The sequence below is a fragment of the Lactuca saligna genome, chromosome 4 (assembly GCF_052625555.1).
Source record: "Lactuca saligna cultivar CGN05327 chromosome 4, ASM5262555v1, whole genome shotgun sequence".
Classification (NCBI taxonomy): domain Eukaryota; kingdom Viridiplantae; phylum Streptophyta; class Magnoliopsida; order Asterales; family Asteraceae; genus Lactuca; species Lactuca saligna.
Window position 1 is genome coordinate 263,977,283 of NC_136420.1, and position 72,089 is coordinate 264,049,371.

Sequence of the window (72,089 nt, forward strand, 5' to 3'; positions counted from 1 at the left end):
GCTTTTAATGGAGACCGGCATAAGATCAATGGTAAAGGAATAATCGTTCAAGGTAAGGGTACAACCTATGAACACCTCGTTAGTGCTCTCTTTCTTCCTGTTAGCCATCTCAACGGTGAACGTTTCGGTTTGTAGTTAGGATTTATGTGTGAGTAGATGTTTAAATGCATGACTGACAAAAATCCTCTCCACACCACTATAAAAAGAATGCATGCATAAAAGTTGTCGAGGAGGAACGTACCCATAACTATGGTGGGATCAGCGGATGCCTCCTCCTGGCCCATAGTTAGCAATCTCCCTGTATTGCCAACTATCATTGCTTTAGGGCAATTCCTCCTGATATTCCTTGTTTCACCATAACCATAGCAGGACTGGCATACTCCAGATCCAGGAGCCTAATTCGTTGGTTGGACTTGTGCTTTGCAAAAATGGGTTGTATGCCTCTTTTTGCCACAGTTGTTGCATTATATGTCACGGCAGGGTCTGTGATGATGGAAGTTACACTTATCGCACCTTGGGAGAGTCCCAACATATCTACTAGCAGGTGCTTTAGTTGTATGAACAGCAGCATGAGTGGTAGCAGCGTGAACTGCCACTATTTATTGCTTCTTGGAGGGCTCTTGCTCTGGATCTTGATGATCCTTGAGGTTAATCAATGTCCGCGCCAATCGTTTGGCACTATCAAATGTCACCGGGATGGCAGCCAGAACATTCCTTTGTGTTGGGGGAGTTAATCCCCATATAAATCTCTACCTTCTCGCTCTCCGGGGTAACCATCCTGGGGCATAAAAGATCAAGATCACTGAACCTCTCAGTGTAAGCAGTAATGTCGGAGCCCTTCATCTTTAGGTTCCACAACTCCTGCTCCAGCTTCTACATCTCGCCCTGCGGGCAGTATTCGACGAGCATTAGTTCTTTCAAATCATCCCAACTCATGGCATTCACCACCAAGAGAGTTAGGGGTTTGACTTGGCCATTCCACCAAGCTAGTGCTCTGTCAGTGAAGGTGCAAGCTGTAAATTTCACCGTGTTGGATTCGGGGCAAGCACATATCTCGAAATTTTATTTGGTCTTCTCGGACCAACGGGTTAGGGCAATGAAACCTCCAGTGCCATCGAAAGATCGAGGTTTGGCATTTGTGAAATCCTTGTATGAACACTCTTTAGTGTGTCCAAGACTGTAACCAATATTGGATGTGTGGGCACCATTACCCGCCCCACTAGTGCCACTTGCATTGATCTGGGACATGGCGACAGCCATGGCGGCTGTTACGACTGCTTGAAAAATAGCAGGATCATACTGAGGAGGTGGTGGCGATGGATCTGTTGGAGGGTTGTTGTTCTTTCTGTTGGGTCATCATTCTCTAAAATAATTAAAGATAAAAAGGATGGTAAGTCCTTTATGATTTAGAGTCAGGTGATATTGAACAAGATATATGTCAACCTGATAGATAAAGTGTTGTATTAAGCGGTTTTACAAAGGGGGATTACTAATGCAAGTAAACAATCGCTAGAGAAAAAAATAGCAACACTTGGAATGAATGATCTATAATGTGTTTGGCTCTAGATAAAATACTACTATAGTATTTTTAGGTTGCGTGTTATGTTCTATTATTCCATTTTTTTAAAAGTTTGGTAAGTTTTAGACTTGTTGCAACACCACAATCACTCCCAAACACATGTTGGTCATATCTCAAATAAATATAGTTGATCAAGCTATATTTATCTCAAATATGATTACATAACTGTCCAAGTTTAACAGTAGTGTCCAACATCTGAATACTTTTGTTTTGTTCTTCTTGTGATACTGCTTCTGGTACGTATGTATACTTGTATACTTCTTATAAAATACTTAGATATTTAAAAGTATACTTTTACATCAGAGCATTTTGGTCCCTTAGTGTTTATATTTGTATACCATGTAAGGTTTGATATACTTAGTTCACTACAAACAATAACTCTGATACCAATCTGTCACACCCCCAAACCGAGACAGCGGAAACGTTTGGGGGTGGAGGACGTCATGTATAGAATCACAACAATTTCATCGTAGTGCCAAAAGTAAACACAACCATTATATTGAATATATAAAAGGTATTTACATCTTTTTAAAACATAGTTTGTATATAGCAGAAAATATAACAAAAGAGTAAAAGACATGACTCTATATGCCCCGTCTTCTTAGCTCAAGGTTGTTTGTGGCTGCGAATAGGGTTTGCGGCTGTGAACAGAGTTTACAGCCATGAACATGTTTGCGGCTCTGAACTAGTTTGTGACTGTGAACCGGGTTTGTAGCCCTTGAAGATATGAAGGTTGTTCTTGGTGTTCTTGGGGAAAAACTTGAATATTTGAAGGTTTGTTCTTGAAGATATGAATGTTATTGGGAGTAACTTGAGAGAGTTTTTGGGTGAAAATGAAGAATCTCTCCGGGAAAAACCTTTATATCGGTTGGGTTTGCGGTAGGAATTGGTCTCAGCGGAAATAGGGTTACGGCCCAACAGTTTACAGCCCAAGGGTTTATGGCCCAAGGGGTTTACTGCCGTAAACATATGGCTGGATGAGTTTCGCTGATTTTTCGAAGAAAAACATGATTTTTTTGAGTGTTTTTGGTTCTAAAAACTTATATAACCTCTAATTATATATTTTAGATTATTTTCTAACCCACAATAACTTAAGAGAATAAATAAAATGCAAAATTTTATTCAACGAAAATTAACTTTTACTAACTAGAAAGTATCGAGTTGTCACAGCATACATAATGAGCCATCGGCCTGACTGGACCACCTCGCAGGTCATCAGTCTATCTGGACCACTCTTCGAGCCTTCGACACGTCTAGACCGCCTCTCAGGGCCTTTAGCCTATTCGGACCACTCGTTGGGCCTTTGGCCTGACTAATATGCCCTCCCGAGTCTGCAATCTATCCAGTCCGCCGAGGGTATGTTGGCCTTCAGCACAAAGCAGGCCCGCCTCAACCCAACCCCAATCAATCAAGCAAGTGCACATAAATATCACACGCTAGCATATATATATATATATATATATATATATATATATATATATATATATATATATATAACAATCAAACCGATCTAATAGCTCGCTAATCATAGCAACATCTATAACCAGGATACTGACATAACCGGTCACTAACATAGCATTATCCTATATACCAGGATACCGACCTAACCGATCACTAGCATAGCATTATCATATATACGAGGATGCCGACCTAACCAGGTCATTAAGCATATCACCATCCTAACTACCAGGATGTAAATCAATAAGCATATCATGCAATAAACCTGGATACAAATCCGAAAAGGGTCGGCATTGGTGCCTTCGACCCTGTTAGTATAGTGAGGACAACTCACCTCACAAGTAGCTCGGAATGATAATGTCAAACTCCTCCATATATAGCTCCAACTCCAACACCTGCATCCACCAATGATCCACTTACCTAAATTCCCAAATTTCTAAAATACCCCTAGAAGTCAAACTGGTCAACCCTTGGTCAATGTCAAAGTCAACAGTCAAGGTCAACAGTCCATGTTGACCCAACTCGTTGAGTGCAACTCACTGACTCTTCGAGTCCTTCCATAACTCAAGAGATCATGGAAATCCTAATTAACTCACCGAGTTTCCAAACAACTCTTCGAGTACATATGTGTCCAAATGTCGGGAAAACCCTAACTGACTCGTCGCGTCCATGCAGAAACCCACCACGACCAATCTACATCCGACTCGTTGAGTAGATCATGCAACTCATCGAGTCCCTTTAGTCAATTTCTCATTCGGACGATTTTAAGCTATCCTGAAGCTCTAAATTGCAGATCTAACCTCCTAGGGCATGGTTCCCACGTAAAGTTGAAAACTTCACGTACATGCATGGTCCTAAATGCCAAAACCAAGCTAAGGGAAAGGTTTAACCCAAAGAGAAGGGCCCAAGCTTGATAAATCTGATAACTTTATGACTATAGAGACTTAGAAGAGTCCAGAATCTGAAGTTACAGCTTCAGATCATGACCAATACCCAAAATAACCCACAACCAACTATAAAATGGCCCTAAACATTTTCATGAAGAGATCCAGCCAAGGATAAGTCAAGGTAACAACTTTTTACCTTCAAAATGATGTCAAGATGAAGTAGAGTCAGGTACACAAGCTTTTCTTTGCTCCAAGCTCCTTAGACTTCAATCCTTCTTCACAAAATCCTCCTTCCAAGCTTCTTTACACACAAAAAATGGAGAGTAGGGGAGATTAGGGTTTTTTAAGCTCAAGAGGGACGGTAAGGGAGGATGAGGGAGGCTAATGACCCTTTAAATAAGGTGCAAAATGCTGGAAATTAGGGTTTCATTTTCCAACTCCTACTGGTTGAGTTGGGGTCCTCCGACTCGTCGAGTAGACCTTATAATTCACACGGGCTGACTACACTCTACATGATGAGTTGGAGCCTCCAACTCGTCGAGTAGGCTTCTTTAATTGCATGAAATCCCTAAAATCTCATCCTCAAAAATCGCAATGTTACACTTAATGTTTAAGATCAGCATCCTAAATCATAGATCTAAGTCCTAATAAACATCTAGAACCATTAAATCATTGACTTGGTGACTTTGCATGCCCTAAAAGGACCCAACTTCAAAATATAGTAGTTTATTATCATAAAATGAACATAAACTCATGCATGGATGCATTTGAACCCTAAATGTGACAACTTTATGGACCTTGAACCTCAGAAACACCAAGATTGGCAACTCAAAGCTCCTGGAGTGGTATCAAAACACTAGATCTCATTCATGGGGCCAAAAATGGACAAAAAATCATATATATTAGATCTAAGACATCAATGATCAAGTTCATAGATTTTTACCTTGAACAAGCTCGAAATGAAGCAAATAATCGAGATCCACAAGCTCTTCCTTGATCCACCACCTTATATCAAGCTTCTACTTCTTGGATATGGACCAAAACACACCAAAATGGACATAATGAGCTCAAAATACCACAATGGAGACGATTTATAGGGTTTTAGAGGCTTATGGGCTGGCAAAGATACCATCCCTAATGACTTAAGGTGTTTATGTAGGGTGCAACACCCTAAATTAGGGTTTCATCAACTTACACGTACGCCTCGCGCACATGTATGTACGTCCCACGTACGTGTCCAGAGTCCTGTCCCAACCTCGCATCAGCATGTTAAGCGTACCAAGTGGTACGCCCCGTGTACTCGCTTTACAGCTTGTACGCTAAACTTACCACGTGGTATTCCCCGCGTACTGCCCAAGAACCAAAAATGAAAACTTTTCAATAACAAGAGCAAAATAAGAACTATAACATGATTTGCGTGTTACAATTCTCCCCCACTTGAATCAGACTTCGTCCTCGAAGTCCACTGCCCCGAATCACTCTGGATAATGCTCCCTCATCTCATCCTCGGGTTCCTAAGTCCACTACAACCACTTATGGTGTTGCCATTACATATTGACCAACTTGACAACCTTATTCCTCAAGGTTTTCATCTTTCGATCCATAATCACCACCAGTCTCTCAATACGATTTAGGCGGTCATCCACTTGAATATCCTCCAATGAAACCACTACGGAATCATCCACTAAGCACTTCCGCAGCTGAGAGACGTGGAATGTGCTATGAATATGACCGAGCTCATCTGGAATATCCAAGCCCAGCTTGCCCCACTTCATGAACTAGATGACACATTTCCAAGGTGACACCTTTAGGAGAACCATATCTCCCACCTCGAACTCTAAGTTTGACCGGCATCTGTTGGCATAACTCTTCTATCGACTTTAAGCTGTCTGGAGCCTACTCCGAACCTGTTGAATCAGCTCAGTGGTCTTGAGTACCACATCGGTACTCCCCATAACCCACTGACTGACATTGCCCTAACAAATTTGGGTCCTGCACTTCCTCTGGTATAACATCTTAAAATGAGATCGATTAATAATGGTATGATAACTGATATTATACGAAAATTATGCTAAAAAAGATACGTATCCCAACTCCCTTAGAAATCCAAAACACACGCCCGCAACATATCCTCAAGAGCCTGAATAGTCCGCTCACTCTAGCCATTGATATGCGAATGGAATGATGTGCTGAAATGGAGACGAGTTTCCCAACTCATCATGAAACCTCTTACAAAACATGGAAGTAAATTAGACATCCTGGTCAGAAACCATTGATATCGGCACTCCATGACGTGTCTCCACCTTTCTGATATAAACCTCAGCTAGTTTCTTTGCAAAAATACTCTCCTAAACCGGAATAAAATGCACGGTTTTGGTTAATCGATCCAAGATGACCCATATCGAATCCACTCCATGCGCAGTCCTGGGAAGCTTTATGATAAAATCCATGGTGATGTCTTCCCATTTCCATATGGGAATCTCCAATGCTTGCATCCTGTCGTGAGGACGCTGATGCTCAGCCTTGAATTTCCAGCAAGTTACCTACCGCTCCACGTACCAAGCCACATCCCGCATCATGTAGGGCCACCAATAGTCAGGACAAAGATCCATATACATTTTCGTCGCCTTGGGATGGATGGAGAACCTCAACTTGTGAGCCTCCTCCATCATAATCTGACGCACACCGCCCTAATACGGAACCAAAACTCGTCGATGCAAAGTCAACAATACATGTATATCATAATCGAAGGAAGCCACCTAGACCACTATATGTTCGCTCTTTCAATGCTCTTCCTTTATAGCCTCAACCAGTGCTTCACGATTCTGCTCCAATAATGGAGTAATCACGGTCATCCTCAAATATATGTCTCTGATCGAAGTCGCGACCGCCTTGAGACTGAGAGCATCGACCACCACATTGGCATTCCCTGGGTGATAAAGGATCTCGCAATCATAATCCTTCACCACATCTAACCATCGACCCTGCCTCATATTCAAATACCTCAAGCTCTTGTGATCCGTATAAATAGTACAATGGACCCCATAGAGGTAATGCCGATAAATATTGAGGGCGAAAACCACGACCCCCAACTCCAGATCATGCATCAGATAATTTGCATCATGAGACTTCAGCTGCCTCATAGCGTAAGCAATCACGTGACCCATCTACATAAACACTGCCCCCAAACCTGTGATCGAAGCATCATAATAAACCACAAAATCATCAACACCCTATGTCAGGTTCAGAATCAGTGCCTCACACAATTGCTGTCTCAAAGTCTTGACAGCTACCTACTGCTTAGGCTCCCTGGCAAATGTAACCGTATTCTTGGCCAGTCGGTTCAAAGGAACAACAACCTTGGAGAAATTCTGGATGAATCTATGATAATAACCAACCAAACTAAGAAAACCATGAATCTCAGATGGAGACTTCCAGACCTCCCATTGCGTCACGTCCTTGACATTGGTCGTATCGACCATAATACCCTTCTGGTTGACAAGGTGCCCCATAAACTACACCTCACGCAACCACAACGCACACTTGTAAAACTTGGCGAAAAGTCTCTCCTTCCTTAATGTCTCCAGCACTTCCCTCAAGTGCTCCTCATGTTACTCCCGGGACTTGGAATAAACGAAGATATCATCAATAAATACTATCATAGGCCGTTCCAACATCAGTCTGCACACATGGTTCATGAGATCCATGAACACGATTAGAGAATTGGTAAGCCCAAAAGGCATCACCACGAACTCGTAACGACCATAATGAGTCTAAAAAACTGTCTTTTGCATATCCTCATCCCTTACCCACATCTGATGATAAAACGATCGCAAATCAATCTTGGAGAACCAAGATGCACCCTGAAGCTGGTCAAAAAGACCACCCATCTTCAGAAGTGGATAGCGGTTCTTCGTCGTTACCTTATTCAACTTTTGGTAGTTGATACACATACGATGAGACTCGTCCTTCTTCTTCACAAATAAAATTGATGCTCCCCAAGGTGAACTACTCGGTCGAATAAATCCCTTGTCTAATAGCTCCTGCATCTGTGTAGACAACTCACACATCTTGGGAGGAGCTAACGATACGATGCTTTGACTATCAGAACCGCACATGGAACCAGATCAATCCTGAACTCAACCTGCCTCTCCAGAGGCACCCTAGGTAAATATTCTGAAAATACATTCGGGTAATCTCACACAATTGACACATCATCCATGGTTGCCTTACCCTTATCCCAGGTATCCATTACATATGCTACATAACCGGATCAACCATGTTGAAGATATCATACGGCCCACGATGCAGAACACAAAATCGGCCTACGTTGTTGTATCTCCCCATGAATCACCAACTCTCCCCCACTTGGGTTCCGAACCCAAACTAATTATTGCTCACAGTCGATCACTGCTCAATTAGGGCTCAACCAATCCATGCCCACGATGACCTTGTTCCCACACAACAGAATGAGAACCAAATCCACCAAATAATACTCGCTGAACAACTAAAGAGTGCACCCCCGATGAACCCTCGCAGCCTAAACAGTCATATCATTGGCAATATCAGCATTAAGAGGACAATCCATCTCCCCCGGAGCTCCAACAAATATGTTGCTATGTAACATCCATAAAATTCAAGCCAATTTAAAACTTTTTAAATTGTTCAAAAACCAATGATTATTACAAATATGTTTTCAAAATGGTTTCATGTCAGAGTATCCCATAATCAAATCATAAAAATATGAGGAGGTGCATGATCATGTCTTCGCCTTCCCGCGATCATCTGAAGTACCTGAAACAAAATCCAAAACGGTAAGCTCGAAGCTTAGTGAGTTCCCCCAAAATACCAACGTCATACAATCATAATCATATTATATAATAAACAACATGCATAAGGAGCCATCCGCCTAACTGGACCGCTTCACAAGCCATCGGTGTATTTGGACCTTTCTCCAAGCCTTCGGCACGTCTGGACCACCTCTCAGGGCCTTCAGCCTATTCGGATCGCTCGTCCGGCCTTCAGCCTGACTAATATGCCCTCCCGGCTCTACAGTCTATTCGGTCCGCCTAAGGTATGTTGGCCTTCAATACAAAGCAGGTCCGCCTCAACCCAACCCCAATCAATCAATCAAGTGCACATAAATATCATACGCTAGCATGTATATAATAGTAAAACCGATCTAACATATCACTAATCATAACAACATCTATAACCAGGATATTAACATTAACATATCACTAAACATAACAACATCTATAACCAGGATACTAACATAAGCGGTCACTAACATAACATTATCCTATATACCAGGATACCGAGCCAACCGATCACTAGCATAGCATTATCCTATATACAAGGATGCCTGCCTAACCAGGTCACTAATCATATCACCATCCTAACTACCAGGATGTAAATCAATAAGCATATCATGCAATAAACTCGGATACAAATCCGAAAAGGGTCGGCATTGGTGCCTTTGACCCTGTTAGTATAGTGAGGATAACTCACCTCACAAGTAGCTTGGAATGATAATGTCAAACTCCTCCAAATACAGCATTGGTGCCTTTTACCCAACTCGTCGAGTGTAGCTCACTGACTCGTTGGTCCTTCCATAACTCGAGAGATCACGAAAACCCTAGTTGACTTGTCGAGTTTCCAGACAACTCGTCGAGTCCATGCATATCCAAATGTAGGGAAAACCCTGATTGACTCATCGAGTCGTTTCACTGACTCGCCGAGTCCATGTAGAAACCCACCATAACCAATCTGCATCCGACTCGTCGAGTTGACCATGCAACTCGTCGAGTCCCTTCAATCCATTTCTCATTTAGATGATTTTAAGCTACCCAAAGCTCCAGATTGTCGATTTAACCTCCTATGGCATGGTTCCCACGTAAAGCTGCAAACTTTACATACATGCATGGTCCTAAATGACAAAACCAAGCTAAGGGAAAGGTTTAACCCAAAGAGAAGGGTCCAAGCTTGCTAAATTTGATAACTTTATGACTATAGGGACTTAGAGGAGTCTAGATCTGAAGTTACAACTTCAGATCATGACCAACACCCGAAATAACCTACAACCAACTAGAAAATGGCCCTAAGCATTTGCATGAAGAGATTTAGACAAAGATAAGTCAAGGTAACGACTTTTTACCTTCAAAATGATGCCAAGATGAAGTAGAGTCAGGTCTACAAGCTTCTCTTTGCTCCAAGCTCCTTAGACTTCAAGCCTTCTTCACAAAATCATCCTTCAAAGCTTCTTTACACACACAAAATGGAGAGTGGGCGAGATTAGGGTTTTTTGAGCTCAAAAGGGATGGTAAGAGAGGCTGAGGGAGGCTAATGACCCTTTAATTAGGGTGTAAAACCCTAGAAATTAGGGTTTCATTTTCCAGCTCCTACTCGTCAAGTTGGGGTCCTTCGACTCGTCGAGTAGACCTCATAATTCATGCGGGCTGACTAAACTCTGCACGACGAGTTGGGGCCTCCAACTCGTCGAGTAGGCTTCCTTAATTGCTTGAAATCCCTAAAATCACATCCTCGGAAACCGAGATGTTACATGCTAAACGTAAGCGATACAAAGGATCAGGTAGCCCCTGAATCAAACAATACCAATGCAGAAATATTGTTCACGTGGAACGATCCTAAAATAAGACACATAAACAAAATCAAGTTATTCAATATAAATAAAAAGATAAGGAGAACATACATACCCGTCACCACATCAGGAGCTGCACGCGCCTCCTCTGCCATCAGTAGAAAATCCCTACTCTTCACCGCAGGCATATCTGCCCGACTCTGGTGGCCATCAGTAATTCGAAGAGTTGTAAGAGCGAGTGCTGACGCCGGTACTGCTACAGTCAAACTCGGACAATAGGCCTTCTTGTAGCCATTCTAATTGCAATGAAAGCAAAGTAGATCAGTTCCCTGGGTGGTGGTAGCTGTACAATTCCAACTATAATGACCCGTCTGACCGCATTTGAAGTAGCCAAAACCACCAACCCGGCATGATCCCTCGTGCGACCTGCCGCACTTCCCACAACAGCTCCGACCCTGATGGCCTCTTGGTATCGACTCAGATACTTTGGGTCTCTTGTCCAAACCCTCAACACTCGACACAAAATTTAGTTTCCTGTTCTTTTCCATCTCCAGATCGATCTCCTTCTGCCTAGTTCACACTATCATATCCTCCAATGTCTTGGAACTGGATCGGCTCACAAACTACTGAATGTCACTCCTCAATATCTCATGATATTGGGCCTTCTTTATCTCCTCATATGCCACATACTGTGAAACCATAAGCACCCTATCCGTAGTCTGGCGGAGATCCTGAAACTCCCGCTCCAACTGTTGCACCTCAATCACCGGTGCAAACTCAGCTCGCAACATGTTCGAGAAGTCATCCCATTACATCACATCAACAACATCATCACCCAATGCACATCCTACCTCCTCCCACCAGTCTCATGCCCTGTCCTTCAAAAGGAAGGAAGCTAGTCTGACCTTGTCCCCTTTGAGACAACAACTGTCATGGAAGGCGTTAACAACATCTGCTAACCACCGCCTGCTTGCTCTGGGGTCCTTCATCTCGTGATAATCTGGAGCTCCACATTCCCAGAACTCCCACAATGTCAAAGAATGTGCTCCAGCTAGTTCCACCATCTTATAACAAAACGAGCTTAACTGCTCACCCAGAACCTCTAGAATACCCTCCTTGACCATGCCAAAGATCACAAGAGTCTGGTCAAGAATGCAATGAGTAATCTTAGATGAGATGAACTCCCTGGTCTACTCATTGAGCTGCCCGACTCCAGATACTGATCCCGAGCCCTCTCCAGCACCAGAACTGTCACTAGGTCTCCATCACAATACCACCTTACTGAAAAGTAAACCATATAAACCATAAGAGTACATATCGATATATATATATATATATATATATATATATATATATGTGTGTGTGTGTGTGTGTGTCTATATATATATATATATATATATATATATATGTGTGTGTGTGTGTGTATGTGTGTCTATATATATATATATAATATCGGCGAATCACAACTACACAAGCTCCCTGGTTTCATCGCAACTCTACTTGAATCGAATATGGGTCCTCTACTTCCTGTAGTACAGGTCCATACTACCTTCCACATCTATTCGTACTTTCCTCAAGAATTTCCTTCACTCAACCAAGTTACTCTATATCCATACAACTTTCCCTTATAGATAAGGCTCCCAGCACTAGATATTATCCTAGGCTTTCGAAAGGGCAAACTCTACACCACTCTATGACATTAGCTGCAAAAGGAAATCCCGCTAACTTCCTCTAAGTAGCTCAAGAATAGAAGTACATATTACTAAAACCATATAATTCTTCGAATGAGAGGTCTCACACTATAGCGGTTGGACGAAGACAAGAGTTGCGCAATAGAGTTAAAACCAAACCTTCTAAAACTATTTAGTTCCCATAATATGTAACTTAGCATATTCACTTTGTAGTTAGCTGAAATTAGTCAGCACTCCTAGAAAGCACAAAGAAAGCAACATTTGGGCATCTAGCAATCCACAATAATATAATTATTATGTTTAATCATCAAACAGTTAACCCAATTACCCATCCCCATTATCTTCTTTACTCTTAAGGATCTACCCTAAGAATCAACTATTTCTCATTCATTCATTCCTAAGGATTATCCTAAGGAATAGGTATGAAGTCCATCGTTGTCAATGACACAACTGTTAAGCACAGCTGCTGGTTCTATCACTTAGGTGCAGCTGCCAGAATTGTGACATTCTCTATGAGGCGCAATTGTCGGTATTGTCCTTCGGGCATATCTGCTAGGGTTACCTCGTTTATTGATAGTATCATTTTCGAGAGTACCTTTTTTAATAAAAATATTGCGGAAATATTTTCCCAGATAAACATGATAAATACGTTATCAAACATTTATGAATAAATGTATTTTTATTCATTTTTAAAACATTGGGATGTTATCGTCAATACAGAAAGATAAGCATAAACAGAACTTACATTCATTTACACTAGTGATCAACATCTCTTTTAAATCCCTCAGTGTAAAGTAGCTTCACATCAACACCTTTAATATAAATAAATTGAGTGGGTCAGGTTGGGAAACCTGGTGAGTACATAGGGTTTTCAACCCACAATAATATAATTATTACGTTTAATCATAAAAAATTTAACCCAATTAGGCAATTACCCATCCCCATTATCTTCTTTACTCTTAAGGATCTACCCTAAGAATCAATTATTTCTCATGCATTCATTCGTAAGGATTATCCTAAGGAATATGTATGAAGTCCATCGTTGTCAATGAAACAGCTGTCAAGCATAGCTGCTAGTTCTATCACTTAGGCGCAACTGCCAGAATTGTGACATTCTCTATGACGCGCAGTTGTCGGTATTGTCCTTCGGCACATCTTTTAGGGTTATCTCGTTTATTGACAGTATCGTTTTCGAGAGTCCACTCGCAATACATGTCAATGGGTTTTTAGAGTATACTGGTGAACACATCGTTCACAACACCTATAGGTTTCAAGCGTGCTAATGTTCCACTCGACTGTCTAGAATAGTCCCTGATTGTCATCCATACTCTGCTAGATGACAGGGCTAAAACATTTGGGAACAAGGCTACTCATATCGTCCACCTCTCACCCTTACCTCATGATCTATATCACCTCTTAACTCATCATCCAACCGATATTTCATCTACCCATGTTTTACCCAACATATTATGTAGATATAAATACATATACAGTTTAAATGATATAAAACTTGTATAAAATCGCTCATCCAACACAGATAGCAAGTATACAGATAATATGCACACATAGCATGTAGTTTATATAAAATACTTCATATCTATGTGTAAAATTAAAGGGACCATGCACTCACCTGATAAGGTGGTGACTCGGTACTCAGATGACACTTTGTTTACTTTAAACAACTCTTTTGACAGAACCTAGTATCATTACGACTAGAGTTTAGTCTAATGCTCGACGACACTAATTAATAGTCTAACTATTATTACTATTATATAAGCATTAACACAATACTTTTAACCTACTATGTACAAACAGGGGCCATACAAGGAACGTCGTAGGGCAAGATCATTTTGGTATAAAACACTTTTGAAATCCAACAACCCAAGTGGCCCTCCAAACCAGATTCCCTGTACCACGAGTGGTTAAAAAGATATTATAACGACACTTATATAACTCATAATAATAACCCAAATATTTATTATAAGGTCCTAATAACATTAATATATTTAAATAAAAACTATATTTAAAATAGCGTAGGCATATCTTACCTACGAGGGGGTTTAGCTAGAAGTTGGGCTCTATAGGGGCAGAACTTCCGAGCCGAAAGCTCTTATTCTTAGAGTCGTCGAGCGCTCCGGGGCTTTCTTTTTGCGCTTGGGGAGTTTTGGGAGGATTAGAGAGTGTGTAAAGAGAAGAAAGAATGGGAAAGGTGTTAAGAAAATGAGGGTGGGAGAGGTTCTATTTATAGGGTGAAATATGGCTGAACTTGGTGCCACATGTCACCATCTGGTGACAAGACTTGGGGAGAAAGCAATGACCAAGATTGTGCCACGTCACCCATTTTCGCATAACACACTTCCGACTTCTAAAATCCGTAACTTTCGCATACGAGCTCCGTTTTTTGACGATCTTTATATCCACGCGTAGGTAAAAATAAGATCTACAACTTTCATTTTGACTCCTACGGCTAATTCTCGACCGATCTTAAATTTAACAGTAGGAGGAGATTATACTGTTAAATGACCGCGGAAAATTCGTAACTCTTTCATACGGACTCCATTTTCGTTTCTCCTTTTTATCGTTGAGTTCCTATTAATGAGATCTTCAACTCTCGTTTAGGTCGCGTAGGCCAAAAACTGCTCGATTTAAAATTTCAATTTCGGGTCGTGCACTGCTATGCCAAATCTTAAAAAATTCATAAAAATCCTCATACGAAGTCTTATTTAGGCGTTCTTTTTTTGTATGTTCTTGGTTTAATGTATACTACAAATTTTGTTTAGATTTTTAAGGCTAAAAAGTCCTCCATCATAAATTCACTATTTACATCTCCCGCGTCGTGCCGGTTTTGCCGAAAAACTTCGACGGGTCATAACTTATTCGTTATAACTCGGATTTCGGCGTTCTTCATATGTACGGAACCCTTGTATAATATAATAACACTTGGAAAAAGATTAATCCTTCTAAATAATCTTCCATCAAAAACTCATTTTCGATGCTTATTGTCTCTAAATTGACTAGCCTAGATCTGCAGGCGTTACAATTATCTCCCCCTTAGGATGATTACGTCCCGGAATCATCAACGAAACAAGATAGTATAATGACTCTATACATTATCTCTTCATCGTAGATAATAATCGTAACTTCCTTGTTTCTTCGAATGAATGTCTAACTCTTGGACTCCTTGACTGCAGGCGGTGCTCGATCTTGCACTTGCTCCCTATCTCACGTTAGACTCCAAATTATGACCTTCAAGTCACAATCTCGATCCTCACGGGATACAAACTTAAGATAAGTTCTTTTATTACTACAATGGAACGATGTGCCATATTCTAATGACCTATCATCGTACGTTGCAATGCTTAGACTCAGGTTTCTTAGAGTCTTCTAGAACAGACTATACTTTTCTTCATGTTCTAATCTCATCTTAAAAGGTAGCACTTCTAGCTACGAGAAACCGTCGTGATACCTCTACTGATCGCTTTGATTAATTCTTCCGCCTTAAATCAGGTGCTACATCGAACTTGGTTCTCGGAACCACGTAACATACTCGTCTTACTCGGACTCAATTTGGTATGACCACTAGGGTCGGAATAACAACAATCCTCTTAATCATTACCGAAACAATGGTAATGACATACTTGAATAAAATGGTATCAATTACTAGCTTCTTGGTAACCTTGTGACTTTCCCAGATCCAAGTGTAAGTCCTGTGCTTCCGGTAGTATAGGCCTCTACTACCATTCACACCTACTCATACTCGTCCCAAGTATTTTCTTGCAGTTTTCCAAGTCGCCATATAAGAAAATCACATAACAACTTAACACATCAGATAGCAAAACAAAGGTTTTATATTATTCCTTGAAACGATTACATATGTGTTCAAGTTCACCCTAGACTATACCTCTAACAGGCTACATCATACGATACTATGGCTACTGCATAACTCGATCTTTAGATATGAAGTCCTCATCCTTGATTCCTCGCGTTTTTATCTGCTTCGTCGAGGATCATGTGAGATGCCCTTGGCTTTGGCGGTGCATTTGGCCTTGCTGCTTCGTTTTTCTTTGGGCGGACTCTAGAAATATGCCCTTATTTGTTACATCCGAAACACACCTTCTTGTTGAATGTGCACTCATTGACATAATGGTCAGACTTTCCACACTTGAAACATATCACCTCTTCGCCACATTTTCCTAAGTGTTTCTTCTCGCGCTTATCACACCATCTTGCTTCGCCTCTTCCTCCTCCTCCTCCAAACTTTGAGAATTTAATCTCCTTGTTGGGCCTTGAAGATCCTTCAAACTTCCTATTTTCTCCTGCCTTATCTTTTTCTAGACCCCTTTCTCTTATCTGGGTCTCTATATTCTTAGCTGCTCTAACAACTGTTTTCAAAGTAGTTACCATTTTGACCGTTGGGGCAAAGTTTGCGGGCAGTCCGTTAGCAAACCTATCTATCTTGGAGAGTTCAGTAGGCACCAAGTAGGTAATAGCTTCATTCTCTCAGTGAATGTGGTGGCATACTCATCAACACTCATCTTCCTTTTCTTCAGGTTCTGAAACTCGTTGTTTAGGTCTATCAGATCTATCTCTGAGTAGTACTACATTTTTAATTGCTCTGTGAATGCTTCCCATGACATTCGTATGGCTTCTCCTCGTGGAATTGTATTTGCAAGCAACTTCCACCAACCTAACACTCTGGTCTTTAGTTGTCTGACTGCAAAGACTATCTTTTGCTTATCACTGCAGTCACAACTCTCAAATACCATCTCCATCTCGGAGATCCATTCCATAATCTCCATCGGTTTTGGGCTTCCAGAGAGACTCGGTGGTTTTGCACCCAAGAAATTCTCATACATCCGCCCATCCTTGTCATTTACCTTCTCCAGACCATTCCTCCTTGCCCCTTGGGTTCCAACTTGACTCACAGTGCAGCTATAATTTCCTTCCTCTGATTTTTTAGCGATCAACTTAGGTTGCACAATGGGAACCTTAGGTTCATCCCTATTTTTGTGCAACATATTCCTCATCTCTTCTCTTTGCTTAGCCAGCATAGCCCAAATCATGACTTGTACTCCTGCCATTGTGATTGGCTCAGGAGTGGCTACTACAATATGTATTTGCTTAATCATTGGTGGTTGAGGTGGTTGATTTGTATTTCCATTCACGTTTCCACTTTGGGTTCTTGCCATTTTGTTCTATACACCAAATCAGACGTTCGGTGCGAAACGAAGAGAATTAATATAGGAAAGATTTTATTTACGATCGACGTGTAAATCTCCTTATTACTCCGAAAAGTTACATGTCAGTTCTAATACCGTAATTAAACGTTTAGAAGTCTAAAGACATAAAGTTTCCAGATTCGGTCGGCAACAAACCAAGATTCGATCATATAATGCATATCATGAATCATTTTAGCACATAAAAGCATGTTAGGCATTTTCCTAAATAAGCTATCGCTTTTGTCTATTCAGGTGTATTACCTAAATTTATTAGACACACTCCTCATGATCATCACTTAGCATTCTAAGTTTAAGTCTAAAAATAAATCCATATTCCTTGTTCGCTTAAACTAATGCTCTGATACCAACTGTGACATCCCCATTTTCACGGTCAAAAAAGACTGATTTTGTTTATGCTTTATAAAAATAAGAGTACCCCTTTTAATAAAAATGTTGCGGAATTTGTTCCCAGTAAAACATTATAAATACATTATCAAAGCATTTTCTGAAGAAAAGTATTTCTATTCATTTTATAACATTTGGGATGTCATTGTCAATACAGAAACATAAGCATAAACAGAACTTAACCTCATTCTCACTAGTGATTTATATCTCCTTCATCTCTCAGTATAATGTGACTTCATATCAACACTTGTGATATAAATAAATTGATTGGGTCAGGTTGGGAAACCTAGTGAGTACATAGGGTTTTCAACCCACAATAATATAATTATTATGTTTAATCATCAAACAGTTAACCCAATTACTCATCCCCATTATCTTCTTTACTCTTAAGGATCTACCCTAAGAATCAACTATTTCTCATTCATTCATTCCTAAGGATTATCCTAAGAAATAGGTATGAAGTCCATCGTTGTCAATGACACAACTGTTAAGCACAGCTGCTGGTTCTATCACTTAGGCGCAGCTGCCAAAATTGTGACATTCTCTATGAGGCGCAATTGTCGGTATTGTCCTTCGGGCAGATCTGCTAGGGTTATCTCGTTTATTGACAATATCATTTTCAAGAGTACCTTTTTTAATAAAAATATTGCATAAATATTTTTCCCAGGTAAACATGATAAATGCGTTATCAAACATTTATGAATAAATGTATTTTTATTCATTTTTAAAACATTGGGATGTCATCGTCAATACAGAAACATAAGCATAAACAGAACTTACATTCATTTACACTAGTGATCAACATCTCTTTTAAATCCCTCAATGTAAAGTAGCTTCACATCGACAACTATGATACAAATAAGCTTGAGTGGGTCAGGTTGGTGAGTACATACGGTTTTCAATACACAATAATATAATTATTATGTTAAACATCAAACAATCAACCCAATTACCCATCCCATTATCTTCTTTACTCTTAAGGATCTAACCTAAGATTCAGCTATTCCTCGTTCATTCATTCCTAAGGAGTATCCTAAGGAATTGGCACTAAGTCTGCATAGTCGCTAGGGTTTATCTCGTTAATTGATAGTATTGTTTTCGAGGGTCCACTCACAATACCTGTCAATGGGTTTTTAGAGTACACCGGGCGAACACATCGTTCACAGCACATACAAGTTGCGAGCCTGATAGTGTTCCACTAGACTGTCTAGAATAGTCCGTGGTTGTCTTCCATACTCTGCTAGACGACGGGGCCATCACTTGGGTCATCGTTTGGCTCATCATTCTGGCTCATCGCTTAGTTCATCGCTTCGCACCATATTTTATCACTCAAATATCATCACTCATCATTCATCTCATCTTTTATCACTTATCATTTATCTCATCTTTCATCGCTCATCATTTATCTCACCTCTAATCTACCAATGTTTTACCCAATACATTTTGTAGATATAAAATACATATACAGTTTTGGATCATATAAAACTTGTATAAAATTGTTCATCCAACATAGATAACAAGTATACAGATAATAAGAACACGTAGGACGTAGTTTATATAAAATACTGCATACCTATGTGTAAGATGAAAGGGACCATGCACTCACCTGATAAGGTGGTGACTCGGTACTCGGACGAAACTTCGTTTACTTTAAACAACTCCTTTGACAGAACTAGAGTTTAGTCTTATGCTCGACGAGACTAATTAATAGTCTATCTATTATTACTATTATATAAGCATTAAAACAATACTTTTAACCCACTATGTATAGACAGGGACCAAACAAGGAACACCGGAGGGCATGATCATTTTGACATATAACACTTCTGAAATCCAACAACCCAAACGACCCTCCAAACCAGATTCCCCATACCGCAAACGGTTAAAAAGATATTATAACGACACTTATATAACTAATAATAATAGTCCAGATATTTATTATAAGGTCATAATAACATTACTATATTTAAATAAAAATTATATTTAAAATAATGTATGCATATCTTACCTATACGGGGGTTTGGCTAGAAGTCGGGCTCTGCAGGGGCAGAACTTCCGAGCTGAAAGCTCTTCTTCTCGGAGTCATCGAGCATTTCGGGGCTTTCTTCTAGTGCTAAGGGAGTTTTGGGAGGATTAGAGAGAGTGTAGAGAGAAGAAAGAATGGGAAAGGTGTGAAGAAAATGAGAGCGAGAGTGTCACATCCCCAGACCAGAACGACGGAAACGTCCGGAGGCGGGTGACTTCATTGTGTAGTATCATGACAATTGCATATAAATGAAACATAGCAAATCCAAACAACATACATAAATATAACAAGCTTACATTGTTTTACATCATGCTTATGTTTTCAAGTGTACACAAAAGGAACATCAGTAAGCAAATTTCCCAAAATACAGCAAAATACACATCGTTTGAAAAGCGTCAACATAAAATATGTTGGTAAGTTCATAAGCATTTGAGTATAAAAACTTTGATGATAGTTTAAAAATCCAAAAAATCCAATATTTTCTTATCAAATGGTTGTAATTCTTGTTTCAAATCGAGTATAGTTGCATTTGTGTCTTAATTCATTGTTTTCCAAAATCGTACAAATCGTTTCTCCAGAAAATCCTATATTTTATGATGTATAAAATAGTAATTTTGGAAATAACATAACACGGGTGCAAAAAAAAGTCTCATTGAGGTAGTCAGAATAGTTGATTTTTAACCGAAGATGAAATCAGTATAATTACATTTTTTATATATTCTAGTGAGTCGTTATAACCATACTAATATGACGGAGTGCCTAATAGTTGATTTTTAACCGAAGATGAAATCAGTATAATTACATTTTTGATATATTCTAGTGAGTCGTTATAACCATACTAATATGACGGAGTGCCTGTTATGACGTTCTTAAGGCGTCGGTTTTGTTCAAGACATTTGTCACCCTAGACTGGACGGTCTAGCTGTAGCGAACAGCGAAGGTGCGGGGTGTCAACCCCGTATAGATCTATACACAAACTTCCGCTATCCCTCCAGGAGACTCTAGTTATAACTCTTATAGGACTTAAGGTGTACATTATTATATATAATATATGTACTGTGAAGATTTCGTCTGATTAGAATACTACTAGTTTCACGCAAAGCATTGAAATTCATTATCTACCAAATAATTAATACTAGTTGTACTTGTTGACTAGATATTCCGTTTCGTTTCGTTAATTGAAAACGATCCGCTCTAAGTATTTATCAAATCAATTCAATATTAGTGATGTCGGCTAAAATGGCTCCCCTCTCTATATATTACTGAGTGAGACCCCATTTACCGGGAAAATGTCAAGTTATGATTTGTGTAAAACTTATGAATTCTGTGAAATTATGACAGTAGCTTTATGACATGCAAAATTTCATTTCATAAAGGTTATATTTGCATATATTTTAGGTGAGATTACTTATATCTAATTTTTATAAATAACCCCTTAATAGTTTGCAAAAAGTCATTTATGGAACATCAAGTTCAAATTTCGAAGTTCTAGACTTAGTGTCAACCTTTCAAGGTCTATTTCAAAAACTTTTATCTCTAAATACGAAGAGCATGGATACAAGGATGCATGTTAAACACCCCCCAAAAACTTGGGAGGCCCCTTGTGTAAATTGTATTATTCATATAATGATTAAAATATTATTTAGTTTCATGGGTTCTGTGAGACTTCATGTTCACAGAGAGTTATACATATAAAAAAAAGATGATAATATTTCAACACACATATTAAACACACATACACATGCAATCATTCAAGAATTTATAGCAAGAGGTGACTTGTACTCTCCCCCAAAATCAACAAAAACTAAGGAAAAATGTGGGGTATGAAGCTCACCTTGGTTTAGCTTGTTGGATGATTTGAAGAAGTGTAAGGAGTTTCCAAGTTCCAGCACTTGGAAGTGTTCTTTGAACTTCAGAAAAATTCTAAGAATAAATTTAGGTGTAAGTATAGTGAACTCTTAGGAATGGTGAGGAAAAATCACTATTCAAGGAGGATGAACACTTACCAAAGATTCTGGAATTTTTCCTTGAAGGAATGAAACTTGAGTCTTGAAGGAGTTTGAGAGATTTCTTAGGAGTTTACTGGATGAGGAAGGGAGAAGTGGGATAAGGGAGAAAAGAGATTTACGTATCTAAAGGGGAGGATAAGGGAGTGACTTGACACTTGCATTGAAAACTGGTGGGTAAAGTTCATTTTCTTATGGATAATGTGTGTTTATATGGGATTTACATGGGAAATGAGGAATCGACATCCCATCATAAACTCAAACCCCTTTATTTGCTTAGAATCTCCTTAAAAATCTTGGGTTCTATTTTATATAAATATATTAAAATAATTGATTTTGGTATAAAATAGGGGTCTTAGGGGTCTTAGTTAAGAAAAACATGGGTTTGGTGTGATTCCTGACCTCAAAATACCTTCAAATGGTGAAAAAGTCCGGAATACTCCAAAATATGGGGCTAAATAGTGAATTCTGGAACTCTAGGGCAAATTCCGACGCTGTATCACAAATTCCGGAGCTGTTGGGCGAGTTCCGAAGCTCTCCTCCAAATTTCGGAGTCCACAGTAACTTCCAGAGCGCTTTCTCGGATTTCCGAAGTCTTCTGATTCATTCCGGAGCGAAGCCAGCAGTCCAAACCGAGGGTTCCGAAGTCAGCTGACCATTCCGAAGAGACCATAGGCGAGGTTGTCCAGAGTCAGGACTTCTGAGATTAGGAGGTAGTTCAGATGAGAGGCTTCTGTGGTGCAACTCCTCTTGGTTTCCTTAGAAGGCATTCCAGACCAAGATGGTTCCGGACCAAGAGGTTCCAGACCGAGAGGTTCAGGACCAAGAGGGTCCTTTGGGGGTTTCCTCTTCCGGTTTTGAGCTGTTTTCGACTAAGGAAGATATTTAAGGAGATTTAAGAGAAATTTGATACTCTTGGAGAGATTTGAGGAAAAACTTCATTTTCTTGGAGAGATTTGGAATGAATTTGATATTCTTGAAGAGATTTGAGAGAGAGAGAGAGAGATACAGTGGGAGAGATTGGGCGAGACTTTGTCGAGAGCCTTTATTAGTGTTTTTCTTCGTAGTGCAAGGTCCTTAGACTTAGATACATTATATTTTGAGTGTTATACACCCTCGAAGGGTACTCAATAGTGCTTTGTAGAGTTGTTACTTCCCTAGATCAAATTGGGGTTTTAAAGTTTGAGCTTTTGAGGCTTTCAAGTGTTACTTTTCATTAGGAATTATAGTTGAACATTAGGAAACATAAAGAATTTCCTAACATATAAGCACTAGTTGAGTTGACCAGATGGTCTGTTGACCTTGAATTGACTTTGACTTTGACAAGAAGTTTGCTGGTTGTCACATTATCCCCCGATTTAGGGAATTTCGTCCCGAATTTTTGCTTTGAAGTAGCCTTCAAGGGTTCGTGAATAGGTGAGTTACTTTTGTATCATTTGATCTTCGCGTTCCCAAGTGAACTCATGTCCAGGTTTGGCACTTCAACGAATTTTTACGATTGGGATGCGACTTTGCTTGGTACGCCCCGCTTCTCTATCCATGATTTCGATTGGTTCTTCAATGAACAAAAGGTTCTTGTTTATCTCAATCTCTTCTAAATGAATCACAAGGGTTTCATCCGATAGGCACTTCTTCAAATTGGATACGTGGAACACGGGATGCACGTTACTGAGCTCGGAGGGTAGCTGCAGCCTATAGGCAACTGGACCAATTCGGGCAAGAATCTCGAATGGTCCAATGTATCGCGGGTTTAACTTACCTCGCTTCCCGAAGCGGATCGTCCCTTTCCAGGGAGAGACTTTTAGTAACACACGATCTCCCACCTGGAACTCCAACGACTTTCGTCTTTTGTCTGCGTAACTTTTCTGTCTATCCCGGGACGCTTGGAGTCGGGACCTGATTTGGGTGATTTACTCGGTTGTTTCTCGGATGATCTCAGGTCCTGTGAGAGTGCTATCTGGTAATCGCCCTCTTTCCAGTTGGGTGTCACCCACTTCGGCCCAACGAAGGGGCGATCTGCACTTCCGACCATACAAGGCCTCGAAGGGGGTGACTCCTATGCTTGTGTGCTAGTTGTTGTTGTATGAATATTCAACTAGGGACAAGTGGGTATCCCAAGCGCTGCCAAAATCTATTACCCATGCTCGGAGCATGTCCTCTAGAGTCTGAATTGTCCGTTTGCTTTGGCCATCTGTATGTGAGTGGTAGGCAGTGCTCATATCTAGTCGGGTTCCCAATGCTTTCTAGAGCGACTGCCAAAAACGAGATGTGAATCTACTATCCCGATCTGAGATGATAGATATGGGGACTCGGTGAAGTCTTACCACTTCCTTCAGGTATATCCGCGTTGGTCTTTCCATCTTGTATGTCTCCTTTATTGGAAGGGAATGGGTGGATGTTGTCAATCGGTCAACGATCACCCAGATAGCATCCAGACCGTCTGCCATTTTTGGTAACTTGGTTATAAAATCCATTTATATCCTCTTCCATTTCCACTTGGTTATTTCTGGTGGCTGAAGTAGGCCCGAGGGCTTCTGATACTCCACTTTAACCTTAGCACAAGTGAGACACTTGCCAACGTAAGTAGCAATTCCTGCTTTCATATTCGACCACCAATAATGTTGCTTGATATCCACGTACATCTTGTCAGAAACCGGATGGATCGAGTACTTCGTTTTGTGAACCTCATTCATTATGTGACAACCCGGAATTTCCATTATGTATAAACAATAACACTTCAATAGAAGTTATATCAGTCACAGTAAACTTTCAGACTTTTCCGTATAAGTTTGAGAAATATAGGGTTTACACTTCAGGAAATATCAGGATAGTGGATGCACTATAGTTTTGTGCAACACTGTTATTCCAACACTCTATTATATTAGAGATCATTTCGGGAATAAAATATTTTATGACAAAAATATCAGGACTATAAATAGAATTCGGAACCAGATTCATTCATTATTCGCATTTCTAACTAGAGAAAAGCCATTTTCTCTCTCACGGATCTTCGGGTTTTTTATACCAAAACATGAGTAACTCTTTCTAGTAGTGTTAGAAACTTTATTATGCGGTTATAACATGATTTAGATGGCTAAATCACTAGATTTAGGAGTTTACTCCCCAAGGTGTTCTTGGGCGGTAAACACCCGAAACAAAGCCTAGACCTGTCCCCGTGATATGATACTACTTTGGGCTTGTATAGAAGTGTATTATGGACAAGAAAACATCAAAGAATCACCCAAGTTTGGGAGTTCACGGCCCAAGAGGATATTGGACTGTGAACTCCAAAATCATGCACAAAGGGTGCTTTTAAGGCACTTAAGGCCTTAGGCATTTACATAGACTTATTCCCATTTAATTAAGGGCCTTAAAACACTTCAAAAACACCTCTCAAAGTGAGTTTATGACCATGACATGGTTCTTGGGCCGTAAACATGATTAAAGGGCACCAAAGTGTGTCCAAGGCCTTCATATGCTTGGAATAAAAGTCTAGAACCTACACCACTCGTGCAAGAGACTTGAAAGCATCAAAAACACCCATCCTTAAGAGTTTACGGCCACAAACTCTAAGGGAAATGGTCTTAGGGCTGTAAACTCCTCAAAGGGGTGTTTATATGACTTAAACCCTTCCAAGAATTGAACCACCAAGTTGGAATAATTCTAAGGATCATTTAGAACTTCAAAACACATAATACCACCAAGGTTGGGAGTTTACGGCCATAAACTCAAGAGTTTACAACCGTAAACTCCATGTATGATGGTATATGGAGAGTAAACTCATATATGGGGTCCTTAGGAACCCTAAACCCAAGTACCTTGTCCCACAATAGCTCATATGCAATCCTTAGGGCTTAAAACACTTATATAAAGTGTTTATTATGTTCTAGGATGTCTTAACATTATCAATTAGTAATTTAAGTCTAATTGAGTGCATATATGTGTGATTATATGTTCATTAGTATCGTAGTGTGTGTACAAGTCCTCACTTGACACCTAACAATCCTACACCGTCCAGTTCATCCAATTCACCATCTACAGGTGAGTTCATACCCCTAATCAATGTTTTAAATGATTTTAAATGCTTTAATGGGAGGGAATACAAGTAGAAAACAACATGTTATTAAATCATTTATATGTATTTTATAACTGCGTTTTCATTCAACAGATTTCACATACTACAAAATGTGATGCATGAACTGGTTTTCTATCTTAAAATACCTTGATAACAAAAGTATTAGTTTTGAAATGTTTATTAACATGACATCAAGTCACTCTTAATTATTATTCAAAACTCTTAGATATCTTGCAAAACCATTACCTTTACCTTCTTGAACAACCAATTACCTTTCAGTTAACTATCATAGGGATAGTTAGAAGATATCAAACATTATTCCTATTACACGGAATCACACAAGAGTCATTTCATTCATGAGTCTTTACAAGTACATTACCTGATACATGAGTACCTTTACCTATGCTTACATGATACATGAATACGCTTACATGAACACATTACATGAATACCTTTACGTAGATACATCTACCTGTGTATACTTACATGAATACTTGAAACTCGATTCGTAAAGATGATTTATTAGTACCTTCAGTAAATCATCCAGCCCATCCCAGCTCAACGGGAGTCAGTTACGGGATTAACCATTCCTGGAACCACTGTTCGCTACAGAGGTTAATTGAACAATCTTCGGATGTTCATTTGGTTGTTATTACTTATATTAGGAGAACGTTACGGGACTAACCATTCCTGGAACCTACTGTTACTTACAGAGGCCAATTGGACAATCTTCGGATGTTCATCAGGTTATCTATTTCGCTTACAGCGATGTAGAGTCAGTTACGGGACTAACCATTCCTGGAACCACTATTTGCTACAGGGGTTAATTTGACAATCTCCGGATGTTCATTAGGTTATACCTTTCGTTTCGGCGATGTCGTGTTAGTCTTGGTAATCCAGGGATAATGCTTACATGATTATACTTTTTCCTGTTTACTTTATTTTGTGACACTTTCACATAAACGAAGAGTTAGACTAAGTACTTTAGTGCTAGTCTATCGAAGGAAAATAAGGGAATAAGGGATTTCTTAGGGTTTTTCATACTTATATCAACTGTCTTACTTAAAGGTTTTACAGGACATTCATAACAGTTTATCAAAGCAAGACAATGACACTTAAATACTTATGAATTCACCAGCTTTAAAGCTGATACTCTCTTTCAAAATAACTTGTATTCTCAGGTCATTAGTAGATAGGTACGGTGGCCAGGTTTTGAGAAGACGGAGCAGACAAGTCTCGTCTTTTATTTTGATTATATTTTTGGTGTCTTATTACAATGAAAGAACACATATGTATTAAAACTTTACTTATAATGCAATTGATGATGTTGTTGCTTGTTTACTATTTTACAATGTTGTGATACTGTACATGACGTCCTCCACCCCTGAACGTTTCCGCCGTTCGTGGTTTTGGGGTGTGACACATTATCACGTCCCGGAATCCACCGAATTCCGGTGTCCAAATTCGGTCCATAAGGTAATAGGCTCCGTCTTCTTTGACCGCTAGATTCTTGTCCATTCCTCGCAATGCCTCGTTGGTGACATTTCCCGGTTTCAAGGCTTCCTGCTAGGCTTCTTTGATTTGCGAGGATAGATGAGAATGAATGGCCATTGTCAATGTTTTTACTCGGCGACCTGAGTATTCCTTTCGACTTAAGGCATCGGCTACTATGTTTGCTTTGCCTAGATGGTACTTGATTTCGCACTCGTAGTCGTTTAGCAGTTCGACCCATCTTCGTTGCCTCATGTTCAATTCTTTTTGATTCAGGATATGCTGGAGGTTCTTGTGATCTATGAAAATAGTGCACTTCGTACCGTATAGGTAGTGCCTCCAAATTTTCAAAGCAAAGATCACAGCTCCCAGCTCGAGGTCATGGGTGGTGTAGTTTACTTCGTGGGTCTTTAGTTGCCTTGAGGCGTAGACTATCACCTTTCCTCGCTGCATGAGCACGCAACCTAACCCTTGGTTAGAAACATCGCAGTACACCACGAAGTTCTTTATTCCTTCTGGCAATGACAACACTGGAGCACTGCAGAGGGCTTGTTTCAAGGTTTGGAAGGCAACTTCTTGTTTTTCGGTCTAGTAGAAAGGCACACTCTTCTGAGTGAGAGCGTTGAGGGGCTTGGTGATTCTGGAGAATTTCGGGATGAATCTTCGGTAATATCCAGCAAGGACTAAGAATTATCGGATTTGGGTTGGGGTTCTTGGGGTTGTCCAACCCTTAATAGCTTTGATCTTGGCAGGGTTCACATGTATTCCTACTTCGCTGACTATGTGACCCAAAAATTCCACTCTGCGAATCCAGAATTCGCATTCTGAGAACCTTGCGTAAAGCTTTTCTGTTCTCAATGTTCCCAAATTTTGTTGTAAATGTTGACTGTGTTCTTCCCTGTTCTTAGAGTAAACAAGTATATCATCGATGAAAACAATCACGAAGTTATCAAGAAATGGCTGGCAGACTCTATTCATCAAATCCGTAAAGGCTGTTGGCGCATTGGTGAGACCGAAGGGCATGACTACGAACTCGAAGTGTCCGTAACGGGTTCGAAAAGCAGTCTTTGGGATATCCTCCTCTCTGACTCTTAGCTGATGATATCCGGATCTCATATCTATTTTAGAAAAGTAACTAGATCCTTGGAGTTGATCGAATAGATCATCGATTCGAGGGAGTGGGTATCGATTCTTGACCGTGAGCTTATTCAATTCTCGATAATCTATACATATTCTGAAAGATCCGTCTTTCTTCTTGATAAACAGAACTGGAGCTCCCCAAGGTGAAAATCTTGGCATGATGAATCCTTTGTCGAGAAGCTAACTTAGTTGACTGGATAACTCTTGCATCTCGGCAAGGGCTAATCGATAGGGGGATTTGGCGATTGGAGTGGCTCCAAGTACAAGATCGATTCGAAACTCGACCTGGCGCTCGGGAGGTATTTCAGGTAATTCATTAGGAAATACGTCGGGAAAGTCGCATACTTCGGGGATATCATTGATGCTTTTCTCCTCCTTCTTTTTATCCACAACATGGGCAAGAAAGGCATAATTCTTCTTTTGTAGGCACTTTTGTGCTTGGATACAAGAAATGAGTCAGAGGTTTGACCCAGGTTTATCGCCGTAAACCGTGAGAGTTTCATTGTTGGGTAGGTGAAGGCGAACGGCCTTCTCGTGGCACATAATTTCAGCATGGTGGGGGCTTAACCAATCTATGCCAGCAATCACATCAAAACTCTTAATATTAACAAGCATCAAATTGATTGGGAAAGAGTGATTATTTAACGTTAGTGTGCACCCTACGTAGACCTCATTGGTTGATTCTATTTTACCGTTGGCCATCTCGACCGTATAAGTTTCGTTTAATTTGTGTGGGGTTTGATTTAATAAGTGCTTGAATTTATGGCTTACGAAGCTTCGTTCGACACCACTATAAAATAAAACGCACGCATAAGAGTTGTTGAGGGGAAACGTACCAGTCACCACTGTTGGATCTTGGACCACTTCTCCTTGCCCCATGGTTAAGACCCTTCCTACATTCTGATTGTTGTTCTTGGGGCAATTGCGTTTGAAATGGCCGGTTTTCCCGCATCCATAACATGCGTGGCTGGCTCCGGCATTGTTGTCATTGGGCTGCTTGTTTTGTTGTGGGGGAATCTTGCAATACCGGATAGGATGCCCTTTTGGTTGCAGTTGGTGCATTGGAAATCCTTGCATGCCATGTAGTGGTGATAGTTACACTTGTCACATTTGGGATTGGAACCCCCGTATGGCTTCGCTGGTGTTGTTGTGGTTGAGGCAGGGGCGGTTGGGGGTTGGTGCAACTGGAGCGGTAGCGGAATGGATTGCTACTGTCTGTGGTTTCTTGGATGACCCTGCATCCTGTCGTCCCTTTCGCTTGTTCCCCCCAGTTCTTCTTGTTTCCTCCTTCTTGCTTGCTTTCTCCCTCGGTTGTTTTGGTAGTTTTCTTATCACTGTGATCATAAAGTTTCTTGGCCAGGCGCTTTGCACTATCGTAGGTCTCAGGTATTGAGGAAATCATGTTGCCCTAAATAGGAGGCGTCAATCCCCATAAGAATCATTCGACTTTCTTTCCCTAGGATGTGATCATACCAGGACACAACAGCGCAAGTTCGTTAAACCTTGACATATATGCATCAATGTCCAGTTCTGCACCATCAGGTTCCACAGTTCTTGTTCAAGTTTTTGTACTTCCCCTCGGGGATAGTACTCGGTGATTAACATCTCTTTGAGTTCTTCCCAGGACATTGTGTTTGCAACGGGGAGCGTCATGGCCTCAATTTGACCGTTCAACCATGACAATGCCTGATCGATGAAGGTGCAGGCTGCGAACTTGACTTTACTCCCTTCCGGATATTCGCATATCTCGAACACCAACTCTACCTTCTCAATCCATTGTTTTAAAGCGATAACTCCTCCAGTGCCATTGAACGTGTGGGGTCTTGCATTGGTAAAGTCCTTGTAGGTACATACCCTTATAGGCCCTTGGTCCATCCCTTGATGGGAGTTTCCCGTCCCTTGACCATTACCACCATTGTTTCCACTCTGGATGTGAGCTAATATCGATGTTACTGCTGCCGATACTGCCGCTTGAAAGGCCGCAGGGTTCATCTCTAGCGGGGGCGGCGGCGGTGGTGCTGTGTTTTTGTTCTTTTGGATCGGTCTCCTCGGCATCTTTCTGTCATAGATTAGAAGGACAATGAGTATCCCTTGTATTTTGTTTCATGATCTGTCGATTATTGGGTGTTTACGAATAAGTGTGTGTATAAATTCAACATGTAATGATAGTGATAGAGTACACAATAGGTAATACATATTCGTTTTTCATTGTTAATAACCTTCTGAGTACATTGAAAAATTTGCCTTCATAAGGCTTACAATACTTTTAATGAACCTAGCAGATTCACGACTACATGGATAGTGAGATTACTTAGTCATATCATTCGTAATACATAGGACAATACACAAAGGAAGATCGATATGGTGGCAAATAGGCAAGTACTATTCACGACGAGTAGGGTCGAGTGGTGTTGACGATGAGGTAGACGCGCCCTGGAGCTCGGCTAACCTGTGTTCGGCGATCCGTACACGCTCCTCCAAAGCTATGTGTCACTCCTGGTATGCTCTGACCTCCACTTGTGCAGTGGCAAGATCTTCTACGAGTCGTTCCATTGGATAAAAGTCTCGTTCGAGGTCTTGCGTGCGAGCATTCGTGATCTGCATAATTGCCCTCATTTGCATTACCCGGTTGGCGGTCTCTTGAGTCTGGTCGCCGATGTCCTGAATATGTCTAACCACAATAGGGAGTGCGCGATCCGTTGATCCTCCAAGTTGGAGGTTGTAGTAATCTCGGTTCATCCCAAATGGTGGTTGTTGACCCTGGCGTCGACCCCATCTCTCAATAGTGTCAGCCCAAGGAGGTGTAGGGCCATTATAGCCCCATCTATACGACGTTACCCTTGCCATGTAGGGACGGTTGATAACTTCAGACTCAGATTCTGATTCATCGTCCTCCTCAATCTCTTCTTCGTCATCTTCCTCGATCTTTTCGTTGATGTCTTCCTCCTCAAACTCTACCAGCTCTTCGGGATCTTCCATGGGTTCCTCGGGGTCTTCTTCTGGGTTTTCCTCAATCGAACCCCCATTCCCCGGATTGGGAAAGTATGGGTCGCCAGGGAGGTGAAAGCTTGCCATGAAGTCTGTGCGAGGATATATGAGTACGAGAAAATAGATAAGATGCCAAAATACTCCTATAGTATTTTAATTATTTTAGGTTTGGTTCTTAAAACTTTTGGATAACGAGTTGAGAGGCTTTAGGCTTGTTGCAACACTATTACCACTCCTAAACACATGTTGGTCATATCTCAAATAAATATAGTTGATCAGGTTATATTTATCCCATGTATGATTACATAACTGTCTAAGTTTGATTGTAGTATTCAACCTTTAAGTTATCTTGTCTATTCTTGTTATGATATAATCCTAGAAAGTATGTTTACTTTTAGTCAGAGTGTTTTAGTCACATTATATTTATAGTTGTATATCTTGTAAGGTTAGATATAATAGTTCACTATAAACAATGCTCTGATACCAATCTGTCACACCCCCAGACCAGAACGACGGAAACGTCCGGAGGCGGGTGACTTCATTGTGTAGTATCATGACAATTGCATATAAATGAAACATAGCAAATCCAAACAACATACATAAATATAACAAGCTTACACTGTTTTACATTATGTTTATGTTTTCAAGTGTACACAAAAGGAACACCAGTAAGCAAATTTCCCAAAATACAACAAAATAAGCTTGAGTCCGCAAACCATAACCTGCTTACTAATTTCCTAAGAATACACATCGTTTGAAAAGCGTCAACATAAAATACACATCGTTTGAAAAGCATCTCGGATTTTCGAAGTCTTCTGATATTCCAGAGTGAAGCCAGCAGTTCGGACCAAGGGTTCCGAAGTTAGCTGACCATTCCGAAGCGACCATAGGCGAGGTTGTCCGGAGTCAGGAGTTCCGAGATTGCGAGGTGGTCCGGATGAGAAGCTTTCGTGGTGCAACTCCTCTTGGTTTCCTTAGAAGGCATTCCGGACCAAGAGGTTCCGGACCAAGAGGGTCCTTTGGGGGTTTCCTCTGCCGGTTTTGAGTTGTTTTCGACTAAGGAAGATATTTAGGGAGATTATAGAGAGATTTGATATTCTTGGAGAGATTTGAGGAAAGACTTCATTTTCTTGGAGAGAGTTGGGATAAATTTGATATTCTTTGAGAGATTTGAGAGAGAGAGATACAGTGGGAGAGATTGGGAGAGACTTTGTCGAGAGCCTTTATTAGTGTTTTTCTTCGTAGTGCAAGGTCCTTAGACCTAGATACATTCTATTTTGAGTGTTATACATCCTCGAAGGGTACTCAATAGTGCCTTGTAGAGCTGTTACTTCCCTAAATTAAATTAGGGTTTTAAATTTTGAACTTTTGAGACTTTCAAGTCTTACTTTTCATTAGGAATTAGAGTTGAACATTAGGAAACATAAATAATTTCCTAACATATAAGCACTAGTTGAGTTGACTAGATGGTTTGTTGACCTTGAATTGACTTTGACTTTGACCAAAAGTTTGTCGATTGTCAAATGGAGAGGTTCTATTTATAGGGTGGAATATGGATGAACTTGGTGCCACATGTCACCATCTGGTGGCAAGACTTGTGGAGAAAGCAATGACCAAGATTGTGCCACGTCACCCATTTTCGCATAACACACTTCCGACTTCTAAAATCTGCAACTTTCGCATACGAGCTCCGTTTTTGATGTTATGTATATCCACACATAGGTAAAAATAAGATCTACAACTTTCATTTTGACTCCGTCAGCTAATTCTCGACCGATCTTAAATTTAACAGTAGGAGGAGATTATACTGTTAAATGACCGCGGAAAATTCGTAACTCTTTCATACGGACTCCATTTTTGTTTGTCTTTTTATCGTTGAGTTCCTATTAATGAGATCTTCAACTCTCATTTAGGTCGCGTAGGCCAAAAACTGCTCGATTTAAAATTTCAATTTCGGGTTGTGCACTGCTATGCCAAATCTTAAAAAATTCATAAGTTCCTCATACGAAGTCTTATTTAGGCGTTCTTTTTTTGTATGTTCTTGGTTTAATGTATACTACAAATTTTGTTTAGATTTCTAAGGCTAAAAATTCCTCCATCATAAATTCACTATTTACATCTCCCGGCGCCGTGCCGGTTTTGCCGAAAAACTTCGACGGGTCATAACTTATTCGTTATAACTCGGATTTCGGCGTTCTTCATATGTACGGAACCCTTGTAACATATAATAACACTTGGAAAAAGATTAATCCTTCTAAATAATCTTCCATCAAAAACTCATTTTCGATGCTTATTGTCTCTAAATTGACTAGCCCGGATTTGCGGACGTTACAAACACACCCTTCTTCTTTTATTAAAACTCTTTTCATAAATCATTTTGTTTTTGAAAATTCCACCAAACCCTTAGTTTGCGTCCAGACACACCCGAGAGTGTGCCCGAATCCCTCAAACTAAGGCTCTGATACCAACTTGTAACATCCTAAAAATTTGATCCAAAAATTTTATTTTTGATTTAATTAAAACAATATTCCAAAAACATTATCCATACAAACCAAATGAAAATAAGTGTACCAAACATCAAATGAATCAGAGTAACATCTCAAAAGTTGAATCCATGTCGTGTGTGCGATGCAGTCATCCCGAACTCTTCCCCCTAGAACTTGAAGTACGTGAAACATAAACTGAAAACCATAAGCACAAAGCATAGTGAATTCCCAAAACTACCCCATAACATACATAATAAATCACATATTGGGCCCTCGCCTTCCACCCCCCCATATCGAGTCTCACTCGGCTTCGGACCTTGCCCGACTTCAAGCCTCACTCAGTATACAAAGCTGTTATTCTTAGACCATGTTTGACATCAGGCCCCGCCACTATACACATAGACATATATATCACATAGTTATACTAACACATATAATGATCATAAACAATATAATATGATACAATAATCGGGCCTCGCCCGGTATACATAGCAACACATATAACTGTTGGATTAATGTCTAAGCCAGTAACCATATTTGGTAAATACTTGACCCGATTGTGCATGGTCCTTTTGGGTTGCCTTCACCAAAGCAACTTGACTGGAGAAATAATAGAGAAAGAGGTTATTATGATTTATTAATTTGTTATAAGAATAATATATTAAAGGAGAAATCATAATTGTTTAATTAATATTGGTCAATAATTAATTAGAAATTAATTTTGTGATCAAGTGTAATTAATTAAACTAGAGGGACTGAATTGTAATTATGTGATAGTTACAAAATATGGTAATGATTATCCTAGATATAGGTTGGACGAATTCAAGGGATAAGATATCCTTGAAATCGTCCAAAGGACCATGATAAGGATTCAAGGCTTATCTTATGGTTTGCTTGGTGGGCAAGCAACTAGATAAGGATAAGGACTGAAACCCTATCTCTACACCTATATAAACACCCCTTTGGCTCATGATTTCATCCATACCTTCCTAAGGCTTCTTAGGGATGAATTTTTATACCTCTCCCCTCTCTCTATATAGCCTCTCCATTTGCTCTTGGTGTTTGTGAGCCATTAGAGGCACTACACTTGTGGTGCTTGCTTTCAAGACTTAGGGTTTGAAGATTTAAGTTGTTATTACAATATAACAACAAGAGGTATGTAATCTAACTTTCTTGGTTAATTTCGAAAATAACAATCATCTTTAGGGTTTTATTATGTGTTCATAATGTTGTATATCTAATAGTGAATACATAGATCTAATGCTAGGGTTGCATGTACACATAAGATTGTTTGTATAAAACCCATCAATAACATGCAAGGGTCACACAGACTCCTAGTGTCCTGACATAAATAACAAGGGGCGACATTGGTGCCTTAGACCCGCTAAACCCAATGAGGAAACTCACATTGACTGGTGAATCTCACTGAAAATCCCTGACTGCTGGTCTGACGAATCCCCGAGTTATAAATACAAAATAACTTCCAAATTAACATTTGGGTTCCAGTCTATATCCAACAATCCATACTTGGGGTAAAATGACAATTTTACTCATGACCTAGTTTGGACCAAGACTAAGGCCCAAACTCACAATGAAAAAGACCCAAAACCAAATAATCCTCCAAGGCCTACTTATGACCCAATTTTCCAAATTGGGCCCAAAACCCTACATGTGCCTTACCCTAAAGCCCAACCATTTTCCTTTAGTCCAAAATACTTGTTCTCAGTTGGCCCAACTGTAACATCTGATTTTGAATCATTCATTATTTGAAGTCGTGGCCTGATTATTGGTTATCATAAGGCTTAGGGCCTTGGGGATAAACAAAATTTTTTTACGATCTTTTTTTTTTTCAAATATACCATTTAATTAATTAGAGAAACAAAAATTTTTAAATGTCTTTTTATGTAATTTTATATATTTTAGTTAGTTTTATCAAACATTATTTTTTATCAGCTATCAACTAGTACTCTAAACATAACCTAAAAGTATGTGTTTCTATAATTAATTAAAGGGTAGATTTGAATTTTTTTTAAAAAGCTCCTAAAAAGTTAGTCTAAGTAGCTTTTCAATAAGTTAGTTTATAAGCTACTTTTTGGTTGTCAAACACGGCAACATAAAAAAAGTTTGAAAAAAAAAACTATCCGTGACACGCCAAACATAACTTTAGCCTTTGAAAAGGAGTTTTGAAGAAGTTGCAAATTGTGATTTATTGGAATGACTTATGACTTATTAGATTAAAAAACAAGCAAAAATCAAAAAGTTAGTTAATCACTTTTTAACTTATCGATTTATTGACTTTTGTCACTAAAAAAACTGATCCAAATATATTTTTTTAAAATCTCATTTTCCAACATTGATAAATTAATAAGTCATTTTTAGATAAAAGTCTTTTTCAACTTCAAAATGAAATCCCAAACATCTTCTAGGTGTGGTGTTCTCCGTACCTATGTGAGATGATTTGTACACAACAAATTTTCTTCATACACAACAATTAATGCTTCAAAATATTGTATTATACAACTCTATAATACATAAAATGTTGTGTATGACAAAACTGTTGTGTACGAATCACTTCCCCGTACCTATTACCTGACACCTTAGTCCACCGCACAATAAGAGTATACATAATGACAAGTTCAAACAACAGCTTTAATTAAAGTTTACTTGATGTTCAATTTTTTACCTGATGGATATCATCATATACCTAAGATGCTCATCTTGTTAAAATGGTAAAAATTGAAGGGTAATTTGAGTTTTGAAATTTGTTTTTGTTAGAAAGTATTTAGACGGTGTAGGTTTCCTTGAAATTATACCTAGAAACTGTGTATAAAGTATAAACGGCGGATAAAGAAATTCAAGTATTTAGGGTTCAAAAACAAACGCCAAAAGACGTTTTCAAAAGATTTCAACCCCCCACAAAATTTTACTCCTCGCGCCCCTCTTTTCTCCCCCAAATCAAATCCACAACATCTAGAAAACCCAATAAAATCTTGACACAAATCCAATCTGTGTCTCCAATTCTCCATCTTTGTCCAAATTGCACTGTATCAGCTTTTAGCGTGCGATTGACGCCGAGTTCTCCAAACCCCACATTCCATATGAAGAAGGGAACTAAGCGAAAGGCTGCTGTGGCCAGCCGTAAGGACGAAGCAGCTGCCGCCGCCACCACCACCACCACCATAGAAGAACCGCAGCAGCAAAATAATAAGGAGCCTACCAAAATTGTTCGACCAACAAAACGTTCAAAAGCTCCGAAGCCTGAATCAGAACCAGAGTTCTTCGAGGAACAGCGTGAATTGGTAAAATAACTATTTTGCTGATTGTGTTTTAATGGAAAGTATTGCACACCAGGCACCGCTTCTTCGTGCATGTATAAACAAAAGTGCGAATTCATCAATTTACTGATCCACACGCAAGATCTATGCGCTATTGCCTTAATGGGTTCTTTTTCCAAATAAAAAAACCCATTAATCTCATATGATTACTGAGAATATGTGTGTATTTTCGTGTCAGAATGTCAACTTTTGGGATTTGTTTGCATATTTGGTGAGCTGCCGATGGAGATTACCTTCGACTGTTATGTTATGCTCTTTTACATGTCTCTAATGTACATTGGCCTTTTCAAGGGTTAATTTAGTTTTCAAAAGGGTTTTAGAATAAATTCATATCTAGATTGAACATGTATTGGGACTTGAACCATAGCTATGTCATAACTTGACGTTTATATCTATTTTTAGCTTCAATGTTTTGTTACTTATTGTTTTTGCAGGAGGACTTATGGAAGCAGGTTTTCCCTGTTGGGACAGAGGTATTTCCACCATTTATATTAATCTCATCACTTTCTTTACACTGTGATTGTGTTAGCTACTCACTAAATTTTACATTTTGTTGACAGTGGGACCAGCTTGACTTGCTTTCTGAATACAAATGGAATTTCTCAAATCTTGAAGTGAGTTACATTGTAGTTCATGTCAATATGTTATTAGTGTTTCCCAAAGTTTTATGCATTGAGAAAAATATAAATGGTTAGAAATGTAACTAATCAAGCTTTAAATCGGTTTTCAAATCATACAACAGGATGCATTTGATGAGGGTGGTGTATTACATGGGAAGAAAGTCTACCTTTTTAGTTGTACAGAGCGTAAGTAGTGAATGAAACTTGTTCATAATCCTCATTGTTTCATGCATAAAGCTTAGAACTTTGACTCAATATTGACCTATTGTAACTTGTTTCTTTTGTCATCTGCAGCACAATTGCTCTTTTTTGGTGGTCAATCTAAAGTAACCTGCATACCTGTAGTGGTGGCTGTAAGTGAAATAATTTTTTTTTTTTTTTTCATTTTTTTTTGTATAGTTGATAGTTCAAGCTTTGCTTACGTTATGTTATTAGTTTTATTTATTATATTTATCTTTTTTCAAAAATTGAGCAGATTGTATCTCCATTTCCACCTTCTGATAAGATTGGAATTAATTCTGTACAAAGAGAGTCTGAAGAGATTCTCGACATGAAACAGATGAAAATGGATTGGGTTCCATATATTCCATTGGGAAAACGGTAATTTTTAAATTTTTATGAAAGAATATTTGATAGTTTTCAGTTATTATTCAATTTTGTTGGTGTTTACATTTCCATGAATCTCATTCTTACAGAGGTTCTTCAGTTGAAAGGCTTAAATCTCAAATCTATATTCTAAGCTGTGTACAAAGACGGTATTACCCCTTATTTAAAAATTCTATTTTGATAGTTGCATGCATGTTTTGTTTTTTTAATAGTTTTATTTGCTCACTATCTGACTTTGAAACAGGGCTGGTTTAACACAATTGAAAGAGGATCGTGTCAAGAAATTTGAATACTGTTTACCATGTAAGTATGATTGAATCGGAATTGGAATTGGGAAAGGAATGGAATGGTTAATTCCATTGGAATGAATAAAAGTTGGCTGTTTTCTTTTCTCTGATGGAATGAAAATTTTCAATACAAGTATACAACACATTTTCATTTATGTAACACACACATCTTTTCAGAAGGAATCATAATCTTGATTTACTTGATTACATACAATATTATTTATTAAAAGAAGTTTCTTAGATTTAAAGCTATTCATCATATTTACATATAATAATTATAAGTTGTTTTTGACTTTTGTTGTTACAGACTTTTATCATCCTTTTAAGGAAGATGAAACAGAACAGAGCACTATTGTGGATATCATGTATCCCATAGAACCAAAGCCTGTAAGTTGATTTTTTTTTTTTAGCATTTGTCATATGATTTTTTTAGCATTTGTGTAATTAATTTTGACTTTCTATAGGTTGTCTGTGAGTTTGATTGGGAGCTGGATGAACTTGAGGTGAGATACATTTCTTTCTTTTTCTAATTTTTATATCTTTCTTAACTTTTTTCATATATGTTTCTAAAGAGTCTAAACCAGATAGAAATACTGTTTTTGACAATTGTTTCTATTTTTGTAAAATCAATGTTGTTTTGTAGAATCATCTGAATGCTAACTGTAAATAATGAAAGTTGGTTTTAACGTCTTCAATCAAAGTATACAAAACTGATTTTACAAGTTAAAAAATGTTTATTTTTTGCCATTCATAAGGTTGAGGTTTGATAATAAGCTACAATTTCTATAATTATGGCCAAAAATAAAATAGTTTCTGTTGTCTTACAATCATTAAAATAAAACACTTGTAACTTTTTTGTAGGAATTCACTGATGACCTCATTAAAGCAGAGGAGCTGTCTGAAGATCAGAAGGATGCCTTTAAGGTAAACTTAGTTGACTAGTCAAACTTACATTATAAGGTCATTCTTTCTGCATTAAATAAAAAAAGAAACATCTATGCATTCCTCATTAATCCTTAACTTTTTACAAATTTGTACTCATTCTTTCCCCTCTATTTAACAAAGTAATATTTATTTTTTTATATAGGAATTTGTGAAGGAAAAGGTTCGAGAAGGAAAGAGAGCTAATCGTGAGGTAACTTTGCGAAAGTAATTGTTTATTAGTATTATTAGTATATGCTAAATACTTGAGCTTTGTTTTATTTTATAATTTTTATAATTTTGACATCTATTAGGCAAGGGAAAAGAGGAAGAATGCTCGAGAGTCACTGAGTAAAGAGAAAGTTGAGGCATATGAGAAGATGAAATTTTATAAATTTTATCCTGTAGCCACACCTGACACCCCTGATGTCTCACAAGTCAAGGTTTGTTACTTTTTTTTTTTTTTTGAAAAAAGATGCATTTTTTACATACTGTCAAAGATTATTTCTTAAAGATGCAACCTTTGTGGAAATCCAACTGAAAATGACCCATTTGCCCTTCTCTAAGGTCGTCGAATATAATGTGAATAAATATTAGTTATGGGTAATAGTAGACATTTAGGTCATATGTTGCAGTTCTTAATGTGAAATATGATGTGGTTAAATCACATTTAGTAAGTTTAGATAAAATGTTGTTCGGATAGGTAATGTTGAAAAAGTAATTGAGAAAAGGGAAGGAAAAATAACTGAGGGTAACTTTGTAAAAATGTTAGGACTTGATGGCTTTCTTTATTAAGTTGTTCTTTCTGCATTAAGTGAAAAAAAACATCTGTATATAGCTTTTATAATTTATTTAGTTCATACTGTTGAAAAGAAACATTAACCATACTTTTCCTTGATTTTGACCCTCAATGCAAAAAGACCAATTTACCCTTGATTTAGGTCATCAAGTTATGCCCCATTAAGTCAAAAAAACACTGACCTTATCTGTCCTTGATTTTGATCTGAAATGCAAAATGACCATTTTGCCCTTGGTTTATGTCATCCAATGATGTTTATCAAGTTCTGTCCCATTAAGTCGAAAAGAAACAACATGCTCTTGATTTTGATCTGAAATGCAAAATGACCTTTTTGCCCTTTGATTTAGATCGTCAACAGCTTGTGTTTGTACTGATTGAATGATATTTGTTAACCATGTGTGTTGTTCTTGCAGTCTCCATTCATAAATAGGTATTATGGAAAGGCACATCAAGTACTTTGACCAGAATACCCTTGAGGGGAAGACAGATGCCCACCCTATTATCCCCCCTACCCCTACTCTTCAGGAAAACTGGTTTTGTTTGTCCAAGGAAAAGACATATAAGAGATTTCTTTGTGGTAGGGTGATATATAGAGCAAAAGGGGTTGTTATGTGTATCATTTATACTTGTAGGAATTTTGTTCTTAATTGTTGAAATTTATTGAACATGGTTGTTAAATCACAACCTTAAGAGGATTGGTCCTTCACCTTCACCTTTTTCTTATTGAATCAGATGCATTTGATAACTTTTATTAGTTATGTTTATGTGTATATACATACATACATGCATACTTATATGCATATGTTGGGGTTTTGCCTATTTTGGAACTCAAATGCACCATCTATCAAGAAAAAAGAAAGAAAAGACAGAAAGCAAGAAATCCAGACACACACAATATTGGAGAAGTGGAACGAAACACAGGCGATTGATGGTCTTGAAGAGAATGGTAACAAAGATAATTCCAAGTTTTTTTTTTTCAGAAAGGATGTAGATGTTTCTTAACTTTCGAATGCTCCAAAAAGATGCTATAAAACTTCTTCAAAAGTATAAAAAATAAAGAATAATAAATAGGTTTCTTTAATAGAAGTTATTCAGTGATTGAGGTTGGAAAAGTCATTGGATATCGTATGAATGGGTATAAAAAAAGTTGAAATCTTTTAAAAACCGGACACATAAAATATTTTTTTTTTTGGAATGGTGGAATGGTGGACGTTTTATGCAAAACCTAGCAACCAATTAACTTAGTTAAGTCACATTATGCTTTGTGACATCCGCCTAATTGACCCTCTGAAATTGTAGTAAGCATAGGGATATCAATTTCCTACCGTTTATAATTTTACGCCAAATATTCAATAGCCATATAACACCCTATCTTTTATACACTTGAAATAGTGTCATTTTTATCAAAAGCTTATGGTATTTAACCATTTCAATATGAAAACTTATGACATTAAGTCGTATCTTTTAAATTTTGTCTAAAAAACAGTTTAAAAGTTTCTTATAACTTTGGGTGTTACAACTTGGATCATACATAACCATAATGAAGCAAGTATAAGTACAAACTATCTCCAAAGAGAAGTGATGGAACTATAATGCTTCACTTCTTCTAAATGTACGAAAGTCATCTTCATGCATATCACACAATAAGGTCCTCTTCTAAGGACTAATCACTTCTATTTCTCCGATTTTGAACATAGAATACATGACATTTAAAATAAAATAAGTGAGACAATAATGTCTTGTGAGCTATATGGATTTTATATGCGTATGTTATCAAACAATTGATAAAACATTTATTTTTAAACATATTTCATGCTAGCCACTCTATATGCTATACATGTCACATTCAAATGCGAGAGCTATCAGGCCTTCTCGATTCTTAGGCACATATGTTCTATGAGCTATCAGTTATTTACTAAATAACTGAATCATATTACTATTGCTTTTGGTTGTATACGAAATGTTTATACTAGGATTTAATCCATAAATTGGAAACATCATATCATTGCTTACCAAAATAGAAGGAACCAATCAACCTATTAAGGTATCATTATTTATAGATATCTACTTACCATCACACTAGAGTCTTCTCGCTTATCCTATTTCTTGGGATATCTTTATTGTCCTGATTCTTTCACTTTACTATGCGATCTCATTCCATGTATGCATGAGCACTACTTTTCTTTTATGTAAGTCACAAATATGAACATGCTTGCATCTGAACTATGTTTAGTGAAAATACATTTTTTTAACTATAATAAATCATGGCAAAACAATTTGGACTCACAAACATTAAATCAAATATCATGCTATCTTTATATATAAATTTATAACATATTCAATTACATTACAAGAATTCACATTTACAACACTACAATACATTTCCTTTGTGGCCGAATATCACTTTAGAAGATATAAAATGATATGAGGCAAGTACGAGGAATATATCATAGAGTTATCTTAAATTGAGAAATGTTATTTAGCAAAAGATAGTTGAGAAATGTTGTAGAGCTGGTTGAGAGGATTCTGTGGATATAAAGATCGTCGGAAACAGAGTTTGTATGAGAAAAGTTTAGATGAAAGTACGCAGCTATTTTGAGAAATTCAATAGAAGTCAAAGTTAATGGTCAAACTTATGACTCTCACGACGTGAATGAATGTTCGACACGACGTGACAATGAGTATGTCACACCGTGACAGTAAGCTTGCTACGACGTGAAGAGCGATGCATCACTGGAACGTTCGAGATTTATACGTGTCAAAACGAGAGTCTATTATTGACCCTCACGACGTGAGGTATGCATGGTCATGAAGTGAGACGAGTCAGATCAACGAGACACATCACAAAAGAGTACAATGTGTGTCGAGATCGGAGTGCGTAAGATCCTCACAACGTGACACCTAAGTGGTCACGATGTGAGGTGCGTATGACTATAAATATAAGGGGTTTTGTGTCATTTGAGGTGCGTCTGGCTATAAATATAAGGGTTTTTGTATCTTCTATCCCGTTATTGTATAATTATTATATAAAATAATTGTCGAGAATTGTTAGACTCGAGTGTATTATGGTGCTGTTACGAACCTGTTTGTAAGATAAACGAGTAAATATTGTGATTTTGGATTTATTCGAGACTGTTGGGGTTATACACCCCAATATTTAATAGTTACCCATTATGAGAGATTTAGCTAACAACTTACCGGTTAAGCCTATTATGGTTATATTATGAAATTTGATTATTACTATGAAGAGTGGTCATAGAGTATACCTAGTAGTCATTTGAGATATCTTCTAAGGAACTTATTATGTGATGATTAGGTGTTACCATGTGACGAACTAATAGGAAACGAAGGATGGAAATGGAAATTGAAATTAGTCTGGTGACTGACCAGGTGAGTAACACTACTTTAACATCCATTGATGTGTTATTGTGATATATATATATATATATATATATATATATATATATATATATATATATATATATATATATATATATTACATGAATTATATGATTAATTATTTATAAGAAATTGATGGATATTGGAGAGATTGAGTATTTGAGAAATTAACATTTGATTGAAAGATTGATTTTAATTGATGAGATAGATTATAACCGAGAGACAGATCACATTAAAAGATAGATCACTTATGAGTAGTTGTTATATTATATTTGTGATATATGTGATTTCTAATTATACAAAGATCTTGATAACCGACTCTTGTTGAGAATTTATTCATCATTATGAGTTAAATCATTATCGAGAAATACATTATAATTGATTAATTATAACTGTTAAAATATTATTTATTTATGTGTAGTTTTTCATAGTCTCGCTTGTATAGGGTTCCTCTCTGTAATTATATTATGTTTTTTCTATATAAAGGAATGGAATTCAATGCAAACCCTAAAGACTATTTTCACATTTAAACATGGTATCAAGCCGTATGCGTATTCTTCTCTTAATACACATTTTTTTCTTTAGCTGTCGGTCTCCTTCTACGTTCTATCACTGTTGACTACCCCATCAAGGTTTCTCCATCGTGTACTACTCCACGGATCAAACTCAACATATTCTGGATCTTCGGCTCTTCGCTGCCCTCATTCTTCGTCTCGCTTCTTGGTGTAGTACAGTACACATTGCTAAATTCCTTCTACCTGCAATAAGTACTTTGATCTTTGTCTCGGTATTTGATTTTAATTGATTCTAGATTTTCTGGTCCAATGTCCACCCTTGCACAATCATCTACTACCGCCCCTACTGCTCAACAACTTGTCTATGCGGTTACGAATGTTTATAATCAATTAAGTTTCAAATTAACAGTAGATGGCTCAAAGTATAAGTTGTGGTGCAAAATTTTTCAAGACATTTGCAAGGGTGCTAAGGTCCTTGGTCACATAACCGGTAAAACAAAACCTACTGGTGCCGATCATGAATATTGGGAATCCATCAACTCCCGTGTTAAATCTTGGTTTTACTCCACTTGTGTCACACCCCCGAACCAGGACGGCGGAAACGTCCGGGTGCGGATGACGTCATTGTATAGTATCATAACAGTTGAATATAAATGAAACATAGCAACCCAAGCAGAATACATTGAGAATACAAACTTACATTCTTTACATATTGTATTTGTTCATAAGTTACACAAAAGTGACAGAAAAGTACAAATTCCAAAATGCAGCAATCCAGTTCTCAAAGACTAGGTACCTGCTTACTGGTTCCCTGAGAATATAAGTGATTTTGAAAAACGTCAACATGGAATGCTGGTGAGTTCATAAGCATATTTGTATGAAAAGATTTGTAACTGGTTTGTTTAAAAATGGTTAGTATATCTCTAGAAAATCCGATATTTTCTATAAAAATGAGTGGTAAGTCTTACATCAAACACTAAAAATGTATGTATGCATGACCTTTGTTTCTGTTAATTGTAATTATAAAATGTATGTTCCCAGAAAATTCAATATTTTCTGATGTATGAAAAACTGTAGTCTTAAAAAACTAAGACCAGAAATGTAACCAATAGTGTACTGAAAAGTAGTTTGCAATTTTATATTTTAATAAAATAGGTGAAGTGTAAGCTTCCCGTAAACCAATATACTATTGTTAATCCCTAGGTGAGTTATTATAACCATGCTAATGTGACTGTTATGCAAGTACGACATTCTCTAGGTGTTAGAATCGGTAAGATAATTGTCACTCTAGACTAGCCCCTCTAGCTGTAGCGAACAACTCAGGTGTGGGGTTGTCAATCCACATATAGATTTATACACAACTATCTTACCCTCCCTCCAGGAGAATTTGCTTATAATGCATGACTTAAAGTGTACGCTAGGTAGGTACGGTGAAGTGAATATGTCTCACTAGAGCATTAACAAATTTACATGAACTACGACTCCCTTTTTCTTGTATAATGAAATATTTATACCATTGAAATGTTATACAGTATGGTTTTGTGTAAACTATTTATATAGCTTTATATAAATATCAAGTTGTAAACTTGTATCATGTTGTTGTTTGTTACCAAAACATAAATCCTTGGGTTTTAACCCACTAAATACAATAGTGGCTAAAATATAAACATTTTTACTAGAATAACTATTTTTAGTAAAAACCACCAAACTCTTATGGTTTGTACTCACAAAATGACATATATTTTTGCTTATCTTTGTACATCAAACCCATAAAACATGATTTTTGTGTAAATAAAAATGGTGTTAACCACATCTTATGCAAATATTTCTTCACATTCAAATAATAAGTTGAAGCATGCAAATATTCATAAGACAAACATATTTTGACTTGTATCCCCCCCCCTCCTAAAAGCATGTAAAACTCGAAAAATAGGGGGTATGAAGCTCACCTTGGTTTGATTTGGTGGATGATTTGAAGTTTTGTGAAGAGATTTTGAGTCTAAACATTAGGATGCTATTGATGAACTCCTTGAAGCTTATATTACCCTAAGATGGTTAACACACGATATTATGTGTAAATGAGATGATATTAACAGAGTAATGTGTAAAGACACCGGGGTTTTCGAAATGGCTTACTGAATACTCTAGGACCACTTAAATGATGATGATTTTTGAAGACAACCTAGCTTGTTCTTGAGAGAATTTCTTGTGGAGAATGAAGATGAAGAGAGGTGGGATAGTGAAAGAAATGGTGAAGAATATGTCTTCTGGACGTGGTTTAAATGGAAAGATTGGGTATGGATATTTGATAGATATTAGAGTGTTGTGTATGGTAGTTTGCTGGGTAAAAAGAGGTAAGGTTGAATCTTTCCTCCAAAGGTATGTCTTTGACGTACATAATATCTAATAGAAAAATCCCCACATGATACTACTTTAATTGGCCGTAAACCCTTTTAACTTATTTGCTTGATCGAAATCACCCCATTCTCTTGTGATTTTGGTCCTTTAACTTTGAATTAGTAAGTTTTCGGCCTTATTGGGCCATTTCCTAAGGTTTTCGGTTCTAAGATGGCCCCTTAAGAGGGCTTTCGATTCTTAGCTCATCCACTAAGGGATGATTCCGGTCATGGTTTTCCATGGCCGAAAACCTTAATGCCATCACCTTTTTAATTCATGTTTTAAGTATATTGGTCCATCTTAACTTTTAACTATCTGTCATGAACCTGTTTCACAATGTTTACTTATATGTGTATACACATAATGTCCTTTTTTATTTGCAAGAATTCATTGTAGCGAGGTTACATTGTACATTCCTTGAACATGGTTACAATCTAGACTTTAATTGACCCTAAATTTACTAGTTGTGACATCATCCCTCCATTAAATGGAATTTCGTCCCATAATTAGTTTTAGAGCGGGCCCTTAAGAACTATGAAAGAGATGTGGATACTTATGCTTCATCTGGTCTTCGCGTTCCCAAGTGAATTCAGGTCCTGGTTTGATACTCCATCGGACTTTCACATTAGGGATGCGACTTTGCTTTGTTCGTTTCACCTCCATGTCCATTATTTTAACGGGATCCTCCCCGAAATGAAGGTTCTTGTTTATTTCAATCTCGTCAAGCGGGACAACGAGAGTTTTGTCGGATAGGCATTTCTTCAGATTAGACACATGGAAGACAAGGTGTATATTGCTGAGTTCAGGTGGTAGCTAGAGTTTATAAGCCACTAGACCAATCCTAGTAAGGATTTCTATTGGTCCGATGTATCTTGGATTCAATTTCCCATGCTTCTCAACGCGTATCCTCCTTTTCCATGGAGATACCTTGAGCAGTACGCGATCACCGACTTGAAATTCCATGGGCTTCCATCGCTTATCTGCATAGCTCTTTTGCCGGTTTCTGGATGCCTTTAGTCATTCCCTAATCTGGAGGATCTTCTCAGTTGTTTCTCTAATGATCTTAGGACCCGTGAGAGTGATGTTGGGTACTTATCCCTTCACTAATTGTGTGTCTCCCACCTCAACCCAACAGATAGGTGATATGCATTTACGTCCATATAGAGCCTCAAAGGGAGCAGCCTTGATGCTTGTGTGATAGCTATTGTTGTATGAGAATTCGATCAGTGGCAAGTGGGTATCCCACGCCTTGCCAAAGTCTATCACATAGGCTCTTAGCATATCTTCCAATGGTTGGATGGTTCTCTCACTCTGTCCATCTATTTTGGGATGGTAAGCAGTACTCATATCGAGCTGTGTTCCCAATGACCTCTAAAGTGACAGCCAAAACCGAGAGGGAAATCTACTATCCCTGTCAGAGATAATAGATACTGGCACATCGTGAAATCTCACGATCTCTTTTTGGGTCATCCCCAAAATCTCGGCCAGAAAAGACCGATTTTTCATTTATGCTTTTAAAATAATTTCAGAGTAAATCCTTTTAATTTAAAGGAGTTGCGGAATTTGTTCCCAAAAACAAAACATGATAAAACAATGTTTACCAAAGCATTTCATAAAAGAAATGTATTTTCATTATATAATCAAAACTCGGGGCGTCATGTTCCGATACAGACCAATAAGCATAAACGATAACATTACAAGTCATTCAACAAATATATACATATACAGACTTGTAAACAAAACAACTTGATGGTTCATCCATCTAACGCCCTTACGCCACTTCCTGTAATACAAATAAAACTGAGTGGGTCAGGCTTGGGAGCCTGGTGAGCATATAGGGTTTTCAACCCACAATAAATAAATTAAATTAATTATTATCAACCAACAATAACCCATTTACCCATTCTCGTTATTCTCACTTTATGTCCCTAAAATAACTAACACAAGGGACCTAGTCTAAGAATATTTCATCGGGGTGATAACACATGCTTCGGGGGTTCCTCAGAAATATAAGTCAAATAAGGCAACCATGAGGGGGATGGAATACAGCGAATGAACACCCAAGTTCATTAACACCTACAGGTTATGAGCCTGCTAGCGTTCCACTGAACTGTCTAGAAAAGTCCGTGCTCGTCATCTAAATTCCGCTAGATGACTGGATCAAAACAACATCGAGGCCTCTCATCTGTTTATTACACACCAACTATCTACCCATGTTCTACCCAACATATTAGTAGATAAAATATACATTTTTATACATATTTTCAAAACCTGTATAACATGCTCAATCAATACATTTTCCACATAACAGATGAGGCACACACATAACACGTATTTCATATAGAAATAATCAGATCTGTAAGATAGAAGAAAGTGAATATACATTCACACACATAACAACCAAATATACACATAACACGTATCTCATATAAAATACTTCACAATTTTGCGTTAGAAGAAAGTAACAACATACTCACACATATATACAACAATATACTTAATACACTCAAACCATACTTGTATTATTATCGTGTTTATGAAGGGTAGTATACACTCACCTGATCAGAAGATGATCGGACAATACTACGACTTGCAAAAGTAGTAATCCCAGAAGATCTGGAAGATCTCTACAAAAATCGAACTTCTCGCGGGCAGAGCTTCGACTTGGAAACCGCACTTCTCGGGATCTCGGGACTTGCTTCGGGACTCGGGAATATTACCGGGGCTTCGGGGGTTAAAATGCAGAGCTTCGGCACGAAATGGAGGAGAAATGAGCAAATAAGCCCGGACCCCTCGCATCCTATTTATAGGAGGCTGAGGCCTCGCAGTACGCGGGACGTACTGCTCCGAAATCGTCACTGCATGTGTCATCCGAAGTCCTCGAGTGCGAGTGTCGACATCCTTCGCTGTACGTGGGGCATACATGAGTACGCGGTGCGTACTTCGGATGAGTCCGGTGACTCGCCTTCGGATAATACCGAATTTAATAATTAAATTTAATTATTAATTATTTAATAAACTTCGAAAATTCATATCTTCTTCATACGAACTCCGCTTTCGACGTTCTTTATATCCACGCGAAGGTGAGACTACGCTCTACAACTTTCATTTAGACTCCGTCGGCTAATTTTGACTTTATTTTTATTATTTATTTTTAATAGGCCGGGACAGAAAATTTCGTTATAAATTCATAACTTCTTCGTTTGACGTTCGTTCTCGCCTAACTTTTTATCGCTTCGATACTAACAACGAGATCTTCGATTCTCGTTTAGATCACTAAGGCTAAATATCGCTCTAACGTAAATTTCACTTTTTACGTCATTCAGCGGTGCCGGTTCTGTCGCGAAACTTCGACAGGTCATAACTTCTTCGTTATAACTCGGATTTCGGCATTCTTTATATCTTTGGAAACTTTGTTTCAACTACTACAACATTATCTAAAAATATCAAGTATATTATACACTTAAATTTTGACGCTTATTTTTATTCTTAATTAATCAAACAACATAATTAAGCAATTAAGCACAAAACACATAATACTCAAATAATCACTCTTATTATTTCAAAACGGGTTACAAAGGTTAACCTAGACTATTTCATTGCTAAAAATGGCAAGCCCAGAAACACAAGCGTTACAATTCTCCCCACCTTAGGATGATTCCGTCCCCAATCACACCTTAACAAACAAATGCGGATAGCGACCCATCATGTCACTCTCCGTCTCCCAAGTGAGATTCGACCCATTCGTGTGTTTCCCTCTGACATGCACTAACTTGACCATCTTGCGTCGCAACTTCTTAGTCTTTCGGTCAACAATTGCCTCTGGTTCTTCAATCAACCTTTTGTTCTCATTGATTCTCAACTCCTAAAGTGGAATCATGTCGGGAACTTCCCCCGTGAACTTCCGTAAATAACACACATGAAAAGTGTTATGAATTCCATTCAGTTCTTCTGGTAGTTCGAGATTGTAAGCTTGGTTCCCAATCCTCTGAAGAACTTTAAACGGTCCAATAAACCTTGGACTTAATTTTCCCCTCTTTCCAAATCTTATAAGTCCCTTCCACGGCGAGACTTTAAGCAAACTGAATCCCCAACTTCAAAAGTCATTAGTCTTCGCTTTTTGTCAGCATAGCTCTTTTGACGATCCTGAGCCGCTAACATTCTTTCCCTAATTATTTTCAACTTTTCAGCAATTTGATGAACCAACTCCGGTCCCATAAACTGCTTTTCCCCAGCCTCAATCCAACAAGACGGCGTACGACACTTTTGTCCATACAAAGCTTGGTAAGGTGCCATCTTAATGCTCGAGTGAAAACTATTATTATAGGAAAATTCTACCAGTGGTAAATGCTCATCCCAATTACCTAGGAATTCCAAGGTACATGCTCTCAGCATATCTTCAAGTGTTTGTATCGTTCTTTCACTCTGACCATCAGTCTGCGGATGGTAAGCTGTACTTAAACATAACTTGGTACCCATTTCCTCTTGTAGACTTTTCCAAAACCTTGAGGTGAAACGACTATCACGATCCGACACAATTGTTAGCGGAACACCGTGAAGTCTCACAATTTCCTTCACATAAGAATTCGCAAGCTTTTCCATAGACCATTTCTCCCTGGCTGCTATGAAATGCGCACTCTTAGTGAATCGATCGACGACCACCCAAATCATGTCGTGACCATTCTTTGTTCTGGGCAGTTTAGTGACAAAATCCATAGCAATGTCTTCCCACTTACCCATAGGCACAGGTAAAGATTCTAAACTACCATACGGTTTCTGATGTTGTGTCTTGACTCTTGCACAAGTCACACACTCAGCCACATACTTTGCAACATCAAGCTTCATTGTCGACCACCAGTAGTAGGGTTTCAGGTCCCTATACATTTTAGTGCTACCGGGATGAATCGAGTACATGGTTTTGTGAGCTTCTTCCATCAGAAGATCCCTGACTCCTCCTGTCTTAGGTATCCAAATCCGATCCTGGAACACCTTCAGTCCATGACTGTTTTCACCGAACACCAACGTTTTGCCTAAATGTTCCTCCTTTCGGTCATTCTTCTCAGAAGCTTCCTCTTGAGCTTTCTTTATACTTTCCACAATGGTCGAGACAACTTCAATTCTCAACGCTCTTGGCCTTTTCCTTTCAAGATTGACTTTCCGACTGAGAGCATCAACAACAATATTAGCTTTACCGGGATGGTAAAGTATCTCATAGTCGTAGTCCTTGAGTAATTCCAGCTAGCGTCGTTGCCTCATATTCAATTCCTCTTGATTAAAGAGATATTGGAGACTCTTATGATCAGTGAAAAGTTTGCACTTCGTGCCATAGAGGTAATGCCTCCATATTTTCAGAGCGAAAACTACCGATGCCAACTCCAAATCATGAGTCGGGTAATTCTTTTCATGCTCCTTCAGCTGTCGAAACACATATGCTATCACCTTTTCTCTTTGGGTTAAAACACAACGCAATCCGATCCCAGACGCATCGCTATAAGCAACGAAGTCTTCAACTCCATCGGGTAGAGAAAGTATCGGTGCCTCGCATAGTTTCTTCTTTAGCTTCTCGAATGCTTCTTTATGCTTCTCACTCCAGGCATAAGTAGCTCTTTTGTGGGTCAAAGCTGTCAATGGAGTAGCAATCGAAGAAAAACCTTGGATAAACCTTCGGTAATATCCGGCTAATCCTAAAAAGCTTCGGATCTCTGTGGGACTTTTCGGTTGTTCCCACTTCATTACAACTTCAATCTTTGCTGGATCAACCATTATCCCTTCTTGGTTGACCACGTGACCCAAGAATTGGACTTCACGAATCCAAAAATCACATTTGGAGAACTTAGCATACAACTTCTCCTTCTTCAAGACTTCTAACACTTCTCGGAAGTGTCTGCCATGCTCCTCTTGGCTTTTCGAGTAAATCAGAATGTCGTCTATGAACACTATCACAGATTTATCAAGGAACGGATTACAAATCCTATTCATTAAATCCATGAATGCTGCCGGAGCATTGGTTAGTCCAAACGACATAATCATGGACTCGTAGTGTTCATATCTAGTTCTGAATGCAGTCTTCTCGATATCTTGCTCTCTTACTTTTAGCTGATGATATCCTGACCTTAGATCGATCTTCGAGAAATAGCTCGAACCTTGCAATTGATCAAACAGGTCATCAATCCTTTTCAACGGATATCTATTCTTTATTGTTGCCTTGTTCAGCTCTTTGTAATCAATGCACATTCTCATACTTCCATCTTTCTTTTTCATGAATAACACCGGAGCTCCCCAAGGTGATGAACTAGGTCTAATGAAACCTTTGTCCAATAACTCCTGAAGTTGCATCATCAATTCCTTCATCTCTGTCGGTGCTAATCGATAAGGTGCTTTTGCAATTGGCGTTGTTCCTGGTAACAAGTCAATTCTGAACTCCACTTGTCTATCAGGTGGTAATTGTTGGATTAGTGTAAGTCCATAACTATTTTGGTATGTACTTGACCCGATGGTGCATGGTCCTTTTGGGTTGCCTTCACCAAAGCAACTTGATTGGAGAAATGAATAAAGAGAGAGAGGATAATATGATTTATTAATATGTTATAAGAATAATATATTAAAGGAGAAATCATATTTGTTTAATTAATATTGGTCAATAATTAATTAAGAATTAGTTTTGTGATCAAATGTAATTAATTAAACTAGAGGGGCTGATTTGTAATTATGTGATAGTTACAAAATAAGGTAAGGATTATCTTATTTATATGGTGGACGGATTTAAGGTTGGAAAGCCTTAGAATTCGAGTATGATAAGGATTCAAGGATTATCTTATTGGTTGCTTAATGGATAATCAACTAGATAAGGATAATGACTGAAACCCTATCTCTACACCTATATAAACACCCCTAGGATCATGAATTCGTGAATCCCTTCCCAAGAGGTCCTAGATACGAATTCTAATCTCTCACCTCTCTCTTTATACCTTCTCCATTTGCTTATGGTGTTTGTGAGCCATTAGAGGAGTGGCACTTGTGACTCTAAGCCTTCCAAAGTCAATACAAGGAGATTTAGGATTGTTATTGCTACATAACAATCAAGGTAACATTATAAACTCATTCTTATGTTAATATGATTACTTGTATGCTAGAATTAGGGTTTGTAGTCTTGGATTCAAAGCATGTACAATAGAGAAACCTAGATCCAAGCATTAGGGTTTGTATGAGCACATAGGATGTCTTATGACCAAAACCCATCAGTGGTATCAGAGACTAGCTTGGTTTCAATTGTATTGATGCATTGTATAACTGGAAAATCGTTTTTTGGGCTTTATGGCTAAGGAACTCGGCGAGTACCACAGTGTACTCGGCGAGTTGACCTCAACTCGGCGAGTACAGTGTGGTACTCGGCGAGTTTGAGCGTCAGATAATGCTTATCTCGGGATTTCTTGCTGTTTTTGCATATGGATAGTTACCTTATCATGTTAGATCAATATAAATCCGATTTTATGATATATATATATGACTATATTCTTGATATAATTAAAGATAATTATCAATTAACAAGATAATTGTTTCCTTATAAGATAATTGATTAATTATTTTGAGTAAATTGATAAATTGTTTTGCAAGAAATCATTAAACAAATCAAATATGGATAATTATGTAACTAAATGTTAGTTTAGATTATTTGTTATTTGATCCTTGTTGTTATGAAAAGTTTCATATTTTCCCCTTTAGGTTTTATAGTTTAAATTTGAACCCAAAAGTTTTGGAGTTTTGAAATTTAAATAGTTAAAAACCCTAATGTTTTGAAAAAAGTTTTCAAAACTTGCCCTCAAGTTTTGGAATTTAAAAGTTGATTAAAAGTTTAATTAAAAATGTTAAATTCTAAAACCCTAGTAATGTTTTGAAAAGTTCAAATCACACCCTTATGGTTTTATTAATTAATTAAGGAGTATAATTAAAAGAGGTTTGATAAATCCATAAAAGTTTTGGTTAACCATTTAATTGAATTAAAAGTGTAATTGTTAAAGTTAACCACATAGTATTTTAAAAGTATAAAATGAACCCTATACTATATATATAATATTAAAAGTCTAACATTATATATATGTATGAGTAAAAGTCAGTCTTGCCGTTAGTAGGCCTCATTCACGAAGCTGGTCTATAAGGGGTGTTTAAGGAAATTGCCTATAAAATGGCGATTGAATGGGTATCCACTCTTACCCACCGCACTCTTGACTAGTGGAGGGTCGTTAGCCGAACGGGTAGGATAGGACGAAACCTTCCATTATAAGTATAATGAAATATAAAGTAACTAAATGTTTTTCAAATTCCCAATCTTAGTTACTTAGGCAAAAGTGAATTGATGCAATTCCATGAAATTACACTTTGTGCCCTTGCGAAGACGTTAGTGGAGCGTGTGTGGTTTACCGGCACACTAAATGGTTCTAAGAAAAGGTAGCAAAGGGTGACTCAACGTTTGTCATAGTTCGATGGAGCGTGTGTGGTTTACCGGCACATCGAATAGGTGATCGTAACATGTGAGGGCACCATGTAGTTTGCATGGTTATTCACACCCGCTTTGTGATCCTCGGCATCCCAGTCACAAACAAGAGGGGCATATCGAGATTTAAACATGCCATTGAAAGATCAATGAATCTCAAAGGATCTAGGAGTTTTCATAGATTTAAAACTTAAATTTATTTTTCGTTTTTCATGGTGGAAATTAGTGAATCGTCATTCACTTACCTTCAAATGTTCTGCGATTTGGGTTACGGCATCCCTCTCCCGAGTTGTAGGATATTGTGTTGGGTCCTAGCCTTGGAATTTCATTTGGGTGATTTACCAAGGACTCAATCAATCAACTAACTTGAATTCGTTTTTCTCCCGATGTCAAAGTTCGACAACTATGGTCTTCTCAAATCCCGTGGAATAAGCATTCCACATGAAGATGATATTCCACGATTCGATCGAGGAACAAGAAATCATGCTTCACTTCCTCCTCCTCCTCCAATTATTCTCCCTAACCCACAAGATTGTAAAATTGAAAGGTTCAATATCACTCAAGCCCTTTTGGCAAGTGAACTTAAAGAGGGCAAGTCGGTGTGTGCACACGTCTTAGGGATGAAGTCACACATTGATAGATTAAGAATGATGGGATCCGTTGTCGGTGAAGCGATGACTGTTGATTGGGTTCTTCAGTCACTTCCTAACTCGTATAGTGAGTTCGTAAGAGAGTACTATATGATGAACCACGACGTGACACTTATAGATCTCACCTACATGCTTATTGCTGCTGAATCAACAATGGTTTGGCGCAATAGAAAAGAAAAGTTGATTGGTGAATCTGCCTTCAAGACCTCTATGGATATAGATAATGGCAATGAAAGACATGCAATGATCGAAAAGTTTGATCATAAGAGAAAGGCGATGTCTGAAGTAGTTTCATGTGTTGTTCCAAAGGAGTCAATTTGCTTTTATTGCTAAGAGAAGGGGCATTGGAGACAAAGTTGCCCTATTTACCTAAGAGATCTAAGAGATGGGAGAGTCAAAAGTATGACTACGCTTTAGGTAAGAATCCACTATCTAACTCCATTAAGTTCCTATTCATTGATTCTTAATACATGATGTGATAAGATTACATTTGAATGTTTTGTAGGATCAATGAAAAGAAAGGAAACTTGATAAGAGAGCAAGATGAATCTAATCACAAGAGATGGATCTCGATCGCATGGATTTTGAAGATTAGATTTTGAGCTTAGAAAGTTATGATGGAGTTGTTAGAAATTTTCTTTTGTACATAGTTTTCAATGGATTTTGCATTGTAAGGACAAATTTTTCCGCTGCTTTTATAAATAAAATAAATTTTGACTTATTTATTTATTTATTTACTTCCTTGCAATGAAATCGTTATGAAAAATTGATGTTCGAATATTTCTACAACGAATGGATATGATTCTTAGTAATGTTATTATGGAAGTGTCAAGAATTTACCAAATAGGGAGAGTTTCTCATCGCCCAAAGTTTCAATTGGATAGAAATTTGGAATCACGCAACTTGGTTGCATGATGAATGAGAAATTTCATATTTGGAAATTAGACAAATTCGTTGACAATGTGTCAAGTGAAGGACTAGGAGATCGAGTACACAAAGTTGTGTGTTGATCAAGTTCACCATAAGAATAACAAAGATATTCGTCATGATTTACTAAAAGGCTTAGTAAATATGATTATACTTACAAGATTAAGTGTAATTCTAAATTGATTAAAGGGTTTAGATCAATAGTAGAACGAATAAGAAGAATCATGTAGGCAGAAAGATAAAAGTTTCTCCATTCTAAGAAGAAGGGAGAGTAGCTTTTATGCTTTATGATAGGTCTTAATGATTAAGAACCATATCTCAATTGATCCTCTAAGTGAGTCTTAGTACAATTGTATGTTTAAGAAGAGGAGTCAAGGATTGAAGAAATGGTTAAATCAAGAAGTCTATCATACTTCGTTCCATAACAAGTCTTAAAGTTAAGATTGTGACAATGAGTGAAAAGTATTAAAGGTTTATAAAATTCATCAAATGTGGGAAGTTGTGATGTCTTGAATAAGACAAAGGCCAACTAGTACCAATTTATGAAGTGTTTTGATAAAAGCTACACTAACTCTTGAATATTTGTTTGTCAAGAAATGTTTATTGACAAAAGAATCTTATATGTCAAGGAGTCAGTGGGAGTCTTAATGGTCTTGAATAGTTTCAAGAACAAATCAAATAAACCTAATCGATCATCACTAGCACACGAGTTGAGGTTTACAACCTATCGTGTTGACATTATTTTGATTCTGTGCTGTTCCAATTGAGTTAATTATGCATGTGAGTCCTATGAGTTCTCATTTTGAATGCATAAAAGGCAAAGCACCTTAATCAATGAAAGGTACATTGATAGGAAAAGGTGAGATGCTTAACTACTTGGAAGACGTGGTGGGCAGCTGTGCTACCATGAGGCAAGAAATCAAGATTAAGGAAGTTCGATCCGTATGAGTTTGAATTTGTCGTAAACGTTGGTTTTGACAAATTCACATGGATAGGAACATTTACACCATTTAAAATCTAAGTGTCATAAGATTTCCTCCTTCATGTAAATGATTGTGAGGAAATGCTTTCACAAAGAAAGATTTTAAGAAGATAGTGATTGTAAAATTGCATTCTCGAATTCGATTATGGTTATGGTATCCCTTTCCATGATTCGAATTGTGAGGTTTGGCAATTAGTCTTAATCATTAAGACACACATATGAACTATCTAAGGCAAAGATGTATAAGTTCAAGAAGCCTTGATAAAAGATTATCAAAGCACTAAGTATTAGAAACATGGACTTAAGAAATTCAATAGGTATTGTTTTTCTGAAAGTTAAGATGTTTATGAATACATGTCGAAGCTAGTGGGAGCATAAGTGTTATGTTTTATAATAATCATCATGATAGTGGGAGCATAAATGTTATGATTGTATGATTATTAAGGCACGTATTGCATAGTTGGCAATATTAATTATAGAAAACAAGAGTCATACTTTGCAAAGTTGTAAGAGTTGAAAGGTTGTTTTGCTATAATTAAGGGAGAGAATATTATGCTTCATTTCAAATCTAAAGGATTAGGTTGTGGAATGTTAATAAATTTAGTCAAAGGTACATAGTGTGTTCTTAAAATTTCGATTATGATTACGGCATTCCTCTTCACAATTCGAATTTTGAGAACATAGAAAATAAAACATTGTGCGTCGTGTCCCATACGCTTTGAGTATAGGATCGATTGCAAATGATTTAATGTTTGACCATTCTAAAATTTTCCAAATGTCTAGTGTGACAACCGTCAAATTTCGGTCAAGTCAAAGTCAACTAAAGTCAGCAAGTCAAACCGTTTGACTCAATTTGCCCATGAGTACTAAAATTCACACTATGAAACTTCTATATAACTTCTATTCTAATGAGAAATCATAAAACAAAAAGTGCGAACATCTAGACCTCCTTAACCTAAAACTGTAGTACGTGGCGAGCCAAACCGATAAAACAATGATGCATACTCATCGGGAGTGTGTAAGATCCTTAAACAAGGCTTAACAGGGTTTACGAACCATGCATTGCGATGCCGGACACTCACAATTGTCACACATGGATCCTCTCTCAATCGTTTTCACTCTATCTCTCTCTATGTCAAATCTCTCCCAAATCTCTCCAAGTATGTGAAATCTCTCTCAAATATCTCTCTGTATTAGAAATATCTCCAAGAATGTCGAATCTCTCCCAAATCCCTCTAAGTATGTGAAATCTCTCTCAAATATCTCTCTGTATGAGAAATCTCTCCAAGAATGTCAAATCTCTCCCAAATCTCTCCAAGTATGTGAAATCTCTCTCAAATATCTCTCTGTATGAGAAATCTCTCCAAGAATGTCAAATCTCTCCCAAATCTCTCCAAGTATGTGAAAACTCTCGCAAATATCTCTGTGTATGAGAAATCTCTCCAAGAATGTCAAATCTCTCCCAAATCTCTCCAAGTATGAGAAATCTCTCCCAAATCTCCCTTAAATAGTTCCCGTAACTTTTTAGAATCATTCGGGTCATTCCGGCCCTTAACTGGGTCAAAAACGGCTTAAAACGGGGCGAAAACGCGAAAAACGGATCTTAGGAACCGAAACCCCTCTTAGGAACCGAACCCTCCTAATGAAGAAGGCTGCTGAACCGAACCGAAGGTACTGTTCACTACTGTTCACTACAGTTCATTCGGTTTTTTTGACTTCTCGCCTTCTATCTCCGAACCGAGCCTCTGTTGGCTAAGGGCGCGAGGACCGAGCCTCGGTTCTCAGTCGCCTCATCTATTCCGCCTCTCTGTCTCTTCCCTTCTCTCGCTCTGTCTCTGTCGCTCGCTCCTCGCTCTGTCTCTACCCGCCTCTCTGTCTCTTCCCTTCTCTCGCTCTGTCTCTACTCGCGCCCCTCTGTTCTCTCTTCTCCCCTCTCGGTTCCTTCCCTCCTTCTTCTTCCCTCTCGGTTTCTGCCTCCCTCTCTCTCGGTTCAGCACCAGAAGGCCGATCCTCGGCCAAACTTCGGGAAATTGTCACTTTTAGCCCATTTTTGATATTTTTAACATTTTAAACCCGTTTTTCATGATTTTAAAGCGGGATTTTCTCCAGAAATTATATTTTAACATAATAAACTCTAAATATTCATAATTTAAACATATTTTGATGAAAATCATTATTTAAATAATAAAGATCTAATGGGGGATTTATTTAAGGTGGAGTGTTGACTTTGCCTTATCCAATGTCACAAGCAACTACCCCACACCCACTCTTTGACTAACCATACCTCCCCACCTTACCTAGGTCACTTCAATGTCCCTTACACTTAAATTACACTCATTCCCACGTTTTTAGAGCTGGAACAAACATCCTCTCTCCTCATTTCTCTCATTTGCCCTCATTTCACTAAGTATCAAACACCACTTTTCTCTCAAACTTTTCCCACTCCAATTTCGAGATTCAAGGCTGATCTTCAAGTATTCTTCCACTCTTAGTAAGTATAATTCATCCTCCTTATGATTATTTCACTTCATTCTACTCAAATCATGAATATCTTACACAAACTCCATCATATTAGCGTTAAAGCTTCGAATCTTCAAGTGATTCTTCAAGTGTTCTTGGGTTGAACACTTCTCTTCTTCAACACTTATCTACTGAAATCACTCAAGGTGAGTTCATACCCCTACATTTTTATGTTTTCTCAAGTTTTCAGGGGGGGAATACAAGTTAAAACACTAAGAACATAACTAAAATTTTCTAACAGCCTTCATCAGAAAAGTTCAACTCCATTCACAGACTGTTTTGGGCATCTTAAACATTTTTTTTTTCAAAACTGTACAAGGTGAAAATAGTTCAAGTTTTTAGCTTTAGCACATCTCCATACTATTTTTCTACAATTTATGGTGATTTTTACAAAACTGCCTATCATTTCAAACAACAATCCGGACCAGTCTGTGATTGTGGACTTTTTCACCCAAGTTGGAGGTCATTAAAAATCGTGATAAAAATTATGAGTAAACTAGACACATTTTGTGAACTCTCAGAATTTACGGATCTAGTTTTCGACTTCGTATGATTTTTCTATGATTTTTCCAAAAACAGGGCAGAATGGCTAAAGTTAGCCAACAACATGTAAATATCATAACACTTTGTATTATGTTGAGCAAAGTGTATAATCATAAGTTCTAATATTTGAATGTGTTTCCTTGTTAGTTTATCATTATGAACTGAAACTAAGTCATTCATATTAAATATTATTCATTCATTTTAGAACACGTATTATTTAACTATAAAAAGTATAGTTTGATAAATTCATAACACTAATACATTCTCATAAAAGAGTTCATACATATTACATACATTTTAGATAAACTATAATAGGTATAGTTTATGATACATCACTCAACGCACTCGTACAAGAAGGGTACATTCATACAAGAAATATTTATATTCACACACATTTCACGTAAACTTGTTAACCTATATTGTGAGACTCTCTCTCTCTCTCCCCGTACGTCCGAGTGCGGGATATAATTCCTGGTAGTTATAATCAGAATCTCCTTGAGGGAGAACGTGATACTTGTATATAGATCTATATTGGGTTTGACACCCCACACCTTGCTGCTAGCTACAGTTGGACCTGCAGGTCTACGGGTGACAAATGTCATTTTATTTTTCGCGACACTGAGAACGTCGTGGCAGGTTCACATAGTCATAGTATGATTATAGCGACTCACATAGGGATATAACAATCCATAAGTTTACAGGATTTTCTTTTTAAAACCTAAACGAGTTTTATGTCGATTTAAAATCACCTTTTTATCTCTATGAGTACAGATATTACTGTACACTTTTGGTTTTGGTAGTTACGACTACACATCATTTGAAACCACATTTATACTTTTAAGTATGGTCAATACTTGTTATTTCTCGGTCCTCTAATTTAGGACTACATATATATAAAGTATTAACGAACATGAGAACATACAGAAATTTCATCTAATTCAAATGCGTCCATGTCCATTTAAGTGCATAACAATTTCTATTAATAAGAAAGGTTACTTATACATTTTGGTCTTCAGTCATAAGACTACATTACGCAGATTTAAAGAAAATATCGGATTTTTTGGATACATATTCTAACGCTTTTACAAGGAAAACGATTTACTTTTCCAACGAAATCTCTTATGAACTCACCAACCTTTGTGTTGACACTTTTCAAAACTACTTGTATTCTCAGGAATTCAGTGAAAACAGGAAATCAACAACGTTTTGAGGATGGGACGATAAATCGTCAAACAGTTCATTTTGTATTATAATGTAATTGATGTGAATCATGTAAACATGTGCTTTGATGTAACGTTTTCAATTATATTTGTGTTGGTTGTATTTACTTTGAGCACTATTATACTCATTGTTGTGATACTCTACATGAAGTCCTCCACCCCCGGACGTTTCCGCCATCCTTGGTTTGGGGGTGTGACATCTAGTGCATTTAGAGGGAAAAGGGACTAGAATTGGTTTTGACTAAAATAATTAAACAACTATCAAAGGACATCCAAAGTTCGACGAGGATTGGTCGCTTGTGAGTAGTTGGAAGTATAGTATTGGAAATTATGGAAATGTTTCCATATTGGATGGACAATATCGACATCATTACGAATAAATAAGATTCTATAAAGAAATTAGTTGTCATATGGAAAATATGGAAGCGTGTCCATATTGGGAAGTAAATATTGAAAATCTATGTCTAGATTAGAAACTTTTATGCAAAAGGATGTTCAAAGGAATGTACTTTGAGTGAGAGACATCATATCTAAGGAATTATCTTGTAACAATCTCCGATAGAGGAATTTGTAATATCATTGGCAATAGTCTTTGAGACTTTGGTGCAGTGACATTACAAAAGGATCGTTGCATAAAGTGTTAGAATCTAGTATATTCTATAAGTAACAAGAATTTGATATTCTTACACTTATGAAAATGGATTTGGAGTTGTGAAATGAGAATGATTGGAAATGTGTTCAATTTGTCTATTTCACAAAAGTAAGAACCATAGGTAAACATTGTGTGCATGCTAGGAGCATGGGACAAGTGTAATAATTCAAGTAAGAAGTTGATTACCCGAAACGACAAATAATGAGTAATCAATATGGTGATAAATAAAAGGCGTTTTATTTATACTCAAAGGTTTGAGGCCATATGGGATTAGTATTATTCTTGTGTTTCACATTTGCATGTTTTGACTTCCAGAATAACTGAGTTTATTAAGAATAATCGAATTATTCAAACGGGCCACAGTCGTTCATATGTTGGAAGTAGATATGAATGAAGACTGTCGTGAATTGGTGTGTGGATTGTCTAAAAGAGTATTAGACATAAGCAAATGTTTGCTGCAACATTCATGAGTGCTTATGAATATGATTTGAGCATTGGATTAAACCCACGCTCACTTGGATCACTATCTCGAGTGATTAGTGAGACGATAACATCTTATATTCTTGAAACCGAGATGTGTGAGTTGTATCTTGCTAATTGGTTGCACATTGATAATATGTAAACGCACTAGTAACTTGGTGTTATAAAACATATTATTGTGGGTGATTTGGTTAGTAAGTGCAAGCAAGCATTGTATCAAAGTTTATCCGTTCCTTTTATCCAAGGTAGGATAAAAGCGATATCTTTGGGCCCCTCGATGGTTTAGTGATGACATACGTAAATGCTCGGCCGAGCTAGGACTAATTTGATTTGTTCAGTTAGTCTGTCGTCATAAATCAGAAATCGAGAAGTAGTACAAAGAGAATGATTAGAAATCATATCTCAGACGATATCAAGAATGGAGGAATATATGATCCCTTATCTAAGGACACGCGTATCTGATATGATCAAAGTTGACAGCGGCTTTGGAAAGCTATGATTGCAGATCGGGATCTGAAGTCATACGCAGAATAGTTGTTAGACTTATCCAAGTGGGAGACTGTTGGATTAGTGTCTAAGTCCATAACTATTTTGGTATGTACTTGACCCGATGGTGCATGGTCCTTTTGGGTTGCCTTCACCAAAGCAACTTGATTGGAGAAATGAATAAAGAGAGAGAGGATAATATGATTTATTAATATGTTATAAGAATAATATATTAAAGGAGAAATCATATTTGTTTAATTAATATTGGTCAATAATTAATTAAGAATTAGTTTTGTGATCAAATGTAATTAATTAAACTAGAGGGGCTGATTTGTAATTATGTGATAGTTACAAAATAAGGTAAGGATTATCTTATTTATATGGTGGACGGATTTAAGGTTGGAAAGCCTTAGAATTCGAGTATGATAAGGATTCAAGGATTATCTTATTGGTTGCTTAATGGATAATCAACTAGATAAGGATAATGACTGAAACCCTATCTCTACACCTATATAAACACCCCTAGGATCATGAATTCGTGAATCCCTTCCCAAGAGGTCCTAGATACGAATTCTAATCTCTCACCTCTCTCTTTATACCTTCTCCATTTGCTTATGGTGTTTGTGAGCCATTAGAGGAGTGGCACTTGTGACTCTAAGCCTTCCAAAGTCAATACAAGGAGATTTAGGATTGTTATTGCTACATAACAATCAAGGTAACATTATAAACTCATTCTTATGTTAATATGATTACTTGTATGCTAGAATTAGGGTTTGTAGTCTTGGATTCAAAGCATGTACAATAGAGAAACTTAGATCCAAGCATTAGGGATAGTATGAGCACATAGGATGTCTTATGACCAAAACCCATCAGTAATCTTGGAAGATCTTCGGGAAATACTTCCGGATAATGACACACCACAGGAATACTCTGCATCACCTTCTTTTCCTTCTTAGCATCAATCATGAATGCTAAATATGATGTACATCCCTTGGTCAAACACTTTCTGGCTTTCATTAGGGAAATGATTCCAGAATTCACTCGACGTTTGTCCCCATACACCATAAACGAATCTTTTTCAGGCGGGTTTACTTTAACTATCTTCTTCTTGCACAATATTTTGGCATCATTGGCGCTAAGCCAATCCATTCCCAACACAATGTCGAAACCATTAAGTTCGATAGGTAATAAATCTTCGTGAAACTTATTCCCATTAAGGTCGATTAAGATGTTTTTCATACGATGGCTAACACATACAAACTTGCCACTAGGAACTTCGACTAATAAAGCATTATCTAGTCTATCAACAGGCAAAGTTAGTTTTCTACCAAATTCATGCGATATAAAGGAGTAGTTGGCTCCAGAATCAAATAAAATTTGGGCAGGCAATGTGTTTACGAGAAAGGTACCTGAAGCGACATCAGCTTCATCCTTAGCAGCTTCCAGTGTCATCTGGAATGCTCTCGCCTTTGACTTTGGTGGAATGTTGGGCTTAGCTGCCTCCTTCTTCTTCGGACAGTCTTTCAAAATGTGCCCCTCTTCATTACAACCAAAACACATCCTTTTGTTGTTCGGAAATTCATTGGCAAAATGTCCAACCTTTCCACACTTCTAGCAGGTTACATCCTCGCTACATTTCCCAAAGTGCTTTTTATTACACTTATCACACCATTTCGCTTCGCCTCCTTTTCCTCCAAACTTTTTCGAATCAAATTTCGAAAAATTTCCTTTCTTATCGGAACCAGATGTTCCTTCAAACTTTCTCTTCTCACCAACCTCAACCTTGTTGGTGGTTCTACCCTTAATCATGTTTTCAACAGACTTGGCAGCCCAGATAGCTGCCTCTAGAGTATGTGCCTGACGTACTGGCACCTCGTACTCCCATGGGAGTCCCTTCGCATACCGGTCCACCTTTGTCAGCTCGTCTGGAACGATACGCAAGGCAAACTCCATCTTATCTGTGAAGTTATTGGTGTATTCATCAACTGACATGCTTCCTTTCGTTAATGTCAGAAACTTATTCTCTAGTTCCAATAGATTTTGAGCCGAGCAGAACTTGCGCTTGAACTGCACCAAGAACTCTGCCCATATCAATTGCAGTGGCTCATTTGGGCTTAAAGTCTTCCCTAGAGTATTCCACCAACGAACGGCTCCACCTCGGAATTGACGCACTGCATAGATGGTCTGCAACTTGCCTCTGCAACCACAAGTCATGAAGGCCAATTCCATTAAGGGGTTCATTGGTAAATCATTCATTCTTATGGTGTATGCCAATGGTCCATGATTCCTTGGGTTGGGCTAAATCCATATGATAACCCATGGATGATCCATGGAGGTTTAAACCCATGGATCCAAGGAATATGGAAGGTCACGGTCATTAAGGTTTACATAGTGTAACCCTAATCTTGCCCCCACTATATAAGAAACCCCTTAGCATCCAAAAATGTGTACAAGTGGTCGTTGGAATCCATGAGCTGTTTTTTGGACATAAGAAATCTTCTATAAAGTTATCCTTTGTTCTGGGTGTGCTATGATTCCATTTGAGGCATTCATACTATTAGTGTTAAGTTCTTAAAGGCCAAATACAACAAAGGTTTCCAACTACAACAAAATGTATGTCATCCAACTAGAACTTTGTAGTAAATATACTCTATTGTATGCTATGATGCTTTGGAAAATTAAATTTGCATGTATATTAGAGAAAACATATATCCAAAGCATCTAGGGTTGCATGTACACCATATGAGTGTTAGAATGCTCAAAACCCTTCAGTGGTATCAGAGACTAGGGTTGTTTTCCTATATACTTTATGCTACTTGCTTTCAAATGCTTTAAAAATCAATTTTCTTCTTTCTGGATAGTGGAATCACAGAGTCCAATGGGGAACTCATCAGGTCCACTTGGGAACTCGCCGAGTCCATTCACAAAACTAACCAACTCGCCGAGTCAGTTCATTCAATCGACGAGTAGGTGCTCCAAAGTGCAGATTTTCGAGTTCTAAGGTTGGAATTGGACTAGGATCATTACCCTAAACTGTTTTTGAACTTATAAACCTATTTTTGATGTAGTAATGATCATGCTTATCCAATTTAAAAGAGAATTGTCAAAGTTTCATGTTTTGTATTAGTTTATATGGTTAAGCTAATTACATGAAATTTGTTTGATATAAATTGTCTTATTCTTGTGAGTTTAATTTAGATCATAGCAAAATTGTTTGATTTTGTAAGTTACAGTAGTTGATTGAAATGTTTTTAAATGAAATCCATAACTTGTCCTCAAGTTATGAAAAATAAAATGAAAAGTTTTTATTTATAAAAGTCATTAAATCTCATAGGTTTTGGGAAAGTGAAGAGTATTTTACATAAATGTTTTTATGAACTCGATACCTTGTCCTCAAGTTATGGATTTTCAAGAGTCTTTTCATTAAAACCAATATTAAAGTCATAAGTTATGGATTCCAAAAGTTTTTGAATAGTTCAAAACTTGCCCTCAAGTTTTGGAATTTGTAAATGTAAAAGTCTAAGTTTTGAAACATTTAATTCCAAACCCTAGAATTTTGAAGTTTAAAATTCTACCCTTATACTATTATAATATTATAGATTTAATATATATATATATATATATATATATATATATATATATATATATATATATATATATATGTATGTATGTATAAGAACAAAGTCAGTCTTACCGTTAGTAGGCCTCATTCATGAAGCTGGTCTATTAGGGGGGTATAAGGTTACTGCCTATAAAATGACAGTTTAATGGGTGTCCACTCTCACCCACCGCTTCCTTGACTGGTGGAGGGTCGTTAGACAAATGGGTTTGATAGGAAATTTTAATTTTCATTATAAGTATAATGATAATTATAAAGTAACTAAACTTTTATTAAATTCCCAATCTTAGTTACTTTAGAAAATGTGAATTTGGTGCTAACCCATGAAATTTCACTTTGCACCTTGTTAAGTCGTTAGTGGAGCGTGTGTGGTTAACCGACACACTAATCTGGGACTGACAATGCATGGCGAAGGGTAGCTTGATGTTAAACATAGATCAATGGAGCATGTGTGGTTAACTGGCACATTGATTAGGTGGTTGTAAAATTGGGTGTACCAAGCTAATTTGCATAGTTATTCACACCTTGTTTGTGATCCTCGACATCCCAATCATAAACTTGAAGGGCACAATCGAGATTTAAACATGCAATTGAAAAGTTCAATGAATCTCAAAGGATCTAGGAATTTCAATCCATTTAAAACCTAATGATCAATTTCGTTTTTCATGGTGGAAATTGGTAAATTGTCATTTACCTACCTTCAAATATTTTACAATTGGATTACGGCATCCCTCTTCCGAATTTTAAAATATTGCATTGAGTCCTACACTTAATATTTCATGTTGGGTATTATATTAAGGGATAAAATCAACTAAACTTGAATTTATCCCATTATAGATGTCTGTTTCAGACAACTATTGTCTTCCCGAATCTTTTGAAAAAAAAACTTTCTTTATAAATATGATTTTCCACAAGGCGATCAAGGTGAACGATTAATCCCTTCTTCGTGATGTAGTGGAACTTCAGATCCTTCACCTCCTCTAATAATTATCCCTAACCCACAAGTTCTAGGTCACTCAAATCCCTATTGGCAGGAAGGAAAGTTTGTATGTGCTCACATCTTTGAGATGAAGTTACATATAAACAAGCTGGGAGAGTTGGGTGTCGAAGTCTCAAGGAAGTTGGCTGTTGACTGGGTTCTTCAATTACTTCCTAAGTCATATAGCAGTTTCTTTAAGGACTACTATGTTACAAACCACGACATGACCCTTACTGATCTAACATTTTTTCTTGTTGTTGCTGAATCAGCAATGATATGGTGCACTAGTAAAGCAAATTTGATTGGAAGATCTACTTCCCAAACTTCCATGTACTTCCCAAACTTCCATGGACATTAACAATGGTAACATTGGAAGTCCATAAAAGCTTTCTCTTCCCAGTGGAAAGGGATCGGCCATGGTCAAGTCATTTGACCAAATGGTAAAGAGAAAGTCTAAGTAAGAGATAGTCCTGTGTACCATCCCAAAGAGTCCATCAACTTCTATTGCCAAGAGAAGGGGTATTGGTTGCGCAGTTGCCAGATTTACCTGAAAGATCGCAAGAATGGTAAAGTCAAATTTTTGACTCTACTTCAGGTAAGTCTGCTGTCTAACTCTATTAATTTCCTATTTGAAGTTTCTTAATACATAATGTAACAAGATTGCATTTTGATGTTTTGTAGGATCATGAAAAAGGAAAGAAGCTTAAAGGAAGAGTATGCTGAATCTGGTTGTGAAGACGGATTTCAATCACATGGTTCAATGATCGGTTTTTTGAGTTGCTGCTTAAAGAGTTATGATAGATTTCTTAGAAATATGTAGTAACATAGTTTTCATTTTTAATTGCATTGTAAGGAAAAGTTTTTCTGCATTTTATAAATAAATAAAATTTTGTTTTATTTTTTTATATCTCCTTGGAATGGCATTTGTGAATATTGATGTTCGTATGTTTCTATGTTAACAATATGAATTTGATTCTTTCGTTTGTGGTAGTGTTGAGAATTTGCCAAATAGGGAAAGATTCTCATCACCCTAGTGTCAATTGGATAAAAACTTGGAATCATGCAACTTGTATTGTGTGATGAATGGGAGCTTCATCTTTGGGAAATTAAGACTAATTCCTTGTTCACATGAATATGTGAGTCAAGTGAAGGACTAGGGGATCGGGTACACTGGGTGTGCGTTGACCAGGTCCACCACAAAGAACGATAAGACCATTCGTCATGATTTACTAAAGTTTAGTAAATGTGTTTATGCTTACAATTTTAAGTATCATTCTGAACATTGGAAAAGTTTAAATGTATGGCAGAACGAATTAGAAGAATCAAATTAGGCAGAAAGATAAAAGTTTCTCCAAACTGAAAAGATGAGAGAGTACTTTAGTATCGTGTTTTATGATCATCTTAATAATTATGGAAAACCATATCACAATTGATCCTCTAAGGATATCTTATTGCATTTATATGGCTAAGAAGAGGAATCGTAAATTGTTGGAATGGTTAAATCAAAAAGGTGATTCATACTTTATTCCAAATCGAGACTTAGAGTCATACTCCAAGATTGTAACTTGAGTGACATAATCTTAAGAAAGGTTTATAACACTCATCAAATGTAGAGTAAAATGTTTCTTACTCTTGTACATTTGAAATTGGTAAGTTGTAATGTGTTGGTAAGGACAAAGACCAACTAAGGCCAATTGTGTGAAGTGTTAGGAGCTGTTTGTTTTTTTTGTAAAGAGTTGCACAACCACTTTTGTCTGCGCCGCGCAGACATATGCCTTCGCAGAGTGTTTGTTTTTTGGAAGTGCGCAGACCAAAAAACGTCTGCGCGAGGTCTTCCTGGCGCAGACATGAGCCACTGTCTTCGAAGGTCTTCAGACCTCATTTTAACCAAAAAAAAAAGACCATCTGTTTTTTTTCTTTCTCTTTTTGCTGAAAATGCATTTTTAATCGTTATGACATGAAATTAAGTTTGAAAAATTAATTTATTTCAATAGATGCAGACGTTAAAAACAAACAGTCTTCTTATTGCAGACATTTGGTCCACCTCTTCTGCCGCAGAGGCTTGCAGATGTGGTCCGCAGACTGCAAACATTTTGGTTTCAAAAAAACAAACAACACCTTAGTCTTGATTAGAATCTGCACTGACTCTTGAATACTTGTTTGTCAAGGAATGGTTCTTGACAAGAGCGTATTATATGTCAAGAGGTCAGTGGGAGTCTTAAATGTCTTGAAAGTTTTAAGAACTAATCAAGAGTAAACCTATTGTTAATCACTAGCACACGACTTGAGGTTTGTAACCTATCGTGTTGACATATTCTTATTTCGGTGCCCATTTCAGTTAAAGTTGACTATGTATGTGAGTTCTATGAGTTCTCAATTGTTTGCATAACAACTTGGAAGCAATGGTAGACCCTATTGGATAAGATTTCTAAGTCCGTAACTATATTTGGTATAACTTGACCCGACCCGGCATGGTCCATTTGGGTTGTACTTCATCTAACAATTTGTATGGATATACTTTTGAGAATAAGATGTTTATGATCTATTAATATATTATAAGTTATAATATATTAATTATATTATTTAATTAGTACCGATCAAGAATTAATTTTGGATTTAATCTAATGATCAAAAGAGGCTAATTAAATATGGACTCTTATATATATATATATATATATATATATATATATATATATATATATATATATATATATATATATATATATATATATATACGGATTGGGATAAGATTTATCTAGGATGAGCTAAGAGTATATGGAAGTCCATGGAGCTTTTAACCCATGGATCCTAGGTAAATAAAGAGTCATAGGTATTAGGGTTTAACCCTAATCCTCCATAGTATATAAAGAGGTCCTTGGTTCTAGAATTGGCACTAGAGTGTGTGTGAGAAACAAGGGTGGGCAGATTCTAGCAAGCATCATATTCTCTCAAGTATTTCCAAGTTTTTTTGAGTGATTTGTGACAGCACTTGAAGCATCCTCACTATTGGTGATAGGCTCTAAAACTCCAAGCAATCAACCACAAAAGAGAGGAATGTTATTCTACTTAATGTTTTATATTACAAGTACCCCATAACATGCTAGTTCGGTTGTAAACCTTGGAAATCAAATTTGCATGTATTTTAGAGAAAACATAGATCCAAGGTTTCTTGGGTTGCATGTACACCCTAGGAGTGTTAGTATGCTAAAAACCCAACAGTGGTATCAGAGCCTAGACTTGTTTTCTTGATACTTGATGCAAACTTGTTGAAAATTCTCAAAAAACTGCTATCTGTTGCATGAACTCGTCGAGTCCATGTGATAATTCATCCTACTTGTCAAGTTGGTTCTTGCACTCGACGAGTAGGAGCACCAGAATGCAGTTTTTTGAGTTTTGTTGCTGGAAATTGACTAGAAACATTACCCTAAACTGTTTTGGCATTTTAAAATTTGTTTTATATGGTGTACTGGTTATGCTAATCCATTTACAATGGCTAATATCAATATTCCATGCTTTATATGTATTAATCTGATTCTTGAAATTTTGATATTGATGTTCGTGTTCTTATGAGTTATTGTTAGATCATAGGAATTCTTTAATGAATTGCTT

General features: G+C 37.5%; 1 protein-coding gene across 1 annotated transcript; it reads left to right on the forward strand.

The window, feature by feature from the left end:
* The first annotated feature begins 36,917 nt into the window (after positions 1–36,917).
* Positions 36,918–41,332, forward strand: LOC145043564 (protein HEAT INTOLERANT 4-like). The gene is made up of 14 exons (XM_078992259.1): positions 36,918–37,351; positions 37,822–37,860; positions 37,948–38,001; positions 38,130–38,193; positions 38,302–38,360; positions 38,483–38,607; positions 38,703–38,762; positions 38,858–38,916; positions 39,208–39,287; positions 39,365–39,403; positions 39,762–39,824; positions 39,988–40,035; positions 40,136–40,264; positions 41,034–41,332. The coding sequence occupies exons 1-14, from the start codon at positions 37,151–37,153 to the stop codon at positions 41,079–41,081; spliced, it is 1,068 nt and encodes a 355-aa protein (XP_078848385.1). The 5' UTR covers positions 36,918–37,150; the 3' UTR covers positions 41,082–41,332.
* Positions 41,333–72,089: the final 30,757 nt, after the last annotated feature.

Bases quoted from the DNA above. Each gene is read 5' to 3' on its own strand.
- LOC145043564 (XM_078992259.1), top strand. From the start codon at position 37,151: ATGAAGAAGGGAACTAAGCGAAAGGCTGCTGTGGCCAGCCGTAAGGAC. The intron at 38,194-38,301 runs GTAAGTAGTGAA...TGTCATCTGCAG, and splicing joins CCTTTTTAGTTGTACAGAGC to CACAATTGCTCTTTTTTGGT. The intron at 38,608-38,702 runs GTAATTTTTAAA...TCATTCTTACAG, and splicing joins TATATTCCATTGGGAAAACG to AGGTTCTTCAGTTGAAAGGC.